The following is a 72,089-nucleotide window of genomic DNA, read 5'->3' on the forward strand; positions in this document are numbered from 1 at the left end:
AGGGCTGGGGGGTAGGTTAGGATGGGAGTAAAAGACAAAAAAACTGTACTTGAACAACAATTAAAATAAAATAAAATTAAATTTTTTAAAAAAGGATGGAAAAAAGGCATTGCATGCAAATGGAAAAGGAAAAAAACCTGGGGTAGCAGTACTCATATCTGACAAAATACTTTGAAACCAAGTCTATGTTAGGGACAAAGACTGACACTACATAATGCTAAAAGGAACAATCCAACGAGAGGATATAACCCTAGTAAATATTTACCCACCCAACAGAGGAGCATCTAAATATGTAAATCAGATCTCAATGGGCATAAAGGAAGAGATCGACCGCAATCTAGTCACAGTCGGGGATATTACACCCTGTTGCCTTTAGTGGGTAGATGTTCCAGGCAATAAATCAACAAGGAGACAGCAGCCTTAAACAACACACTAGATGAAATTAATTTAATTGGTATCTTCACAGCATTTCACCCCCAAAGCAGCGGAATATACATACTTTTCAAGTGCACATGAAATGCTTTCTAGAATAGGCCACATTTTAGGATACAAAACAAGTCTCAATAAATTTAAGAAGGCTGAATTCATATCAGGCATCTTCTCTGACAAAATGCTATGAAACTAGAAATCAATCAGAAGGAAACACTGAAAAAGATACAAAGACGTAGAAGCTAAATAACACATTATTAAACAATGAATGGGTCAACAATGAGATCAAAGAAGAAATCAAAAGCTACCTGAAACAAATGACAGTGAGGACACAACAATCCTAAATCTGTGGCACACAGGAAAATTAATCCTAAAAGGATAATTCATAGCATGACAGGCCTATCTGAAAAAGACAAGAAAAAGCTCAGATAAACAATCTAACTTTACACTTACAAAAACTTGAGAAAGTTCTTTTGAGAAAGAACAACACACAAAACCCAGAGTGAGCAGAAGGAAGGGAATACTAAAGATCAGAGCAGAAATAAAGAAATAGAGTCTAAAAAATGATGGAAAAGATTAATGAATCCAGAAGCTGGTTCTTTGAAAAGATAAATAAGATTGACTAACCTTTAACTAGACTCATCAAAATAAAAAGAGAAAGATCCCAAATAAATAAAATCACGAATGAAAGGAGAGAAATAACAACTGACACCAAAGAAATACATAGATAGGACTGTAAGAAAACATTATGAACTATGTGCCAACAAAATGAATAACCTGGACAAAATGGATAAATTCCCAGAAACATACAATCCTCCAAATTTAATCAGGAAGAATCTGAATCTGAATAGACAGATTACAACTAGTGCAACTGAAGCAGCAATCAAAAAACTCCCAACAAACAACAGTCCTGGACCAGATGGCTTTACAGGAGAATTTTTACCAAACATTCTGAGGAGAACTAACACCTCTCCCTCTCAAACTATTTCATAAAATTCAAGAGGAGGGGAGGCTCCCAAACTCAGTTTACAAGGCCAGCATTATCCTAATTCCAAAACCAGATAAAGGCACTACAAAAAAGAAATTTATAGGCTAATATCCCTGATGAACATAGATACTAAAACCCTTAACAAAATATTAGCAAACTGAATACAACAATGCATCAAAAAGATCATTAACCATGATCAAGTGGAATTTATTCTGGGGATGCAAAGTTGGTAAAACATTTTCAACTCAATAAATGTGATTCAGCACACAAACAAAATGAAAGACAGAAAATACATGATCAAATCGATAGAAGCAGAAAAAGCATTTGATAAAATCCAGCACCCATTTATGATAAAAACTCTCAGCAAAGTGGGAACAGAGGGAACATGCCTAAACATAATAAAAGCCATATATGACAAACCCACAGCCAGTATCATACTCAACAGACAAAAACTACAATCATCCTCCTTAAGATTGGGAAGTAGACAGGGATGTCTGCTTTCACATCTCTTGTTCAACATGGTACTGGAAATTCTAGCCACAGCAATCAGACAGGAAAAAGAAATAAAAGGCATCCAAATTGGAAAGAAGTAAAACTGTCTTTATTTGTAGATGATATGACACTGTACATAGAGAACCCCAAAGATTCCACCAAGAAACTACCAAAACTGATAAGTGAATTCGGCAAAGTAGCAGGATCCAAAGTTAATATCCAGAAATCAGTGGTATTTTTATACACCAAGAAGGAACTAACAGAAAGAGAAGTAAAGGAAACTAACCCATTCACAACTGCTTCAAAAAGAAGAAAATCCTGAAAATAAACCTAACCAATGATGTAAAACATCTGTACCTGGGAAAATTATAAGACACTGAAGAAAGAAATTGAAGATACAAGTAATTCCACAGGTAAGAGGAATTAACATCATTAAAATCTCCATACCACCCAAAGCAATCTACAGATTAGATGAAATTACTATCAAGATTCCAATGTCATATTTCACAGAACTAGAACAAATATTTCAAAAATTGATATGGAACCACAAAAGGCCCCGCATAGCAATAACAATCCTGAGAAAGAAGAACAAAGTTGGAGGAATCGCACTACCATGTATCAAACTATACTATAAGGCCACAGTAACCAAAACAGCATGGTACTAGCATAAAAACAGACACACAGATCAATGGAACAGAATAGACAGCCCAGAAAGAAATCCATGCCTTTATAGACAATTAATATTCAACAGAGGAAGCAAGCTCATACAATGAGCTAAAGATCGTTTATTCAACAACTGGTGTTGGGAAAACTGGACAGTTACATGCAGATAAGTGAAGGTAGGCCACCTTACACTACATACCATAATAAATTCAAAATAGATCAACGATTTAAATGTTAGACCCCAAACCATAAAAATCCTAAAGGCAAATATAGGCACTATAATCTTAGGCATTGCTCATAGCAATTTTTTATTGGATATATCTCCCCAGATAAGGGAAATGAAAGAAAAAATAAACAAATGGGACTACATGAAACTAAAAAGTTTTTACACAACAAAGGAAATCATCAACAAAATAAAAAGGCAATCCACAGAATGGGAGAATATATATGCCAATACATCAGATAAGGGGTTAAGGTCAAACATTTATAAAGTGCTTACAAAACTCAACACCAATAAAACAAACAACCCAATTTAAAAATGGGCAAAGGACCTGAACAGACACTTCTCCAAAGAGGATATACGTATGGCCAACAGACATATGAACATACGCTCAACATCACTAATCTTCAGAGAAATGTAAATTAAAACCACAATGAGATATAACATTGCAATCATCAGAATGGCTATCATCAATAAATCAATAAACAACAAGGACTGGGGAGGATGTGGAGAAAGAGGAACCCTCATCCACTATTATTGCAAATGCAGATTGGTGCAGCCACTGTGGAAAGTAGTATGGAGTTACCTCGGAAAATTAAAAATGGACCTGCCTTTTGACCCAGCAATCCCGTTACGGAAAAGACGACTCAGACGGCCTCAGAGTTTGGGAAGTGGGGTTTATTCACGCATGCGGACCCAGAGGAGATAAAAAATCCAAATTCTGGGCAATGAGCTCAAGCTGGAGTTTCCTTTATATGCTTGTTACAAGGCAAAAAAGGGAGGGGGGAACAACTGCTAAAAGCAAGCATACTGAAGCAGAAGTGAAGGTCAGTGTTTTGGCCTTGAGACAACTGCTTATCGGGGAAAGGCTGCTGTCTGGGAACAGCTGCTGTCAGCTCCTACCTAACAATGGCTACTGTTCAGCTATGTCCCGTCACATTCCCCCCTTTGATGCTATAAGGTGTTTTTATCCCTTTAGCATCATGATATACCTGGCTATATGGCTGAGGTCCTTGGGAGGGTTGCAACTGCTGATACTGGTGTTGGTACCACTGGAGGGCTAACACTTTGGCGGGTGCCCTACGAGTTACTGTGGCCCCAGGTGCTGGACCAAGGTCTGGAGGATGCAGGGTCCCATATGCCTGACACCTCCGGGTCTGGTATCCTATGGTCCTAGATATCACTCCAGTCCAGTATACCTTCCCTCTCCAAGTGCAGAGAGATTGCTGTGGCTGACTGCAACCCGATGGCATGTCAGTGGAGGAGCTGAAAGCTGACCTTGGGAGATAGTAAGAAACCACTCTACTGCTGAGCATAATCCTATGCCCGGGGGTATCACATTTGCAGGCTGGGGCTGAGACAGGGGACACATTTGTTAAGCAAAGCATACAATAAACCCAAAGGCAGAGACCAAACAGAGATAAACTATTCCTAGGGTGATCTGCTCCACGAGATTCCATTCTGCAGGTGTCACAGTCACTAGTTCAATTTCCAATGCTCCTGTGAAGGTGCCAATTAAAGTCAGGTACCCTGCAGAACAATGGTCCATTCCTTGGTGTCTTCTCTACTGGCTGGCGTCCTCCGGTGCCTCAGCGTGGGTATTCTAGGTGCAGGCCTAGTCCTCAGGTCCTCGGGATCTGCTGCTGTTTTGGCCCGGCTGTAGTGGATCCAAGGCGTTACTCCTGCAACCTAGGCAATGCTAGGGGCAGCAAGTCTGTCCAGGGCAGTCCAGTTTCCTGGTAGAATTTAGCTAAGGTTCCATTTTTCCACCCGTGCCCCTGATCAGACCGTGAGTACTTCTGACAAGCCTGGTTGCTGAGTGTTGCACTGGGTGACGCACCAGAACCCCGAAGAAGCTCGTAGGCTGCTGGGAGAGGTGAACCCGACGGAGCACCGTGAAGGGCCACGACAGAGGACTGCGCGGACGGCTGTGGGGGCACTTCAGATACACAGCATGTGCCCTCTGCAACTCGGCGTGAGGAGTAGGAGTGTGTTCGGGATGTGCTTCTGGTGTTCTTTCCTTAATTCAGTCAGGCGCTTCAGCAGCGTGTGCCTTCCCTCCCAGCACCGTTCCTGGGATGGGCCACCAGGAGGAGGTCGTCCATGTATTGCAGAATTGTCAGGTCCGGCCCCCCCTTAGCGAGGGGCTTCAGGTCTCATACTAGGGCTTCCCCAAATAAGGTTGGGGAGTTCTTAAACCCCTGGGGCAGTTTAGTCCAGGTCAACTGAGTCTTGACCGCTGTGTGCGGATCTTCCCATTCGAAGGCAAAAATGGGTTGGCTGGAAGGTGCCACAGGAGTGCAGGAGAAGGCATCCTTCAGATCAAGGCAGGTAAACCACGTTGCTGTTGGGGGAAGCTGGCTCAGGAGGGTGTACGGGTTTGGGACGACCGGTGAAGGGTGACGGCTGCTTTGTTGACAGCCTGCAGATTCTGGACGGGCCGGTACCCGCTCCCATCTGGCTGCCATCATGGGTCTGGGCAGGTGTGGCCCCATGTTATGGAGCCAGTCTTTTCTGAGCTCCCATGCAGGTGCTGTAACTTGGGGGACCTGCCTCCCAGTCACATCTTTGGACGGGGGGAGTCTTTCTTTATCTCCCTGGCCCAGAGCATGGCCATAGCTATTCAGCATACCTAAGTGACCAGCCGAAGGCTATAGGTATGTCAAATGACTATGCCATGGATTAGCTATAAAGCTGTTGCTGTACAAAACAGCCCTGCATGTTCTTGCTCTGTGTGTCCCTCCCCCAACTCACACCTGTGGGGGAAGGGGGTGAAGACGTCTTAAAATCTCCTGGGTGCCTTGAGTTCTGGACCCCATTTTAAATGCCCAGTTGGGGTCCCCTCTCTTGGCTGCACCCTGCGACAATCTCTCATTTCAGATATACACCCACTTTAAATTCTTTTTAAAGGACAATGGGACGAAGGTCTTATCTTCTTGTGACGACTTCCGGCTGGAAGTGGACGTTGTCCTACCCACCTGTGGGTCAGGGGTGCCCTGAAGGTGGGAGGGGGGGTGCAGCACAGAGGGAGTCCTTCCTGTAAGGGGAAGGACCTTACAGAATCCTGGTCAGTTGGCTGTCACCAGAAAGTCGCAGGCTTGGTGTCCAAAGACTGGCATTACTGGACCGTTGGCATCCTGGCCGTATTTTGGAGACGACAGATTTGGAAAGAGTTGGAAGGCACAATTAAATCATAACCACTAAATGACAAAGGCAGGAACTTAAGTAAAGAATGGCTTATCTGGAGGACAGTGTACAAGGCATGCTACACCTATCCAAAACTCTTGTGGCCCATTTTACTTCACTCGGGCTGATGGGAATATATTTAGGGTTTCCCTCCTTTCAGATATCTGAACCCTTCCTGCCCAAGCCATCAAGACAGAAAAGGGAAAATGCATTCTGAAGTGAAGCCCACAGATCGCCCAAACTGCTCATCAACCCAACCACTCAGTTCGGCCAAACTGTTGAGTTTTAGGGGGGTGATGATGAAGAATGGGCTCCTTAAGTGAGGCCTATATTGCAACCAATCACTCAGGTAATGAAGTCACAGGCATACGTCCTATGAAAACAGAAGAACACACAGCTTAATTCACACATTAGTCTCCAAACCAGTCTCTGTGCCTGTGAGACTGTCTTTTGGGAAGACATTCAGTTGCAAGGTCCTTCCTGCAATGACATTTAGCAATGGCAATTTGACAGGTTCTCCATACCTGTAAATTGTATATCTTTGATGATATTACAAAACCAGTTTCAACTTTCAAACAAAAAGACGCTTTCAAGACAGTTAGCTGCGTCATTCTGGTGTCCAATACTGAGCATTGTGATTTTTCTTGAACCACAATTTTTCTCCTTAAGATCACCCTCACTGTTATTAAAGAGACTACTTTGAGTTCCGCTTTTCATTTTGTCTGTTCGTTTGCATAAACACACCAAGAGCAGCCTGGATCACTTATGATTTTTAAGTCTGCTTTGCTGGAACTCACACAGGGGACCTTTAGATTAACTTCTCAGTCCGCCCCTCAGGGCACAGAAGCAGAGCCACACATCTGCCATCTGGCTTTGCCTGTACCAGTTGTTTCACTCAGACCCTTGAGGCTTCCATTGTGCCCATGGGTTTCTTTTTGGCCATCTTTCATGAAGGCAACCTTCGTTCCTTCCCTGGAAAGACTGCCATGAACTGCACAACCAACCAAAGTACCAGGCTTTTCTCGTGGGCTTACGCTAGCTTCGCAAGTCAATCCCCATTCCTCAGGGCTTTCTGGTGACGACCAGAACCCAGACGTGCCTCCTTCAGACGTGACATTCCAGTCAAAGTCTTGGTTAACAAAACCACTATTAGTGACTGATCTTATTGGTTTTATGCAAAGAAACCTTATGTCTTCACTCACTCCTTCAGAATGCCAAATTCTGGAGGGATCAGGTAAGGAGAAAAATACAAAGCCTGAAGGAAAATCCTTTCCCTTCTGATATCCACTGGGCTTCTCAAAACCTTCACTTCCAGACATTCTGAAACACTCACAAACCCTCTATTCTTTCTTTCATACAGCTTCTGATATCCACCAAGATTGCATCTCCATGCCTTAAACCTTCTATTATTAACTAACACCACATAATTCCTTCCTAAAACTTTTACTTTTCCATTTGTTTTTGCAGTTTCCCACAGACCTTCTTCATTTATATATATTATATTTTTTATTTGCTTCTCTACAGAGTGTGAAGTTTCAACCTTCCCTGGAATCCTCAATTTCCTTTTTAGAGCAGATACAGAGCAAAATCCAAAACACAGAGTTCCAGAACAATACACAGGTAGGGGCATTCTCTTGCACCAATGCGTCCATCGGTGCCTCACAGAGACATGCTCCTTCAGGCCCAGTCTTTTGGCAGAGATATGCTGCTTTGCCTCTGGCTGAAGCACTCATCAGCCCCAAATGACCCTTCCTGGGTCCCGAGTGGCAAAGGCATTCTCCCCGACCAGTTACAGGCGACCTTTCTTAGGTCTTACAGGTGACCTTAAACACTACAGAGGGTTTCTGATCAGGAACAACATCAGAAACAACACCAATTTTAGAAGTTTGCTCTTTTCCCACAAAACCAGAAAACAAATAGTTGAGGTTTCCTTTCCTCCAGGCTTAAAACTTTACATTCTTTATATATAATTTTACTCATTCAGATTTAACCATCATTCTCTTTTAATCCTGGTTCCTTTCCCACACTGGGAAGGACTACTTAAACTCAGCATGTGGCAGCCGAAAGTCCCTGGCACTGCAGGTACCTTCCACTAAAATTCCCTAGATTTGCAGGGACATCCTGCAGTTTTCTGAAGCTCAGACCCTGCAAACACCCTACAGGTCAGATGTTCACCCTTGGACCTCAGTTCATGTCCTTCAGAACCAGAGCCATTCTTATCAGAACCAGTTACACAGAGAACCAGACTGATGCAGTGTGCACACAGCAGCAGCACACAGCCCATAATCTGAAGAGAGCCCTTAGCCTGGCACCTTGCCCAGTTCCAAGATGGAGGGGCTCTCACGTGACCCATCATCCAAGATGACGACAACCATGCATGCTCCACCCTCCACGGTGAGGCACTCACGTGGCTCGTCCCTCCATTTTACCCAAAATGGCGGCATACCCACATGGCTTGCTGTCCAATCTCCAACATGCATGCAATATAGCACTGTGGCAGAACCCCGCCCCCCCCCCATGAAGAATTCTCCCGATCATCGCTGACAGACCAGGGAAGGGACTCTCAGGTCACCCACCTGGCCTCGCCCCTCTCGGGGGCTCGTAGGGTTCCGTCTTAGCTAAGGCTGCCCGTGTACAATTCGGGTTAAACTCCCAGCCACTATGCCGTATGACAGACCGAGGAACCGCAGGTTAGGGCTCACTCACACTCCGTAGGCTTCCACCCGTGGAGCAACAAACACAGTCATTCACACAAACACACCGACTATATTACGTTCCCACCCGCCCAAACTGTGGGAACCCTGTCTGGGCCTCCCGAACTGTGAGAGCCCTGCCTGGGCCTTCCGGCCTGAGGGGTGATCAGTCCCTGCTTCCACTCCAAGAGTGGGCCTGGTGTTTGGGCTCCCGTTCCCCGCGGGGCACTTACCAGATACCACCAGTTCGCACCCCGCCAGCCTGGGTCAAAGAGCGGTCCGGTCCGGGGGCCGAGCCTGCAGAGCCGGGGATGTTCTGGACCCGAAATCACCAGGGCGCACGCGCCTCCCTATCACCGCTGGGCCCCACCAGCCACCCCAAAGCCGCCTTCACTGGAGGCAACAGCCCACTCGTGTGAGTCGTTTCCCGGTCAGGGAACCAAAATGTTATGGAAAAGACGACTCAGATGGCCTCGGAGTTTGGGAAGTGGGGTTTATTCACACATGCAGACCCAGAGGAGATAAAAAATCCAAATTCTGGGCAATGAGCTCAAGCTGGAGTTTCCTTTATATGCTTGTTACAAGGCAAAAAGGGAGGGGGGGGAACAACTTCTAAAAGCAAGCATACCGAAGCAAAAGCGAAGGTCAGTGTTTTGGCCCTGAGACAACTGCTTATCGGGGAAAGGCTGCTGCCTGGGAACAGCTGCTGGTCAGCTCCTACCTAACAATGGCTATTGTTCTGCTATGTCCCATCACAATCCCACTTCCAGGAATATATCTGGAACCCCAAACATTAATTCAAAAGAACATAAGCACCACTGTGTTCTTTGCAGCGTTATATACAATCACCAAGATATGGAAGCAGCCCAACTGTCCACCAACAGATGAGCGGATAAAACAAATGTGAAACATTTACACAATGGAATATTACTCAGCCATAAAAAAAGAAGAAAATTTTACCCTTGGTGACAGTGTGGATGGATCTGGACATTATGCTAAGTGAAATAAGCCAGTCAGAGAAAGAAAAATACCATATGATTGCACTCATGTGTAGAATCTAATGAACAAACTGAATGAACAAGGAAAATGGGGACAGACTCATAGATGGAGAGCAGGATGACAGCTAGGGGGTGAAATAATTGAGCAAAAAGGAAAAAGGACTCGCGGACATGGACAACAGTGTGTTGATTGTTGGGGTGAGGAGGTTATAATGGGACTAAATGGTAATGGGAAAAAATACAAAAAGATTAATTTGTTTTTTGAAAAAAAAAGACCCAGGGTCTGTACTATCAAGCGTCCCGATCATTCAGAATGCAAAACTCTGTCCATCACTCATTCTGTGAGGTGGGTACATCTGTCTGTCCATCCCTGGCTCTGTGGATGGGTGTGTCTGGCGGCTAAAAAGTGATACAATTCACTATTACTGGGGGTGAGGGAATGGTGAAAACATAATTTAGTGCTCCCTTTCCTGGGGCCAACTGAAGAAACAGTTCTTTCCTTTCTGGCAATAAACTATAAGAATGCAGAGAACGACATAATTGAAGCACAGATGTGCTAAAGGAAAACAGGGATGGGAATTCCCTAGGTGCCAAAAGTAAAGGGGATGAAAACCACTAGCAATGACAGGGAGGGGCTTGTGGGGGTGACGTAGTAGTCCCACGGGCTGGAGCACAACCAACACAGGAATAAGACACAGCCCTGGGCCATCTGGGCAGAGTCCAATGGGATGGATCTCTTGGTGATCTGGACGAATGAGGAAAAGAAGCCTAGAAGCTTCTGTCTTCTTCTCTGCTGGTCCAGAGAAACAGCAAGAATGTATGCTGGTGACTCAGGGACTGGGTACATAACCACCAAGAGATCCAAACCCAGAGCCTGACCCAGCCGGGGTGTGCAGCCCCAATCCACCCTGTGCTCCTGCAGGACCAGCAGGAGCTGCCCACTGCCAGAACACCTCTGGGATCCCAAGGAAGCAAAGGCTACTCCACACTGTAGGAGTACCTCTGCACCCTGGGGTACAAGGGCATCTATCCCACTGAACCACCACCCCTTCCACACCAAAGGAAAGCAGTGGCTAGGGAGCACAAAATGCAAAACTTTAAAAATGTTATAGTTTCTACAATTCAAGACAACCTGGGAGAAAAATCTACTTGAGATATGGTTTGAAAATTAGTTTTCATATATGACACAAAAAGCATAATCTGTAAAAGAAAAACATTTTTGTGGATCTTATTACATTTAAAATGTCCACTCTGTGAATGATAATGTTCAAAGAATGGAATGAAGAATGTCTGACCAGAACAGATTAGCAAAGCACATATCTGAAGAAAGATTTGCATTCGAATTATTCAAAGAACTACTAAAACACCACAAGAAATCACACACCTCCAAACAAGTACAAGGCCAAGACAAAGACACCTTACTCGAGAATATATATATACGTATATATTACCTATATTTCTATAGATGCAGTCACATGGGAAACAACGTACACAAATTATTCGACAACAGGAAAGCCCTGGACAGGCAGCTCAGTTGGTTAGAGTGTCGTCTCAATGTGCCAAGGTTGTAGGTTCAATCCCTGGTCTGGGCATATACAAGAAGAAACCAATAAATGCATAAGTAAATGGAACAACAAGTCAATGTCTGTCTGTCTGTCTGTCTGTCTGTCTGTCTGTCTCTCTCTCTCTGTCTTTCTCTCTCAAACCAGTAAATAAATTTAAAGACAATGGGAAATTTGGGGAAAATGAAATGCATCCTGTAATACAAAAAGCAAATTAACAAGCAAAGAGATAACTTACCCATTTATAAGAATAGTTTAAACCCCAAAAATGATGTTTCCAAATTTAAGTTGTTAAATGTAGGGCAGGAACAGGTGGTCTAGACACCTCCGGGGTTCATCTGGGGTTTGGAAGAGGCCCAGATGTAAACTAAGGGAGAAGGTCTTTTATTCTCTTAGTGATGCACAGTTCTCCTGAGCAGGAACCAGAGAGTGAGCAGAACTTGACTTGGAACCTGCTAGAGCCCAGAGACTAAGCACCAAAAGCATAATCAACAGATGGAGACCCTGGGCAGGCAGTGCTCGTACTCCATAGGTGGCTGCCCTGTTGCCAGCTCGCAATCTGCACTGGGGCTGCTGATGGCCTGAGAGCCTGGGGAAGGGACTGGGTGGGCTGAGACCCTGCACATCCAGGCTCCCAGACCACCCAATGCCTACCTCCTCTCCAGAGGCCCCGGTCTCTGTGAGTTGCCATGGGGCCCCTGTCCCAGCCAAGCAAAGGGACCCTCCAGCCCAGTAATGCTTGGATTCTTGTTTGCACAGTGGGCCCCCACCCCATGCTTTTTTGCAACACTTAATCTTCTCTGGGCCCCTGGCGTTGTGGACCCCCTTACTACTCACTGCCCGATATCATGGTTCCTAAAACACTACGGGACCAGCTTTGCTTATTATCCAAACACATCTCTGTCCTCTGCCATCTGGTCCTCAATGCCCACTCTCCAACCAGGAGCCCACCCTGAGCTGGATCTCATGGACTGCTTTCTCCATGAAAGACCTGTCTGCTCTTGCACCCTTGGTGTGTCCTAATGTTTAGAGCCCCTGCCTGCCACCCAGGAAGCAGTGCAGCCACAGACCCCAGGCTGGCAATGGGGGGCCACCAAACTACACTGAGGTCAAAGCGTCTTTGAGCCAGAAACTCCAAGTTATGCTCTCATTAGCAGTAAACCCAGTCCAAACAGTTCTTTAAAACTGGCCCTTTGCATCCATCCCCCTTCCCAGTCATGGTAAGTGACACATGTCAGACTGAAAAGGGCAAGAGTCCTATGAGTAACTTCACTCACAGGTGGGGTGGAAACCATCACCAACAAAGGACAGAACCAAAAGGAACAGACACATAGATACAAACAAGACAATGGCGACTGTCACAGAACAACAGGGGTTTGGGAGAGGAGAAAGAGATCAAAGAGAGTCCAAGACATGGTGACAGATGGAAACTAGGCTTTGGGTGCTGAGCACACAGTAAAGTACACATCCATATTGTAAAGTTGGACACCTGATACTCACACACAGAACTATATTAATCAATGTAACCCCACAAATTTAACTAAAAATACATCATAATGTTTTCGGCTTGTAACCTGACTCACAAATTCTGCTTATTACAATCAGATGACAAATTAGAAAGTTCCATGGATTTGATTTTTTTAATTGATTCACGGAGAGGTCCATCAAAAAAACATTTTAGTAAACTGACAGTACCGCATTTTGCCATGTATAATGCACACTTTTTGGCCAAATTTTGCACGGAAAAATAAGGGCGCGCGTTATACATGGTTAGTGCCTGAAGTACCTTGTATCTGTTCTTGTGTTTTGTAATTGTTTCTTACATAAAATTTCTTGTACCATAATATGTTCAAAAATAAATGCTAAAATTCCTTTATAATACAAAAAACAAGTATCTAAATACAAATTAATTAATTAATAGTTAATTTAAATGAAAGATTTTTTTCCCTGAAACTGTGGGTGAAAGCATGGCTATGCATTATACACGGGAAACTATGGGGTAATTTAAAAATGGTGTATTCACCACTGGTTCCTGAGAAAATGACAAACATGGTAATCAAATTGATCTGAAATGAGATAAACTAAGAAGAGCGTATTCAAATATAATAGACGTAGCCTTCTTAAAGCCAGGATGTTAAAAAATAGTAAATCCTCTTTGGGGTATAAATAAAATATTGCAATTAAAATGAGGTTGGGATATTTAATATACTTCTCCATTTTTAAATATTTTACAATTTCTAAGTTGTAGAACAAGTAACTATACACAAGAGACAAAGGACAAACTGGATAGTATCTTTTTTCTTTGCCTTGGTCTAGAACATGATTCCACCAGAGGGAGTGGGTTCCAATCTTTTTTACCTTAACTTCTCCACTGTATATGTGTGTCCCTCTGCCTGAAAGTATATTGTGATTTCTTCCATTAACAATTCTGAATCCATAAATTAGAGAGCATACTATGAATTCAGTGTTTAAAACCCTAAATGGATTGTTTTGCACATTTATTCTTGCTAAATAATTCCAAAAGGGGGCTGGAGGCAGGGCAAGAGGGTTGAAGGGGGTCAATTTCATGGTGATGAAGGCACCTGGAATTACAGCGTGGTGTGTACAAATATTGACTCTGAATGCTGAAATATATAGAATCTTAAGAGATTCATTTTACCATAATACCATTCAATCAGAAAATCAATACATTATAGTAGAATGTGAAGAGTAAAGCAGGAGGGAACTTTCAAGGTTCTGGTCCTGGCTGGTGTGGCTCAGTGGATTGAGTGCTGGCCTGTGAACCAAAGGGTCACCGATTTCGTTGCCAGTCAGTGCACATGCCTTGGTTGTGGGCCAGGATCCCAGTAGGCAGTGCTGGAGGGGCTACCACGCACTTAATGTCTCTCTCCCTCTTTTACTCCCTCCCTTCCCCTCTCTAAATGTAAATCAATAAAATCTTTTAAAAAATGAAAAGTTCTATACACATTATTCAAAAGAACATCTGGGAGAGGCCACAGCAAAGCCCCTCCCATCAATCAGGGATGGGGGCTGGTTCCTTTTAGCTCAGGAGCAGGAGGCTGCAGGTGTTCTGAAACCCTGGAGGAATCTCTTGTTCTGCAGAGAGGGAGCTCTTGTCCTTCCGTGCACCCTGCACTAACTTCTACAGACAGCTACACAGGCCTCCACTGGACTTAGAAATGACGGGCAGTGTGCCCCTGATAGCCGTGGCGTGCGGCACACAAAGCCATAACCTGGTTTTCTTACTGTGCCTGATTTTATTCCCAATTTTTAAAAACTTGAATACTAATTAATTTGTTAAGTACACTTGACATACAATATTACAGGGGTGGGCAAAAGTAGGTTTACAGTTGTAAGTACATGAAACAGAGTTCATTCTTGTATTACTACTTATAAGTCGTTGTATTATTTTCCATACAAACAACTGTAAACCTACTTTTGCCTGCTTCTGTAGTGATCCAACATTTACCTACCTCACAATGTGTTTCTATCACCAAGTTTACCACTCACTGGTCACCTTGACACTATTATTGACTGGATTCCCTTGCACCTTCTTCTCCAATCCCCCCTAACTACTGCTCCCAAACAAAATATTTAGAGATCTCTGGGGACAAAAATATATGAAGAACTCCTGAAAGCAATGTTAAAAACTAAATCAATTCAGATATATTCCTTGTTTGTGATCAAAAGACAAAACATTAAGTAGTCAATTGCTTTAAAATTTTATGAGGACCCACAGCACACGCAATCAAAATGTCACCAAGCTCTTCTGCACACACCAACACACCCGTTTTAAAGCTGGGGGAGCGTAGGTGTTGAAGGGCAGCAGGCACGCCAGGACATCCAAGGCCGCCTGCCTGGCTCTCCGCCTTCTGCCGTGCAGGAGAGTGTTCTTGCTCTGCGTGTCCCCTCTGCCTTGAACTCCGCTTTCCCCACCTGTCATCCCCTCTCCCTGCAACACCCCTCCAGGCCCAGAGCTGTGTCTCCGGCCCATCACTCACTGCTCTCCAAGCGGGCCGTTCCATCTCGGTTCCTCCTAGATCCATTCTGACACTGCCCTCATCGCTCAGCACTTCCATGGTGTCACAGGGCCTCGGCATCTCACCTGTAAAATGAGTGCAATGGTACCCAGGTGTATCTTGTGAGGATTAGTTACAACAACTTGGACAGTTATAATTCAACAAAGGATTCCCTGCTGAACATGCAAACAGGTCTGAGACATCGGACACTGAGACATAGCACAGAGACAGCAGAAGGTGGGCATATCACAGTTAAACAGCGGAGACAGGATGGGGAAGGGAGGGAACAAAGAGGCCACACACAGTCTCTACTCCCCAAGGCCCCCTGGACACAATAGCAGGTAAGGGTTGGGGTGCCAGCCACTGGGCCAGTCAGAGGAACAGAGACACCATGTGGGTCTGATGGCTGCACACTCTGAGGCCAGGCCCAGGGTCAGAGCAGAGAAGGGGAGCAAAAAGTCACAGTGCTCCACAGCCTGCCGGCAGGGGACCAAGGACTCCACAGACTCGGGAGCTGCCTACATTGCCCCCTGTGGCTCACAGGGCAGTAAAATCTTCACTCGGAAGATCACAAATGGGCTGGGGGGAAAAAAAAAAACCTTTCCAGACTAAGTGGACTGTATGCCTGAGGGCTAAACCCATGAGGAAGAGCAGAACCTCAGGTGTGTGAACCACCATTGCCCCACCCTCCCCTCCAGCCCCCAGCAAGTACAGCCTGGCAGACGCAGCTGGGGCAACTCAGAACAGCTGTGCCGGTGGCTTCTGGCTACAGGAAGCAGTGCTGGGAACACACTGCCCAGGAGACCCATAGCCCAGCACTTCCAGCCCAGAGGAAGGGCTCCTGAGACTGAGACAGAGGGGTTGTAAAGGACAAGCCCACCTCCTCAGGGAACGTGAGTGTTTCCCACTGCCAAGGTGACACCATCCGAGAGTCCCCAGAAGCCGCAACAGTGCAGGGAAAACAAAAACCAAAAAAACCCCTCATACTTCAGTACCACCTACTAGAAAACAAGAGAGAGACCTCTAGTTATCAACATGCTAGACAGTGAAGCATCAAATAATGTTTAAAAACATTTCATTCCCACCAACACCTGGGCAGAGAAACAATCCTCCATCAAGAACAATGAATAACCAAGGTAACATAGGAATTCAGAAAGAAAAATAAAACCATTGGCTTCAAAATCGCTTTTCTGGCCCCATTCACACTGGCCAAAGAGGCACTGAGGCAGAGGGTTCTCACAGGGGCTGTGCCTGGAGAGTGGGGGTGTAGGCCAGGTGTGGGCCTGGCACAGTTGGGCCCTGGGTTTGTCACTGAGCCCCCAGAGATGGACCACCACTGTGCAGACTGCCCACTCTGTGCAATGGGCATCTAAGCAGAGCCACTGCCTGCCTCCAGAGTAACATGATGACAGAAGCAGAGTTAAAGGGACCTGCAGATGTCCCAGGGCCCTGACTGTGAAATGTGAGAAATGGTCCTGCCACCACCCTCAGTCACGTGACACTTGGTTATTAAATCTAAGTGAGTGTGGAGCTGAGAAGGGCAGGGCCTCAGGTGTCCACTTGCTCCAGGAGAGGAGGCAGCCCAAGGGTTGAAGGCTGGGCCCTGGGCTCCCCAGGATCTCTAAGCATGCCACCTCCAGAGCCAGAGGTAAGCACCAGAGGACTCAAGGGCAGGCTGAGACTAAAGTGACCAGTGTAACTGTTGCAGAAAATAACTCACACACGGGGGAGATGGCGAAGCACGATCCTTTATTACGCGCACAGGCTCAGAGGGGTTAAATTCCCAAATCCTGAGCAATGAGCTTTGTTCTCCTGGGGTTTAAATAGCCCGGCTTCCTGCCTTCCTGGCGAAGCAAAGTTACAGAAGCTAAATGCGGGAGTTTGGGAGTTCGGGAGTTAGGGAGTCAGGGAGTCAGGTCTGGGTACCATATATGGGAGACAAAGGAACAAGGCACTGGGAATTTTTGTAGATGTTACAGAGAGCACAGCTTATCATGAAGCTACAGAGTACAGAAGCTTATCATGGGGTTTTTCTTTTCCTGCCACATTCCCCCCTTTGATGCTAAACAGCACTCATGTCTGTTCTAGCATCAGTGTTGTAGTCCGCATATTCACTCTCCATTTGAGTTGGCTGTAATCTCCGGTAGTGGTGTCTCTGGAGAGAAAGGATCTTGGCGGCAGCTCGTCAGGTCACTGTTGCTTCTATCTGTTGCACTACCGTGCGCAGTAAACAGGGTCCTATAGTTAATGCAAGAAAGAGGATGACAAGAGGGCCTAAAATAGGGGCCAAAATAGGAAAAAGGATTGATTGCCACCAGGAGTGGGTTTCAGCAGGGGAGCTGATGCTCCCCAATCTCCGGCAAATGTCCTTTAGTGCCCCCCCTTTTCCTCGGTGAGTAAGTCTAGTGCCCGCTGGTTTAGTTGGGCTACCCAAGCTAGGGAAGTTATTTGCCTCTGCAATGAGGCCATAGATAGTGCTGAGGCGTCCATGGCCTGATTTAACTCTTCCCGGAGCTCCTTAGTGGATTGGAGGCTGACTGGTAGTCCTGAACTCCCCAGTCCCATTCTGATGACTGAAGTGGCGAAACTTAACTCGACCATCAGGGGGAGGAGGACTGCTCGCTTCTGACGTTCTTGGGCAAGCAGGGTGCTCAACTCACCCGGTTGATATAAGATGAGCTGGGGGGCTAAGGCCACGAGATAGCAAGGGGCTGGGATGCTATGATTTACCCGACTGGTAGAGAGTCCCGTTACACCAAAAGAAAGTTCCCGGCAGGCTGGTGATGGATCCGGAGGATGGCAACATCTGATTGCAGGAACCAGGTGGTCCGTAGCATTCCGGCGCTCTGATGGATGAGTCCTGGAATAGAGGAACACCTTGGAGAGAAAAGGGTACTGGGGTCTGGGCTTTGGAAACAGTGAGGGGTTGTCGAAGTGGAACCGCAGTCAGTGTGGCCTGTTAAGATATGCACATAAGAAACAGTCATTGTAACTGCCTGGACTGGTTAGATTAAGTAGCTGCGCCCCCCTGCTGTATTAATTTTATCCAAGAGAAAGGTCCTACTGATTTTTGACCTTCCAAGTTTCTGGTTAGCATTTTCTCTTGATCTTCTATGACTGATTGGATGTGATGGATGGTATTTAGGGCAGGGTTTTGTGCCTCCCTGACCTTTACAACAAATATGTCCCCCTGGGGAGAGTTGTACATCATACTCTGATAGATTTTTCCTCTTACTCCTGTTTCCCAATCTTTATCTAGTGGATTAAATATTCGTATGTTGATGGCCACACTGGGCTCAGTTTTATAGTCAGTTTTATGGTGTAAACAGGAGCCGTAGTAGCAGCCTCCATAGGTCTCCGGATACTGGCCACATCCCGAATCAAATCCTAATTTTGGGTTTGGCCCTGGTCTAGCATCAATGGTGAGACAAATGGCAGGGCTTCCCCCACTTACGGATTTTAGGTCCGTGAGTTTGATGGTAAGGAATGAAGGACTGGTGCAGCCCGTATTAGGACATCTCATGACACCCACCATGTGGGTGATGGCGTTATCATTTTTTTCTATAGGTTTCTCTTGCATAGACTCTCCAGACATATGGCTGCTCTAGAGCTAACCCAGATAAGACTTGAGCGCAAAGGAATATTTCTAATATTCTGCTCATGGCTAATTGCTAAAAGAAACAGATTAGATATACAAAGATGAAAATCACACAGAAATATGCGGCAGCCAAAAGAGAATTTTCGATGAGTCCCCAGTCTTTAGGAGTTACAGAGACCAGTAGTATTCTGAAGATCCCTGCTGCCAAGGTCATAGGGGCTGTCCATAATCCTGGTGTTAAGCAGTAACCTCCCAGATGTCCTGGGCTCCTGAAGTCTCCTTCCGTCGCTGTAGTTTCAAGGTTGGCACCCGCTGCTCGGTGGCTTCTTCTCCTGGTCCTTCTGGCCCAGCCGCCGCCTTCACCTGAGAATGGTGGATCCACGGCGTGGTTCCTGTGACCTTAAGGGCAGTAGGGGTACTTAAAAGTACCAAGTGAGGGCCCATCCACACAGGTTGGAGAGGCTCCTTTTTCCAGCCTTTTACCCATACATACTGCCCTAGACGGTGTGGGTGTGCTGGCCCCCCTCGGGATTTAGGTTCAAACCCTAATTGGGCTTCACCTATCTGGTCTAAGGCCTTTCCTAGCTGCTCTAAGTACCTTCTTTGTCCTATCTCCCCTTGTGCTAGTAAGTTGCTAGGTCCTGTTATTCTCACTATGGGACTGGGCCTTCCGTATACTAACTCATAGGGGGTGTACCCTGCCTGGTTTGGGGTACTTCTAACTCGGAGCAGGGCTATTGGCAACAAGTCTGTCCAGGGCAGCCCGGTCTCTTGGCAGAGTTTTGCCAAAGTTTCTTTTAGTGTCCTATTCATTCTTTCCACTTTCCCCCAAACTCTGGGGGCCGGTATGCAGTGTGCAACTTCCACCTCATATTTAGCAGTCTTGCTAAATCCTGCACCACCTGGGAAATAAAACCTGGTCCATTGTCACTTCCTAGGCTTAGAGGTAGTCCGTGTCGGGGAATTATTTCTCTTAGTAGAACTCTGGCTACCTCTCTGGCCCTTTCAGTCCTGGCTGGGAAAGCTTCGACCCAACCTGAGAAGGTGCATATGAGGACAAGCAAGTACTTATATCCCCAGCATGGTTTGACTTCAGTGAAATCCACCTGCAGGTCTTCTAGGGGTTGAGTCCCCCGGTACTGTATTCCTGGTGGGACTCGATTGTTTCCTGCTGCATTGTTCTTTGCACAAGTTACACATCTGGCTGCAACATTGGCACATAGTGCGGCGAGGTTGGGTATGTATAGATACCTTCAGTGTAGGTTTTCTAGGGCTGTTTTCCCTAGATGGGTCAGGGTGTGACAATTGTGGACCACCTGTGCCACCTGGCTCTGGGGCACATAAATTCGTCCGTCAGAGAGCCTCCACAGGCCTTCTGACATCTTGGATGCCCGATTCTGCCTGGCCCATTGTTCCTCAGCCAGCTGATAGTCTTGGGTGTTTAAGGGGGAACTGAGCAAAGGGCCCACTACAGCTTTTGGGGAGTCTTGTCTCTTAGCAGCAGCCTTTGCAGCCTGATCCATGAGCCTGTTCCCTACTGCCTCTTCTGTGTTGCCCTTAGTGTGGCCCCGGCAGTGCATAACTGCTACCTGGGCCAGACTGCATATGGCCTCCAGGAGTCGGAGGATTTCAGTTTTGTTTTTTATTTCTTTCCCTTCGGCAGTCGGTAGCCCTCTTTCTCTATAGATGGCCCCATATATGTGGAGGGTGGCAAAAGCATACTTGGAGTCAGTGTATATGTTGACCCTCTTTCCCTTGCTTAGTTCCAGGGCCCGAATGAAGGCATAAAGTTCCGCCCTTTGTGCTGACCACCTGGAGGGCAGAGGCTCCACCTCAAGGATTTGGTCCTTTGTAGTTACTGCATATCCGGCAATCCACTCCCCCTTCTCAGTTACAGTACTGCTCCCATCTGTGTACAGGTTGAGGTCCCCCCGAGCCAACGGCTGGTCTCATAAATCTGGCCGGCTGGCATATATCTGATCCGTGATGTCCTCACAGTTATGGTCAGGTTCCCCAGCTTCTGCAGGTAAGAAAGTGGCTGGATTGATTTTGCATACCACCTTTAGATGTACTCGGGGGTTTTCCTGCAGCATTCCCTGGTACTGAGTAAGCCGGGGGTTGGATAGCCACTGATGTCCCCGCCCCTCAAGGAGGCTGTGTACAGTGTGTGGCACATACAAGCTAATTTCTTGCCCCAGGGTCAGTTTGTCAGCTTCTTGGAGGAGGGAAACAGCGGCTGCTATGGCCCACAAGCAGGGTGGCCATCCAGCTACTACATTATCCAGTTGCTTGGAGAGGTAGGCTACTGGGCATTGCCAGGGTCCGACTTCTTGAGTCAGAACCCCCAAGGCTACTTTCTCCTTTTCATGAATGGAAAGAGAGAACGGCTTATCGGGGGTCGGGTAAGCCGAGGGCCGTGGTGCTAACCCGAAGTTCTTTTTTTTCCTCAAAAGCGCCCTGTTGCTCCATTCCCCAATTAAATGGAGCAGTCTCTGCCCCTTTAAGTGCTTGATATAGTGGCTTTGCTATTTCCGCGTACCCTGGGATCCATATTCGACAAAACCCCGCGGCTCCTAAGAATTCCCGGAGCTGTCTTCTAGTCGTTGGGATGGATTGTTGATTAATCACAGCCCTCGTCTCAGTTCCTAAAGTCCTCTGCCCCTGGCTTATTCGGAAACCCAGGTATCGAACTTCCTTCTGACAAATCTGGGCCTTTCTTTTGGACACCCGGTAGCCTTTTGATGCCAGGAGCCAGAGCAGGGCTCGCGTCCCTTCCCGGCACTTGTAACTCCTTTGCCCCGCCAACAGCAAATCATCCACATACTGGAGCAAAACAAGGCTAGGATGCTGCTCTGAGAAGGGCTTCAGGTCCCGGGCTAACGCTTCACTGAATATAGTGGGGCAGTTCTTGAATCCCTGAGGCAGCCAGGTCCAGGTTAATTGGGTCTTTGTGCCCATGTGGGGATCTTCCCATTCAAATGAAAATATTGGCTGACTCACAGGGGCCAGGGTTGTGCAAAAGAAAGCATCCTTTAAGTCTAGGCAGGCAAAATGTGAGGCGGTCGGGGGCAGTTGGCTTAATAGTGTGTAGGGGTTAGGCACCGTTGGATGCAGAGTCAGGGTGACCTCATTAACAGCCCTGAGGTCTTGTACCGGGCGGTACCCAGTCCCACCTGGCTTTTTCACGGGGAGGAGCGGTGTGTTCCATTGTGATTGACAGGGAACCAATATTCCTTCAGACAAGTACTTATTTATTACCCCCTGATATGCCTAGCTGGGCCTCCTTAGATATATGATATAGTTTGAGGCAGCGGGGCTGAGCCCCCGGTTTTAAGTCTATTATCACCAGGGTTCGGCTGGTGGCAAGTCGTGGCGGGTTTCCCTCTGCCCACACATTGGGAAATTCCTCTGTGAGAGAATCCTGGCTGCCTAGGCCTCTATCTTCTTCATAGATCTGGTATTCTTCCTCCCGGGGCATAATGAGGGCCACGAGACTCGCGCTGCCTAATTCGAGTGTGGCTTGTCCGGAGGGGTGAAAGGCTATCTGGGCCGAAAGCTTACTTAACAAGTCTCTGCCTAGGAGGGGCACAGGGCATTTGGGTAGGTAGAGGAATTCATGGCAGACCTGGTGCCCTCCCAGTTCGACTGTCCGGGCTTGACAAAATTTCTTTGACTCACTCGGTCGCCCTGTGGCTCCTACAATGGAAACTTCCCGGCCTGATGGTAGAGCCACAGGGGCGGTGACTACTAAATGCTCTGCTCCAGTATCTATCATCAAAGTCAATGGTTGGCCCCCCAACTCTGGCTCGGACCATGAGCTCGTGGGGGCCGAATTTCACTGAGCCCGGTCCTGCTCATTCAGTATCCAAACTCTCCAGACTGTGGATCCCAGGGTCTGGGGGAAACACCGGACCCTCCTTCTGCTTCCGGTTTGGGCAGTCCCGTTTCCAGTGGCCCCTTTCCTTACAGTAGGCACACTGGTCTTTGTCCACTTTAAAATGGCCTTTCTGCCCTTTCTTCTGTGGGCCCTTTGTCGGGGCTGCCAGGGTGGCTGCCAACAGTGCTGCTTTTCTTTTCTGTTTTTTCTAAGGCTGCGGTCTCAGCTGCCTCTTCTCTATTGTTATAAACTTTGTTTGCCACTTCTATTAACTGGCTGATGTTCATGCTGGCAAAACCCTCTAATTTCTGCAGCTGTTTGCGGATATTGGGTGCCGACTGAGCCACGAAAGCCATATTAACCATTCGCTGGCTATCCGGACTCTTGAGGTCAAAAGGAGTGTGTGCTCTGTATGCTTCAGTTAGTCATTCTAGGAAATCTCCTGGGCTTTCGTCTGCCCCTTGCATGATATTGGAAACCTTTACCATGTTGGTAGGTTTTCTGGCTCCGGCCCTGACCCCTTGTAGGATGGCCTCCCGATATCGGTCAAGAGCTAATCTCCCTTGCTCTGTATTATGGTCCCAGTCCAGCTGAACTTCTGGAGCCGCAGCTCGGGCATACTGTGTGGGATCAACAGTGCCTGCCGGGGCATGGATTTCAAGATATCGATGGGCCTCCTGCAAAATCTTGCGCCTCTCCTCCGTGTTAAATAGTGTTAACAGGAGCTGGCGACAATCATACCAAGTGGGCCGGTGGGTCTGCATTATGGATTCCAATCAACCAGAGCCTGAGATTTTTCTGAATATGAGGGCGAGTGGTGCTTCCAATTAAGGAGATCAGTGGTGGTGAATGGCTGGTAATAAAAAAACCACAGGTCCCGGACTAAATGTCCCATCGTCTGCCACCTGCCCAGGCCCCTGAGCCTCCCTCAGTGGCGTCTGATAGGCCTGGTGATGCCTTAGCTGGGTCGCGATTGGCGACAGTGCAGTTTCCGGGAGCCTTCGTGGGGCCTCCTCTGGTGGGGGCGAGACTGATGTGGGAGGAGTGTCTGGCCCTAGCGGAGCGGTGGGAGGTCCCCCCATGGCGGTGGAAGGAAGGGTTGGTCATGCTTGGGGTGCCCCTGGTGGATCGGATGCTTTGGGTCCATAGCCACCAGGATCTGGGTTTGGGGTCCAGACTTCTTCTTCTGCCCTGCGGCACCTAGACACTTCAGGGCTACTTTAGCGCACTGCTGGAGCCACTTAGGCATGTCCTGAGCTAACTCCTGCCACCTATCTATGTAAACATATTGACCTGGGTGTCCTGGCTTCCCAGTGACTATCAGGTGAACTGCTCTAATTATACTCAGATTAAGGGTGCCCTCAGGGGGCCAGCCTACCCCAAAAGAGGGCCACTCTGAGGTACAGAAAATTTCCAGTTGTCCTGGGTTCATCGAGGGATCTTGTCCTCGGAACAGGTCAAAATTCTGAAGCATACAATCTAAGATGGTTGACGATCCAGCCCCCCCCCCATGTCTCCCTCCCCTTACGACACAGACAAACAAAGGGTAAGGGGGGTCTTTCACACGCCCTCTCGTGAGTGACTTGGGTGGTCTTAGTTAGAGGTTGCCCGTGTAGAATCCGGGTTAACAACCGTTATGCCGTACTGACCGACCCAGGGACCGCAGATGAGGGCCCAATGAGACTCCGTAAGCCTGGCTGGCTCATGGACTCACGGACACATTCACACACAGTCACACAGAGTTTACAACTTTTCCTCCCCCAAGTAGGAGTCCGATGGTCTGAGCCTTGGCCCAGACTCCTGAATTTTTCCCGGCTGAGAGGTGATCAGCCTGTCTCTGGTCTCGGGTCCGGTTCCTGGGGCACTTACCGATTCTCACTGATGCCTCTGACAGTTCGTGGTTCATCTCCCCCTCCCCCCCCCCACACCCGAGTCTTGGAGAGGTTGGGGACACGACACGGGAGTCTCCGCCCCAGGAAGCTCAAAACAACCCAGGCACGTGCTCCTTCCCTTGCGGCAGAGCTCCCCCACGCACAACTCCCGGGCACCCCCTTCACCAGAGGTAAACTGCCTGCTCACGTGAGTCGTTTCCTGGTCAGGGAACCAAAATGTTGCGGAAAATAACTCACACGCAGGGGAGATGGCAAAGCACGATCCTTTATTACGTGCGCGGGCTCAGAGGGGTTAAATTCCCAAATCCTGAGCAATGAGCTTTGTTCTCCTGGGGTTTAAATAGCCCGGCTTCCTGCCTACCTGGCGAAGCAAAGTTACAGAAGCTAAATGCGGGAGTTCGGGAGTTCGGGAGTTCGGGAGTTCGGGAGTCAGGTCTGGTTACCATATATGGGAGACAAAGGAACAAGGCACTGGGAACTTTTGCAGATGTTACAGAGAGCACAGCTTATCACGAAGCTACAGAGCACAGAAGCTTATCATGGGGTTTTTCTTTTTCCTGACACATAACTAGCACCTGGCCCATCTCAGGGCTCAAGTAGGGTGAGAAGAGTGGGTGACTCCCAAGAATAAGGCTTCAAACGCCCTGGGGACCTATGAACACCTGCCGCCGCGCCACCCTCCCTTGAGGCCAAGGCTTCCCCCTCCTCGCTGTAAAACCCGGTCACAGGCTCATCGGGCACCTGTCCTGCCTGCCATGCAAGTCGGAACCAAATAAAATAAATCACGTCTCATGCCATTGTTACCTCTCGGCTTCACATCACCCACCAGAGATGTGGCAGCCTGTCCCGGCGGCCCTTGCTTTCTCCGTGAGGCTCTCCTTCCCTCCTGCGATGCCACAAGTTGGGCTACGCTGCTCCACCAGGCAGGAGAGATGCCTGAGGCCAGCACCACACCAGGACCAGGACCAGGACCGTCAGCCAGCCCCAAGAGGCCAGAGGCGCATGGGATTGGCACACAGAGGCTGACCCTTGCGCCACACCAGGTCAGGGCCTGTGGCCCTGCAGGCTGCGCCCCCACTGGCCGGTCTCCTCGCAGGCCTGGAGGGCTCCAAGCTGGAGCTCAGCTCATTCTGCACGCCAACAGCCCGCAGGGTGCTACCACGCTTCCCAACCCCAGCTCGCTGTCGCTGTCGGTGTTGTGCTGGGCGGCGCTTTGGAGGGATCTCGGTTTGAGTTTGAGTGCGGGTCCAAGGTCGCTGGGTCGCTGGCAAGCAGCGTGTCTTCAATTGCGCGCAGGTGCTAGCTGCTCGAGAAGTGCTGCGGCAGTTGGCGGAGGAGCTCTTGCTCCTCGCCACCACGTGGCGGGCCCCTGCCCTGTGAGGTGCGCGCGCTGGCTAAGGCTGCCCGCCCCGCAAAGAGCTCCAAGCAGCGCCCTAACATCCACAAAGTCAGAGGACATCCAGGGGTCTCCTCCTCCACCAGCAACACTCCCCCCCCCCACTGGGGCCTCTGCACCTCACCGCCCCCCGCCCCCCCACACCACAGCACGCCCAAGCGCTCGCTGCCCACCGCCATCTCAGACAGCGTGGCAGGCCTGTGCGCACCCTCCACCAGGGAGAGACAGGCCCCCAGAGGCCTGAGCAGGGGGCTTCTGTTAGCCTGTAGCCGCTCCTTGAAGCCCAGGCCTGGGAAGCCATCAGGATGGAACTGAGACTTGAGGGGAAATTAGGTGGAAGTCAAGTGGGTGTGAGGAGTCGCCTTGGCCCTCACCTTCTGCCCTCTGGGTGGGGTCCTTCTTGCTCCAGGAACAAGGGTGCCTCCGAACCGGGTCAACCCCCTCTTGGACCCAGCCTCATCATCTGCCTGGCGGGCCTCAGGATTCTCGGGCTTGGGACTTGCCCTTTGTCCTCTGGGCCACAATGCTCTTGTTTCTCCAGGAAGGGCCCGCACAACCACCCAGCTGAGCATTCCTTCTGCCAGCCCAGCGTGGGGCGCACTGGGAGTGCTCCGGTCAGTCCTGATTTAAGAAGATTGTAATCTGGCAAAACAGCAGGATACATCAATATTATATTGACATCAATAAAGTCAATATTTAGAAATCAAAGGCATTTTTGTATACCAACAATGAAATATCAGAAACAGAAGTCAGGGAAAAAAAACCATTTGATATAGCAACAAGAAAATACCTAGCAACAAATAAAATACCTAGGAATAAACCTAACCAAGGAGGTAAAAGACCTGTACTCAGAAAACTACACAACACTGAAGAAAGAACTAAGGACGACACAAACAAATGGAAGCATGTACTGTGTTCATGGATTAGAAGAATTAACATCATCAAAATGTCCATACTACCTAAAGCAATTTATAGATTCAATGCAATGCCTATTAAAGTACCAATGGCATATTTCAGAGATAAAGAACAAACACTTCAGAAATTTATATGGACCCATAAACGACCCTGAATACCTACAGCAATTTTGAGAAAGAAGAACAAAGTAGGAGGCGTCACAATACCTGATATCAAACTGTATTACAAGGCCACTGTACAAGTTATGTCATACACAAAAATAAATTCAAGGTGGATAAAAGACTTAAATATAAGGCAAGACACCATAAAAGTCCTTCAGGAGAACATAGGCAGGAAAATCTCAGATATTCCATGCAACAATATTTTCACCGATACGTCCCCTAGAGCAAGGGACATAAAGGAAAGAATAAACAAATGGGATCTCATCGAAATAAAAAGCTTCTGCACAGCTAAAGAAAACAGCATTAAAATGAAAAGAGAACCAAGTGTATGGGAAAAACATATTTGCCAATGATACCTCAGACAAGGGTTTGTTCTCCAAAATATGTAAAGAAGTCACACAACTCTGCTCTAAGAAGACAAACAACCCAACTAAAAAATGGGCAAAGGACTTGAACATATAATTCTCCAAGTGGGACATACAGAGGGCCCAGAGACATATGAAAAGATGCTTAGCATCACTAGCCAGCAGAGAGATACCAATTAAAACCACAATGAGATGCAACTTCACACCGGTGAGAAGGGCCATCATAAACAAAGCAACAAACAACAAGTATTGGAGAGGTTGTGGAGAAAAGGGAACCCGAGTGCACGGTTGGTGGGATTGCAGACTGGTACAACCACTATGGAAAACAGTATGGAATTTACTCAGAAAATGAAAAAATGGAACTGCCTTTTGACCTGGCAATTCCGCTGCTAGGATTATATCCTAAGAACCCTGAAACACCAATCCAGAAGAACCTGTGTGCCCCAATGTTCATAGCAGCACAATTTACAATAGCCAAGTGATGGAAGCAACCTAGCTGCCCATCAGCAAATGAATGGATCTAAAAACTATGGTACATTTACACAATGGAATTCTATGCAGCAGAAAGAAAGAAGGTGCTCCTGCCCTTTGTGACAGCATGGAGAGCATATGCTAAGTGAAATAAGCCAGGTGGTGAGGGAGAAATCCCATATGACCTCACTTTTAATTGGAACCTAATCAACAAAACGAACAAGCAAGCAAGATATAACCAGACACAGTGAAATGAAGAACAAACTGACAGTGACCAGAGGGGAGATGGGAGGGGATAATGGGGGGAAAGGGTGAAGGGTGTACAGGAACAACTATAAAGGACACATGGACAAAAACAAGAGGGGCTGGAAACAGGGGAGGGAGGTGGGGATGGTGGGGGCGGAGGTGAGAGAGGGAGAGAAAGGCAGAAAACTACTTGAACAACAATAAAATTCAAAAGTATTTAATTAAAAAAAAGAGAAACCCTTGACATGTCTTGGTAAAAGAAAAAAGATTGTAATCTAGTGATGGAGAGAGGCAAGCAGATCAATGATTGTAGATGGCATAGAATGACAGGTGTTCTAATTGATTTGCATTCAGGGGAGGGAGAGGGACCTAAAGCCAGTCTTCACGTACTTTCAATCTAGTGGAAGAGGTCACAAAAATAACTACACAATGCGAAGTGTCGTTTAGGAAATAGCCTCACAGACTGGGCTGGAGAGACCTTTACCTTCCCACTTAGCAGTGCATGAGTTTCAGGGTCCCCTCATCCTCCCCCTCCCTTGTTATCATTTATGTCTTGCTTAGAGCCCTTCTGGTGGGCTGTGAAGTTGCATGCCTGTGATCTCAGCTTGCATTTATCTGGTAACTAATGGTACTCAGCATCATTTCACATACTTATTACCCATTTCTGTATCCTTTGGGGGGGATGCCTGTTTAAATCCTTTGCCATTTTTAAGTGGAATCATTTATCATTTTGTTGTTGAGCTGCTGCTCTTAAAAGATTCTGGACAACTATGCCTTTATCAGATATTTGACTTGCAAACCTCTCCTCCCATGCTGCACATTGTTTGACTTGACTTATGGTGTCCTTGAAGCACAATTTTAAAAACTTCTGATGAAGTCCAACACATTTTTTTTCCTTTTGTTGATTTTGTCTTTGGTGTTTTATGGAAGAAACTGTTGCCTAATCTAAGGTCAAAAACATTTACACCTACCACTTATTGAATTTTACGGTCAGTTTGTTCATTTCTGCAAAATAGCTGGGATTTTGATAGGTATTGCATTGAATCGGTACAGTTGGGGAAATATTGCCACTTTAACAATATTAAATCTTTCAATATGGTAAACATGGGTTTTTCATTTATTTAGGCCTAATTTAGTTCCTGTCAATGGTGTTTTGTAGTTTTCAGCGTACAGGTCCTGTGGTACTTTTGTTAAGTGCTTCCTAAATATTTTGTTCTTTGGTTATTATAAAAGGGAATTATTTTCCTAATTTTATCTTCAAAATGTTAATTGCTAGTATATGGAAATGCAATTGACTTTTGTTTATTAATCTTATACCCTGCAAAATTTGTTTATTATAAAGTAGTAAATGATTTTTATTTCCTTTGTTATGTTTTATTGAATTTATTAGTGGTTTGAATGTATTTATTGGCTCCAATAGTCTGAGGGGGGGAGATTCTGTCAAGTGTAAGTAGAGAGTTTTACTTCTCCTTTCCAATCTGGATGGCTTTTTCTTGTCTTTTTATTGAAGTATTGGCAATAAATTGAATTTATTGACATCAGTTAATAAATTTACATAGGTTTCAGATGTACAATTCCATAATACATCAACTGTAGATTGTGTTCACCACCCCAAATCAAGTCACCTTCCATCACCATTTATCCCCCCCCCCTTTACCCTCTTCTAACTCCCCCCCATATTAACCCCTTATCAGATGTATTGGCGAATATGTTCTCCCATCCAGGGAGCTGTCTTTTCATTTTGTCGATGCTTTTCTTTCAGTATAAAACATTTTCACTTTTATGTAGTGCATTGTGTTTATGTTTTCTTTTGTTTCCCTTGCCCAAAGAGATGTATCAGAAAAAAATATTGCTATGAGAAATGTCCAAAATTTTACTGCCTATGTTTTCTTCCAGGACTTTTGTGGTTTTGAGTCTAACATTTAAGTCTTAATCCATTTTTAGTTTATGTTTGTGTGCGGCATAAGAAGGTGGCCTAGTTTCTTTTTGTTTTAAGTATTTGTCCAATTTCCTACCACCATTTATTGAATAGAGACTATCTTTAGCCCACTGTATGTTTTTGCCTCCTTTGTCAAATATTAACTGACCATAAAGACATGGGTTTATTTCTGGGCTCTCTATTCTGTTCCCTTGATCCATATCTGTTTTATGCCAGTACCACGTTGTTTTGATTACTCTGTCCTTGTATGGTTGGCCAAAAAAGTTCATTTAGTTTTTTCCATATGATGGCTCTAGTAGTGCTTAGTTGTCTTTAACTTCGTTTGAAACAATTTTGTTAGATTGTACTGTGATAGCTCTCATATCAGCATGCATATAAAAAAAATCAAACTTGGTGAATTTTTGTGCAGCTATTTTATTATTGAAGATGGAAGAAAATACACATTTTCAGCATATTATGTTTTACTATTTCAAGAAAGGTAAAAACTCAACTGAAACACAAAAAAGATTTGTGCAGTGCATGGGGAAGATGCTGTGACTGATGCAAAGTTTCTTGGTACTATTGACATTTTGGCCAAGTAAGTCTTTGCTGTGGCTGTCTTATGCATTGGAAGCTGTTTATCAGCACCCCTGGCCTCTACCCACTAGAAGCAAATAGCAGGAGATACCCGACATACTCAAAATATCCCAATCAATAAAGATACTGGTGAAAATGAAAAATGTGCCTTTTATTTTACAGAAAAACCTAAGTGGATTTTTTGGCCAACCCAGTAGTATGGTCTCATATCAGGTAGTGTGATTCCTCCAACTTTGTTCATCTTTGTCAAGATTGCTGTGGCTACTGGGGGTTTTCTGTGGTTCCATATAAATTTTTGGAGCATTTGTCCTGCTTCTGTGAAATACGCCTTTGGTATCATGATAGGAATCGTGTTGAATCTACAGATTGCTTTGGGTGTGGACATTTTAATGGTGTTAATTATTTCTTTCCTTGAACATGGTATGTGCTTCCACTTATTTGTATCTTCCTCAATTTTCTTTCTTCAGTGTCTTATAATTTTCCAAGTACTGATCTATTACACACTTGGTTAAATTTACTCCTAGTTATTTTATTTTTAGTGCAATTGTAAATGGGATTGTTTTCTTAATTTCCTTCTCTGATAGTTTATTAGTGGTGTATAAAAACACAAGTGATTTCTCAATATTTATTTTGTATCCTGCTATTTCACTGAATTCACTGATCAGTTCTAGTAGTGTCTTGGTGGAATCTTTAGACTTCTCTATGTTCAGCATCATGTCATCTGTAACTAATGACAGTTTTTTTATTCTTCACCCAAGGATATGTTTATTGATTTGAGAGGGGGTGGAAGAGAGAGTGAGAGTGAGAGAGAGAGAGAGAGGGAGGGAGGGAGGGAGGGAGGGAGGGAGAGAAGGAGAAAGAAATATTGGTTGCCTCCCACCTTTTGGTGTGTGGGATGATGCTCCAACCAGCTGAGCCACCCGACCAGGGCAGTTAAAGGCTTTTCTAAAAAAAACTAAAGATAGCCAAAATGCTAACGGGTTCAATCCCCAGTCAGGGCGCATACGGGAGGCAAATGATTCAAATGATCCATCTCTCTCTCTCTCTACCTGTCTCTCTCTCTCTCTGTCTCTGTCTCTCTGTCCCTGGTGCCTTTCCTCTCTCTCTCTGAAATTCATTTTAAAAAGCATATTCTTGGGTGAAGATTAAAGAAACAACTGAAGATAAATCAGTGAAGCAATCACAAAACTCAGTCCTACTTCAGATACTACATGAAAATCTGAACTGAGGCACATTAAACCTCAGACCTCTCCCATCGGCGTACATTTGAGCTTCTGCAGTAGATATCCTTTCTCAGGATCCTATAGGCCTTTTTACACGCTCCCTAATGGCATACCAAAAATAGCAATGGCACAAAAACAACCTATTTTCAGTCCAGCTAAACTTGGTTTTAAAAAACCCTTCCCCAAAGCAAGCATCTTATTTTCTAGTTGGTGGACAGATTTTTTTTTTCAAAATATCTTTGTATACTTGGCATTTTGTAAGAGAGGCAGAGCGGTGAGGGGGCTCGGATCCTCACACATTCATTTCTCATGAAGCTTTACTTTTCCTGATAGAGTTCAAAGTTCAGAGGCATTACCCAAAATAGTGTAATGAGACACTTTGGAAAGGCATAAAATACTGTGTCACACCACTATGTCTAGGTTGAGTACATTTCTGTTTGATCTCAATGCTTCTCACTCCACTCACGATCAGGAACATTCTATGAAATTGTGTAGTACATGGCTACTTTTGGATTTTGCTTGCCAAGGATTCCGCTGGAGTTTTAACCACAACTTGTGAGTCAAAGATATGACATCACACACATCAAGCTGCATCGCTGGTCTGAAAAGTGTTACGATAAACAAGCAGGTAAGAGAAGACAAACTGTGGCTAGGTGTTTCATCCACAATTTATGCCTCTATTAGAACTCATCACATCACTGAAATTATTCCAGTCTACACTCTAAGTGTCAAAGCCCTGAGTCTATCTAGAAGGATTCTTTGGGGGGAAATGTTGCCACTTAGCAGTCAGCTAACACATCAGCCTGACTTCTGATTGAAGGGGTCACTGCCTGTTTAACTAAAATTAAAAATCTAAGAAATTTTTCATCAGATTTGGCCATTAATCATCATATGCTAATTTCAAGCTAAGTGAGAATCCACTGTTTTACTCATCAAGGCTAAAATCCAATAGTTATGACACAGCTAAGGAAAGTTGGCTTGTTCGCACTGTACTGCTTTTTGAAGATTATTGTATTAACTGTGTACACAAGAAGCTAACCTGCTTCCCAAACTCACACAGCACAGGGGCCACAAACATGCCCTGGAGTGTTGGCAGGGACTGCCTGTCAAAGTGACAGCTACACAGAGGTGTCAGACAATTATTGTGAAAGCAAACAAGTATGTATCCCCAATCCCTTTTTCTTGATGTTTTTAGACTAAATTCAGAGAATTAATTAAACCTTTTTCAGGTACTCCCACCAAAATAAATAATTGCATATATTTATCACTATAACTTCCACTGAGACATCATATTATGGCAAATGACTTTCCCATACCTGCTATTATTAAAAATAAACTGTACCTTGTTCTAGCCCCCCCACCCACCCCCGCCACATGACTGGTAGAATTCATGGCACCAAGAAATCAAAGAATGTCTTAACCTGTAGTCTTTCTTAAACAATATGACCTTGTTAGTAAAATATTTGATGTATTACTTTATAAAAATCAAGACTGTTCTCCAACCTTATGAAAGTGTGTAAAGTCAGTTCATTCCATAATGGGAAAACCAATTCTTGGTGACACTTTCTGTTTACAGGAAAGTTAATCACTCTAAACATGTCCTAATTTTGTGCTCCATACAACTGTAATTTTCACAGTGCTGCCTATAATTTCATATTTAACCGGTTGATGTTGTACAAGCAGGCAGGGCTTCTATACTGGCTTGTGGAGATTTTTTATTCTTTAAAAGATAAATTATAAATCATACAGATGGAATATGTGTTAGAGTTTATACTTCCCCCCACCCCTCCCATCTTTTTTTTCCTGCAATGAGAATGGCAGGAAAAGATATGCAGGGTATCAGAGACAATTTTTTAAAAACAAAACTCTACTTAAGACAGTTTTGTTTTGATATAGGGAAAAAATAGTTATTGAACTCAGGCTTTTGTGCCTCTGCTTGGCAGGAAAAAAAAACAATTTTTTTTTGGATGCAAAATACAATGCATCCAAATTATCCTATGTAATGATCAAAACCAGTTAAGAAAATAAGTTTAATGAACACATGCCTGTTATAGAAAACTTGAGAAATACTACAAAGTATTCAGAAAGATGAAACTCATTTCTAATTCCTGCACCCCATAATACCACTGAGCTGCACTGCCCAGAGCAAGGCTCTGGTTTAAGGCAAACCAGTGTTTGCTTTTTTCCTCCAGTCTTTATTAAAGCCAAGTCCTCCTGCCCACAGCTCCCGGCAGGGCAGAAGCAGCTGGGCCTGGGAGGGGAATAAAGATACACATCCCAGGGATGTACCAGGAGCCAGGCCCCAGCCATGTGGGGCCCCCTGGCCCTTTCTGAGGATCCTGTCCCACAGAGATAGGAGAGAGACCAGAGAAGCAGGACCACTGCCCTCCTTACCATGCCACCCCCACCCCCCTCACCCATGCAGGTTAATTCCTATCACCACAGTCTAGGCCCTTTGCCCACCCACCACTATTTACTGTGCCTCCTACTCTCAGCCCTCAGCAGCCTGGCTGGTGGCTCTCAGCCCCAAGGCCACGTCTGCCTAAAAAAAAGGAACAAGGTCTAAAAAGGAAGCAGTTGCTTCAAATTGGTTTTCTGGCTCCATTCACCCTGACCCAAGAGGCATTAAGGCAGGGAGTTCTCATGTGAGCCACGCCTCAGCTGCCTGCCCAGTTGTCCCCAATGGCCCATCCTGGAGAGTTGGGTGCAGGCCAGGTATGGACCTGGCACAGTTAGTCCCTGGGTTTGTCACTGAGCTAGGGGGCTCAGGTCCAGGCCCCCAAAGGCCCACAGTGGTGGTCCACTGTGCAGACTGCCCACTCTGTGCAACGGGCATCCAAGCAGAGCCACTCCCTGCCTCCAGTGTAAAATGATGACAGAAGCAGAGTTAAAGGGACCTGCAGATGTCCCAAGGCCCTGACTGTGAAATGTGAGAAATGGTCCTGCCACCACCCTCAGTCACATGAAACTTGGTTATTAAATCTAAGTGAGTGTGGGGCTTGGAAGGACAGGGCCTCGAATGTCCACTTGCTCCAGAAGAGGAGGCAGCCCAGGGGTTGAAGGCTGGGCTCCAGGCCCCCAAGGATCTCTAAGCATGCCACCTCCAGAGCCAGAGGTGAGCACCAGAGGACTCAAGGGCAGGCCGAGACTAAAGTGAGCAGTGCAACTAGCATCTGGCCCATCTCAGGGCTCAAGTAGGGTGAGAAGAGTAGGTAACTCACAAGAATAAGACTTCAAACTCCCTGGGGACCTACAAACACCTTCAACCGACCTGCCCCAGGACACTGATTTTGGTTTCCAGCTTTTGCTTCTCCACCTGATCCTTAGGTCATACAACAGATGGAAATAAACATCCACCGTCCACATTTGGAATGAAAGCTTTCCCAGCTCCCTGGGTTAGGGAGGACCATCATCCTTTGGAAACCCACAGGCTTCCCCTGCTTCCTCGCAACTCCCCTGCAGTTTCAAAATGACCAGAGGATCCCTAAATCTCCCACCAAGGGATGGAGGAAGTTGGCAGCAAACCACAGGTCTCACAGGACTCACGAACACAGGGTAGGTAGACCATGCTTGGCTCTCCACCGAGCCACCCTCCCCTTGGGGCCAGGCCTTCCCCTGCCTCACTGTAAAACCCAGGCACAAGCTCATTGGGCACCTGTCCTGCATGCCACCCAAGTTGGAACCAAATAAAATAAATCACTTCTCACGCCATTCAATATTCAATTTGATGAAGGCAAGGACTTACAACCAAGATTACTCTGCCTAGCAAAGCTGTCATTTTGAATCAAGGGACAGATAAAGAGCTTCATGGACAAGAAAAAGCTAAAGGAGTTTAGCACCACCAAACCAGTGTTACATGAAATGTTAAATGTTCTTCTTTAAAAAGAAAAAAAAAAGATTAAAAATGTGAAGAATAAATACGTATCTGTCAACAATTGATTCTTTAAAAAATAAACAAATAAGCAGTACAGAAAAACACTCCCAGACACAGAACATTTTGATGGTTGCCCAAAGGGAGCAGGGTTGGGGGGATGGGTTTAAAAGGTGAGGGGGTGAAGAAGTACAAATTGGTAGTTAGTGGTAGTTAGAGACTAGTCAGGAGGATGAAAATGTCACATAGGGAATAGTCAGTAATGTAATAATTATGTATTGTGTCAGGGATATGAGATTTATCAGGATGATCACTTAGTAAGTTACATAATGTCTAATCACTAGGTTGTGGACCTGAATCTAATAAAATATTGTATGTCAACTGTAATTTAAAAATAAAAAATAATTTAAAGTCAAAAAAGAAATAAGCTATACCTATGGACCAGTAGTCCTGATTAAATCAGGAGCAAAAATTCTCAACAAAATGTTAGCAAACCAAATTCAACAGTACATTAGGAAGATGATTTGCCATGATCAAGTGAAATTTATCTCTGGCATGCAAAGATGGTTCAACATACACAAATCAATACATACAATATCATGTGACTATCTTAATTGATTCATGAAAGAATTAGACAAGAAGTCAACACTTTTTATGATAAAATATCTGAACAAATTTGAAATAGAAGGAACATACTTCAATATAATAAAAGCCTTTACAACATACCCACAACCAGCATCATACTCAATGGTAAAAACTTGCAAGCTTTTCCTCTAAGATCAGGAAGAAGACCGGGTTGCCCACTCTGACCTCTACCATTCGACATAGTACTGGAAGTCCTAGCCAAATCAATCAGACTAAAGTAATAATAATAAAAACCAGAAGGCATCCAAACAAAAAAGGTAAAAAGCAAAATTATATTCATTTCCAAGTGACGTTATCTTGTATATGTAACAAAAAAACCCCCCACAAAACCCACAAAAACCCTAAACACTCTACCAAAAATGGTAGAATTGGTTTTTAAAAACTAAATAGAATTTTTTATCCTAAAATTTCTATAGAACCACAAAGAGTTCCAAATAATCAAAACAATTTTTTTCAAATTGTATTTATTTATTTTTAGAGGGAGAGAAAAGTGGAGAGAATGAGAGAGAGAGAGAAACATCCATCAACTGCCTCTCTTATTATGCACCTCTATAGTGGCCTGAACCTGGCAAGCCAGGCATGTGCTCAGACTGAGGAATTGACCCAGAGACCTTTTACTTTGTGAGATGACACCCAACCAATGGGTGACCTAACCAGCCACACTGGTTAGGGATCGAAACAATCTTTAATTAAAAAATAACAAACCCCAAGCCGTCACACTTCTTATTTCAAATATATTACAAAGGTATAGTCATAAAAACAGTGGGATAATAATGGCATAAAAACAGACATACAGACCATTGAAACAGAACAGAGGGCCTGAAAACAAACCCATAATAATAAATTAGGGGAAATAGTATGTCTACTGATCATTTTTAAATATAAATAAAATGATGCATGTGTACCACATGCAAATTTGTACTTTAATACTTCTAGAAGTGAGCTCATGTTTGTTTCTGAAGTGGAAAATATTATTTTCAAGCAACATTAATATAGAACCTTGTAATACTATAAAAAACTATATGTTGACTGAGGAAGTTCTTACTCAAAGTTAATTGGCATGATACAAGGTGAGTACTGAAAACATGGTGGGGATGGGGAACACAAATAAAGTGTATGATTATCTAACTGCTATGCTGTATACCTGAAACTAATACAAAATAATATGGAATGTAAACTGTAATTGACAAAACCAAGATAATTGGCAAATCCCACATACTGTTAAAAAATGTTATTCTCTTGTTCAAAGGATTCTGACTTCATTATCAAACCGTTTCATTAACAGTTTGATTTTTTGCCTCAAAAGAAATTTTTGCAACTCTTGCTATTTATATCTCTCCCTTTTCTTGCTTGAATTTGTCATCACTGGCAGTCTGATAGGAACCCAGACTCCCGTATGTAAAGTGTGGGTATTCTGCAGTCTCTTCAACCAACTGCCTAAATGTGACCAAGAGAAGGCAGGAAAGGTGTTGTAGATCTGCTGAATGTGGAGGAGAGAATGCCTCTTTTTGTGAATTAAATTTGGGTTGTTTTTTCAATAAAATAGGGTAAATATAGAAGAAAATGTGTGCAGATTAAATATGGGCTTAGGCTCAAGTATGAAAACATTGGGAAAATCCTCTCTCCAACCTGAGCTTTCATCAGCTTATCCCCAGCCCCCCAGAGTGTGGGAGTCCCTGCAGTCAGTTAGGTGTTCAAAAACAAAGCTCGCCAGTTTCATCTTCTCTGAAGTTCTCTGAAGAGTGATGATGATAGATACATGAGAAGAATGGAATAAAACAGTGGCTTTATGGTGTGGGAAAAGAAGATTTAAAGAAAAACAGTATTGTGAAATACAGTGTTTCATAAAGATGCTGTAAAGTTCTCAAGGTCAAGAAAATATAACTCAGTTTACCTAAAGAGCTACTCAAATTTCTACAGAAGTAATGAGTTTATGTTTCATACATACTGCTTTACACGTAATTAACCATGTAATTTTTAACAAAAGCTCCCCTATGATGGACATCAGTCTGTCATTCTGCACAGAGGCACAGAGACTCTATTTCAGTCTATTCTGTGACAATTTTATTCTTTCCAGGTCTTTCCCTCAGCTCACTCAGGCATATTATCCAGGGCAAAAATTTTTCTAGAGACAATAAATTAGGAGTAGAAATCCCTCTAGAATATTTCTTTCTACACATATAGCCCCTAAACTAATTACCTAGTAGCTCAGGTCTCAAAGGACCCAAGAGAATAAATCATAGGAGGCCCTCCAACATCAGTAAGCTCTCTCTCTTGTGGCTGAGCTCAGGTTGGTCCTGCCCCTCTCTCTGTGAAATTCTAGACCCTCTGAAGAGAACCTGAATCTTCCCAACTCAGCTCATAACTCCCCAAGGGCCAGCTCCTTACCCCTCTATCTCCTCCTTAGTTCACCTCAAGGGAAAATGGGTGGGAGGGGGGAGGGGCCAGGCTACTTATGTTTACCATTATTTAGCACAATTTATTATGTGCAAATAATGTGTAAAGTAAGTGTGATAGTTCTGGATTTACAGTTGAAAAAAAAGAAGGCTAACTAAACCATATAGGGCTCCATAACTGTTTAAAAAAATGGGAGGCAGGATTTGACTACTATGGCCTTGTAGTATAGTGTAATATCAGGTATTATGATCCCTCCAACTTTGTTCTTCTTTCTCAAGATGGCTGAGGCTATTCAGGGTCTTTTTTGGTTCCATATACCTCTTTGAAACATTGGTTCTAGACCTGTGAGGTAGGCCATTGGTATTTTAATAGAAATTGCATTGACTCTATAGATCGCTCTGGTAGTATGGACATTTTAATGATGTTAATTCTTCCAGTCTGTGAACACAATATATGCTTTCACTTATTTATATCTTCCCCAATTTATTTCTTCAGTGTCCTATAGTTTTCAAGCACAAGTTTTTTACCTTCTTGGTCAAATATGTTCCCAGGTACCTTAATTTTTTTATTGTTGTTGCAATAGTAAATGAGATTTTTTTAAGTCTCTCTTTCTGATAGTTCATTATTGGAATATAAAAATGCCACTGATTTCCTGCTACTTTTCTGAATTTGTTTATTAGCTCTGATAGCATTTTAGTAGGGTCCTGAGGTTTTTCTGTATACAGTATCTTGTCATCTGCAAATAACGGACCATTTTACTTCCTCCTTCCAATTTGGATGCCTTTTATTTCTCATTGTTCTCTGATTTCTGTGGCTGGGATTTCCAGCGCTATGCAGAGTAAGAGTGGTGAAAGCAGACATCCCTTTCTTATTCCCAACCTTAAGGAAAATGCTTTTAGTTTTTTGGCCATTGAGTATGATGTTGGCTGTGGGTTTGTCACATATGGCTTTTATTACATTGTGGTATGATTTCTCTATTCTCACTTTACTGAGAGTTTTTCTCATAAATGGGTGCTAGATTTTATCAAATGCTTCTCCTGCATCTATTGCTATGATCATGTGGTTTTTATTCTTCATTTTGTTTATGTGGTGTACCAAGTTTATTGATTTGTGGATATTGTACCAACCTTGCATTCCTGGAATAAATCATACCTGATGATGGTGTATGATCTTTTTAATGTATTTCTGGATCCAGTTTGCTACTATTTTGTCAAAGATGTTACCATCTATGTTCATCAGGGATATTGGCCTGTAATTTTTTCCTTTTTTGCAGTGTCTTTACTTAGTTTTGGAATTAGGATAATGCTGACCTCATAAAATGATCTTGGGAGTTTCCCCCCTCTTGAATTCTTAAAAATAGTTTAAGAAGGATTGGTGTTAGTTCTTCTTTAAATGTTTGGTAAAATTCACCTGTGAAGCCATCACTCTGGGACTTATATTTGTAGGGAGTTTTTTAATTACATTCAGTTTCACTAGTTGCAATTGAGATTCTCTGATTCTTGCTGATTAATTTTGGGAGATTGTATGTTTCTAGGAGCTTATCCATTTCATCCTGATTGTCCAATTTGTTGTCATACAGTTGTCTGTAATATATTTGGTATTAGTTGTTACTCCTCCTGTTTCATTTCTGATTTATTTATTTGTGTCCTTTGTTTCTTGTTGAGTCTGGCTAAAAGTTTTCAAAGAACCAGCTCTTGTTTTTTTCAATCTTTTGTATTTTTGTAGTCTCAGTGTCATTTATTCCCTCTCTGATGTTCATTACTTCCTTTCTTCTACTTACTCTGGGCTTTTCTTGTTGTTATTTTTCCAATCCTTTTAGGTGTAGAGTTCGAGTGTTTATGTGAGATTTTTCTATCTTCTTTAGGTAGGGCTATAAGGCTATGAGCTTCTCTCTCAGGGCTGCTTTTGCTGTGTCCTATAGATTTTGATTTGTTGTGTGTTCATTTTCATTTGGTTCCAGTTAGTTGGGGTTTTTTCATACTAAGTATTTATTTGTATGCTGCTGCCAGTGTATATAAAATAATCATCCTTGTGAAATAGGAATTCATGAAAATTCAGAAAGGTAGATGTTAAGGACTGACAAAAGCAGAAGTTTGTACAGTGTGGCATGTGTTACAGGGATAAGTTTTTTGTACAGGCTTCAAATTTAGCTCTCTTTGAATGCTCACTGGTTCATGAAAAGTGGTTTAGAACACCTTCAAAGATTCATTTCACTACAAAAAGGAACAGACTTTCTGGAGTCTGAAGGGATTGGTAGTTGAAGATACTCCAGTCAGCAGGGGGTCATATTGAGCATTCTCCAGACAGAACTGTTTCAAGTCTGCAGCTGCCTGGAAAACCTTCACAGAGTTCAGCCCTACCTCCAGCCAGAGCTGTTGACCCACTTTCTTCATAGCGGTGACACCAGAGGAACCAGACTTGGTGCACACAAAAGCTGGGCCAATTTATCAGTAGTGGGTTCAGGGGACCAGATGGCTGGGGAACAAAGCAAGGGGTGGGGCTTGGAACTTTGTCTCCTGGTTCCACATAGTTTTTTATTTGTTTTTTGATCTCAAACGTAACCCATTCATTGTTTAATCACATGCTATTTAGCCTCCATGTATTTGAATATTTTTTTCATTTTTTTTTACAGTTGATTTCTAGTTTTATGCCAGTTAGATCCCAGAAGATGCTTAATATGATGTCAATCTTCTTGAATTTGTTAAGACTTGTGTTGGGCCTTAACCTGTGGTCTATCTTTAAAAAGGTATCATGCTCACTTGAAAAGCATGTATATTTTGCTAAGTTGGAGGGGAAATGTTCTGTAAATATCAATTAGATCAATCTGATACAGTAAGTGATACAAAGTCACCATTTCTTTGTTGATTCTCTGTCTGGAAGATCTATCCATTGACATCAGTGGGGGTGTTTAAGTCCCCTACTGTGACCATTGCTGTTAATCTGTCCCTTAAAGTCCACCAAGAGTTTTCTTTATATATGTTAGTACTTCTATACTGGGTGCATATATATTCACAAGGGTTATATCCTCTTGTTGAATCAATCCCTTTAGCGTTATGTAGTGACCTTCTTTGTCTCTTGTTAATGGCTTTGTTTACATTTTCATGCAGTTTTTTCTATCCCTTAACATTCAGTCTATGTGTATCTCTTATTCTGAGATGGGTCCCTTATATACAAAATATAAGAGTCCAACACAAGTAATGCCCCTTTTTATTACAAAATCTTTTGTTACAAAAATCATAAGCATGTAATCCTGTAACATAACAGTATCACACTCAAGCACACCATATGACATTTTAGGTGAAATGTTCATAACTATAAATTATTACACCCATATTATTACCCTACCAACCGTACTCAGGCAGGCAGCGTTATTTCTCCTAGACCCTGTGTATGGGTCCTATTTTCTTATCCATGCAACTACCACATGTCTTTTTGATTGGAGCATTTAATTGATTTACATTTAAAGTTATTATTCATAGGTACTTATTTATTGCCATTTTTATTCTTTATGCCTATGTTCCTCTCTATATATTTCTTCTTCTTAAAACAGTCCCTTCAACATTTCTTGCAATGCTTGATTGGTGGTATTGAACTCCTTTAGACTTTTTTTTTCTTTTTTTGGTGTGGTAAGATCTTTATCTCACCTTCAATTTTAAATGTTAGCCTTGCTGGATAGAATTATCTTGGTTTTAGATCATTGCTTTTTTATCCTTTAATACTGCATGCCATTCCCTTCTGGCCTGTAGTGCTTCTGTTGAGACATCAGCTGAAAGCCTTGTGGGAACTCCCTTATAGGCAACTAACTGCCTCTCCCTTGCTGTGTTGGAGATTTCTCTTTGTCTTTAAACTTTGCCCTTTTAATTATGATGTGTCTTGGTGGGGGTCTCTTTGGGTTCATGTTAATTGGAACTCTTTATGCTTCCTGAACTTGTGTGACTTTTTCCTTCACCAGGTTAAGAAAGTTTTCTGTGGTTATTTCTTCAAACAGGTTCTCTATCACTTACTCTCCCTCACTTCTCCTCCTGGTACCTCTATAATGGAGATATGTTTCATGTTGTCCCAAAGATCCCTTAAACTATCTTCCTGCTCTTTTAAAAATTATTTTATTGTTGTTCAATTACAGTTGTCTGCATTTACCTCCCACCCCAGCCATCCCCATCTCTCTCCCCTGATTCCACCCCCTCTTGGTTTTGTCCATGTGTCCTTTATACTTGTTCCTCAAAACCTTTCCACCTTTTCCCCATTATCCCCTCCTACCTTCTCTCTGGTTACCATCAGATTGTTCTTAATTCCAATGTCTCTGGTTATATTTTGCTTGCTTGTTTGCTTTGTTGATTATGTTCTAGTTAAAGGTGAAATTATACAGTATTTGTCCCTCACCACCTGGCCTATATCACTTAGCATAATGCTATCCAATTCCATTCATGTTGTCACAAAGGGTAGGAGCTCCTTCTTTCTTTCTGCTGCATATTATTCCGTCTTGTAAATGTACTATAGTTTCTTCATCCATTCATTTACTGATGTGCATTTATGATGCTTCCAGCACTTGGCTATTGTGAATTGTGCTGCTATAAACATTGGGGTGCATAGGTTCTTTTGAATTGGTGTTTCCAGGTTCTTAGGATATAATCCCAGCAGTGGAATTAGAGCAAGGGGCACAAAGGAAAGAATAAGTAAATGGAACCTCATCAAATTAAAAACCCTCTTCATGACTAAAGAAAACAGCTTTGGAGTGAAAAGAGAACCAGCTACAGGGGAAAACATATTTGCCAATGATACCTCCGATAAGGGTTTGATCTCCAAAATATATAAAGAACTCATGTGACTCCACCCCAGGAAGACATACAACCCAGTTAAAAAATGTGCAAAGGACTTGAACAGACACTTCTCAAGGAAGACATACAGAGGGCCAAGAGGCATAGGAAAAAAAACTCAGCATCACTAGCCATCAGAGAGATGCAAATTAAAACCACCATGAGATACTGGTGAGAACGACCACCATAAAGAAAGCAACAAACAACAAGTATTGGAAAGAATGTAGAGAAAAGGGAACCCTAGGGCACTGTTGATGGGAATACAGACTGGTGAAGCCACTGTGGAAAACAGTATGGAATTTCCTCAGAAAACTAAAAAATGGAACTGCCTTTTGACTGAGCAATACCACTGCCAGGATTATATCCTAAGAACCCTGAAATACCTGAACCCTGAATCCTGAATCTATAAGAACCTATTCCCCACAATGTTCATAGCAGCACAATTTACAATAACCAAGTGCTGGAAGAAACATAAGTAAACATCAGTAATAAATGAATGGATCAAAAACCTATGGTACATTTACAAGATGGAATACTATGCAGCAGAAAGAAAAAAGAAGCTCCTACCCTTTGCAACAGCATGGATGCAACTGGAGAGCACTATGCTAAATGAAGGAAGCCAGGAGGTGAGGGACAAATATCATTGGGTCTCACCTTTAACTGGAACCTAGTCAAAAAACATACAAAGAAGCAAAATATAACCAGAGACATTGGAATTAAGAGCAATCTGATGGTAACCAGAGGGAAGGTGGGAGTGGATATGAGTGGGAAAGTGGTGAAGGGTTTTGAGGAACAAGTGTAAAGGACACATGAACAAAACCAAGAGGGGGTGGAATCAGGGGAGAGAGGTGCAGATGGCTGGGGTGGGGCAGGAGTGGTGGGGGGTAAATACAGACAACTGCACTTGAACAACAACAACAAAAATACCCAAAATTTATAAAGAACTTTAAAAACTGAACATGAAAAAATAATCCAATTAAAAATTGAGCAGTGGGCCTGAATAGGCCCTTCTCCAAAGAAGACATACAGTTGGCCAACAGACATATGAAAAGATGCTCAATGTCACTAGTCATCAGAGAAATGCAAATTAAAACCACTCTGACATATTGCCTCACACCTGTCAGAATGGCAACCATTTATAAACCAACAGACAACAAGTCAACAAACCCTGTGCACTGCTGACAGGAATGCAGATTGGTGAAGCTACTGTGGAAAGCAGTATGGAGTTTCTTCAAAAAGTTAAAAATAGAGCTTTCTTTTGACACAGCAATACTATTTCTGGGAATTTATCTGAAGAAAGCCAAAACTCTAATTTGAAAGAATATATGCACCACCATGTTCACCGTAACGTTACTTACAATAGCCAGGATTTGGAAGCAGGCCAAGTGTCCATCAGTAGATGAGTGTATAAAACAGATATGGTATATTTACACAAGAGAATACTAGTCAGTTATAAAATAGAAAAAAAATTCACATTGTTGACAACTTGGATGAACCTGGAGAACATTACGCCAAGAGAAATAAGCCAGTCAGAGAAAGATGGGGACCATAGGATTTCACTCATATGTGGAATTTAAGGAACACACTGAACTAACAAGAAATACACCAGACTCCAAGATGGAGAGCAGGCTGTCAGCTCTGGGGGTAGGGGGTGGGGAGTAGAGAGATTGAACAAAAAAGAAAAAGGACTCATGGAAACAGACAACCCTGTGGTGATTGTGGGGTTAGTGGGGTAGATGGTGGTGGAAGAAGGTATAAAGGGGATAAAATACAGTAAAAATAAACTGTTTTTAAACATTTAAAAAACAAAAATGGAGAAAGGGGGATTGACAATATTTATACAAGATTTCTTAGAATCTAATTCAACTCATTTTCTTCCTGCATCCATCAGGGAAACGAAACTGTAACTCGTATGGTGCCTTGCTATCTGGAGTCGCAGGGACTGCCCTCAGTCTGAGTGGCAGGACAGGTATTTACAAAGAGTGAGGAGGTGCTATAATGTCACCCAAAAGGGACCCTGCATCAGTCTCTGTTACAAGAGTTTCCATCTGCAATAAACCAGCAATTTCTCAGCACAAAACTGTTGGTTCCATCTCGTTTTTTGTTTTTTTTTTCAATGACAAGATACTTTAGCCTTGCTGTCTCTGGAAATGCTCCCAGCTGGATGTCAGGACAGCTCCTAAGGCATGCCACACTGCAGGTCTGGCTCTCTGAGGGAGAGAGCACAGCAGGGCAATGCTGAGAATCAGGGAATTTTCCCACCATTGCCCAGCACAATTTCCCCTCTACGTTTGACGGGTGGCATCTCTCTTCCCTCTAGTCCTGGAGAAGTCTTCCTAAAACCCCAGAATGTAAAAATGAAACAATTGGTATGACTTCACCCGATGCCCACTCAACATCTAGAACTAGAGGCAATGGACGCTCAAGTCGACAGCTGGAGAGGAAAGGAACTGCATGAAGGCATCACAGTTCATGGTGGTCCCTAGTACTAGTATGGGTTCATGAGATTCACAGCTCATGCATTAAGACTTACACCACTTCATGCTGGCTGTCACTAAAGACTCTTCTGTCCCTCCTCTCCATATGACAAACAGAACTGGCACTGAGAGCATTTGTAATCATCAGGAAAAAAAGTCAAAATGATCATTCAGTGCCAGTCACTGTTCTGAGCGCTTAACAAAATCCAGCTCATTCACACTTGCAGAAGCCTGTGAAGGGCAGTGAGCATGCTTCCCGAGCTTCTCTGGTCTGTGCTGGAGACAAAAGGGCTGGCAAGACACAGAGAGGCCAGGTAACCTGCTCAAAGGCACACAGACATGAGTGGCAAACTTGGTGTTGAAGCATACGCAGGGCCCACTTCTGACTGGTGGACGTGCTATACAAGTCACACTTTCACTTTGGCTTTAGAGAAACCCCCACCTACCCTAGAGAGTTAAAAATACAGCATCCTCATTCTTAATTATTGGTTTATTTCCTCTGGTCTTCTAGGATTTGCCATTAATTGCAAGTATACCAAGCTCACACACTACATCAATTAGACCAACTAACCCTCAGATACTAATTAAGCAAAACATCAGGGATAATTTCCCAGCCAGAGGAGAGCAAGGCTTTCCTCTCAATGTCTGGGGGGAAAGAACACAGCCCTTATAGAAATTAATGGAGAGGATGAGGTCAAATTTAATCTGAGGGACAAATTTAAAAGGGAACATGGCATAAGGACAGCTTGTCACCTAAGAAACAACCTCAGAAGTAACCTCTGAGATAATAAGCACATGAGTGCTCTCCACTGTACCAGTCTCTGCAGGTGTTCCAGGGACAAAGGCTGGAGCAGATCCACAGAGCTCACATGTTGCCCAGGCAGAACCCACAGAGCCCTGAGTCACCCCAATGAGCACACTGTGATGGAAGGCAGACATCTCTAGACTGAGAATAGTCTCTCTACGCTGCTCAGAAAGACAGGCTCAGGTAAGGGCAGGGTCCCAGCAGCCTCATCTGAGCAAATAGGTTATGTCTTCCTGGAATACAAAGAGCATTTCTGATGACCCATCCCTAAATGCCCCCTGCCCAACTGTGACCATCATGGCCTGCCTCTGTTCCTTAACCGAGCCCTCTGGGACCATAGAGGTAAGTGCTTAGTCCTCTGCTCCAGACAAGCGAAAGTCTGCACAATGCAGTAGAGGTGGGTCAGGCCAGAGCAGTATGAGCACTGGTCTGTGCTGGAGACCAAGGGGGCAGGGAATGGAGAACAGGTGGGTCAGGGACCAGTGGCTGTGCACCAAGCAGCAGCACGTGTAAAATCATGTACTCCAGGCTAGAAGACAGCAGGAGCAGTACATGCTGTCCCTCCCTCTAGGTAGACCTTGTAACAGTCATCTAGGAGTAACATCTAGGTGTAACGGTCATCAGGAGGGTAGGTGTTGCCCAGGTGTGTGAGGACCCTGAGCCTCATGTCTGTGGCTCCTCGGTGTTTTTCACAGTGCTGAGTCACTGTCATAAAACCAATGTGAAACCCAGCATGGCTGTGAAAATGAGAGAAACAGAGTGAGTAATGCAAACAGTACCCTCCCCAGAGAAAGCAGGCCTTGAACTGAATTTTAGCAGCTAATTGAAATATTTAAAGAACAAAGGCAATGGAGTATGAGAGGAGGAGCCGGCATGTGCAGGAGAGGACTGTCCCTGTCTCAGTGACAGGCGAGGCTTACAGGGGCTGGCAAACTCCTTGTGTGGTTTGTGTCCTATCCTTGGGGTCCTGGAGGCTGACCTGCTGTGTTCCAGCTCCTCCTCCTCTCCTTTCCCTCCCACCACCACCAGAGAGACCCATGGATGAGCTCAGGATGCTACACATTCTAAGTTCTCTGAACGACACAATGTGTAAGGTAGATGCTTGTCTGTAAGGAAATTACAATCTCCACAAGCAGTAAAATTCAACATATTGGAAATTACTAGCAAATGATACAGCACATTATTATGTTTTCCATTAGGCAAGTTCTTAAGTACATGTCAGCTCTACAGGGTGTTTAATGAAAAGTCACACATGTACGTGAGATCATGGGTTACACATCTGTGGCCTGCAAGGAGGTAATGTCTGCCTTGTGTGAACCAGCAATGGGGGCTGCAGTGGCTCAGCCCCCAGATTCATGCCCCAGTGTTGATCTGGAGGAGGACTAAGAACCCAACCCTCTGAAGTTTTAGTCTGCCTGTATCCCTAGTGCCTGGTGCACAGGCTGACAGATGGCACTCCAGTGCTGGCTCACTGCCCTTCTCCCGCTATTTGTTAGGGAGATGTTGTTTAATGTCTGAAATTAAAGCCTTTTGAAAAATTATGCCTCAGTCCCTCATGAACATATAGTTGTCAGTGCTCCTCAAAACCTTTCATGTGGAGACCCCAGGGAATGGTCCATGGTGGGAAATCAACCAGGTTGCTTTCTGAGGAAGCTTCAGGGAGAGTCCAGGTGCCCTGGACAGGCAGGGGACACTCTCGGCAGGGGGATGCAGTGGGCCCAGAGACACAGGGTGAGTGAGAGCAGATCACAGCGAGCAGGGCACAGTGCACATGGTACTTGCAGAACCTTAGTTTGCCAGCATCTTTGTTTTACTCTGATCAGAACTTCTATCCAAGATTCATCTTGTGACCTGAACAGTAGAGACCCACTGCTCGTGAGAAAAACACTTGTTTCTTTTTGTGATGAAAGGGCCCCTGTTAATACTCATGAAGGAAAGTGTTGTCACTATAAGCCTTGTCCTCAGGACCCCACCTCCCTCACCTGCCACACGTATGGCCTCAGCAGTTAAACTGAGCCTGCCCCTCTCATCCGGGTAGCAGATTCAGGCTGAATTTTAGGTGCAAGGGAGAGGTCTTTGGAGACAAGAGGGAATCAAAGCCCATGGCCTCCTCATCATTTTTCCTCCCCATGAGCTTATTTCCAGATTTCCTTTCTTCTTTGTTGGAGCAAATGAGGTGCTCTGTCAAGTGTCAGGCAATAGGATGACATGTCTGCATGTCAAGGGTTCTAAGTCACACAGAGAACAATATACACCACAAGTCTATCCAGGTGTTCACAGCCTGGCCTGCCAGCAGGCTAGCGTAAGGACGGTCAAGAAAGTGACCCAAGGGGTGTAACGGTATCAGAAGAGACTGCCAGGGAACCTCGTGGGAAGAATGCAGTCCCTACTCTCGCCACAGGACTGTTGACAGAGACGGCCTCTTTCTGTGTTAGGTGCCTGGGAGACCCAAGGACAGCTTTGCTCTGAAGCCCTGACTCTGAGAAAGGCAACTGTGCTGTGAAGGTGAGTGATGGCTGGGACAGGGAGGGGACTCCTGCAGGAAGACAGTGGGTGCCAAGGGGTCTGGAGGGTGCTGCCTGCCCAGGAAGGTGGGGGCAAGAATGTGCACAGACGTGCCTAGGCCACAGGCCACTGGTGAAATGCGGTGAGGGAGGAGTAAGATGTTAGAAATCACTTGGCTATTTTGAGTCAGGTTGGCCAGTGCAGAGACAGCAGAGATGAGGCTGAAGGGGCTGGTCCTGGGGATGGTGGCCATGGGTTTGGGCCTTCTGGAGGAATGGGAGGAAGGGTCAAGGGAGTGCAGAGGGTGCATCTAAAGTGGAACTCCCTATGGGAAGGGCTGGATAGTGGTGGGCAGGTGTGTGAGGGGGGGGTGTGTGTGTTGGTGCGCACACACACCCACAAGTGCCTGGTGCACTGAACTGGAAATTATAAAATGCCTCTCTGGGCTTCCCATGCCCCTTTCCTTCTGGTGACATAACTCTCCTCTTTCAAGCCTTCTCTCTGTCTCAGCCATTTGCACTAATGCTTTTTATCAACTGGTTTTTAAAAAGCAAGCTGTTGGAGAGAACAATGGTGAAGAGCTACACCTTAGCTTTCAGTCTTGGCTTTGCTGCTACCTGCTGTGTGAATAAACTAAGGAAGACCAGCTATCATCCCCAAACCACTCTCTGATCACAGTAAAACTGGGGTAAAAGACACACACGTCACTGAGTCATGAAGGGACAAACTCAGATACCTTATGGAGGTGTTATCACAGCACCTGGTTCATGATGAGCACCTAGGAATTTGTAGGATCATGTGTGGACTATATTTACCACTCTTACTTTCTCAGTCCCCTCATCCTTTCATCTTTCCTCATCATCTCTGTAACATTTCCTTTTCTTGCCCAGTTTAGACCCTGAGAAGAAATCTTGGAATCAGAAATTTAAGAAAGAGAAATGACATAATTGCTTTTTAATCTTAAAAAGTGGTCCATTCTGATTTTGCCCTGCCCGGCTCACTAGATTAGAACCAGGGTCCTGTGCTCCCTTTAGAGATAAAATAATCAGAATCTCTAAGATTTACCCTAGACATTTTTAATAGAATAGTGGGAAAAATTACAATAATTGGGTGTTCCACAGGAATAGGGGACTTGCTAGCAAATGGTGTGTAGTTTTGAAACAACAGAGGAAGAAAGGCAATTTGCACATTTTTACCCATTTAAGCCCTGGAGTTAGAGTTGTTTTCAAATAGTCCTAGAGTTCTTGGAAGTGGGTGGGGGCTTGTTGCAGTACCCAACCTGAGCAGAGCTCCACACATTTCATAGTTTGTGCATAAAGCACCAAATAAAAAACTAAAAATGAATCTTTCACAAATGACCTGCAGACAGGATTCAATGTACTTTCAGTCCTACATGACTATATCATCCCCATCATGAACTTGAGGGAGTACAGTCCTGGAGAGAGTGTAGGTGGTTGGAGGCTGAAACCAAATCGCTGTATTTTCCAACTCCAAGCGGAAGCTGTGCAAGGAATTCAAACATCCAAACTGGCCTGGAGGCCATCTGAGCCTTTGGCAGCCAACACCAGGGGCTCTGTTCTTTGTTGCATCAACATCTTTGGCCTTGTGCTCCTAGCCTCTCCTCTGAGGTCACACCAGGTGCCATGGTCAAGACAGGGGTGGGAGTGACTGAGCTCCTCCCCCTGGAGACTCAGAGGGTGTCAGACTGTGCTCTCCTTGCTGCCACATGAAGAGTCAGTGTTGTCTGTGTGTGAGGATCATGGAGGGAGCAACCAGCATGGCACAAGGGGCCAGGGTGTGTTCATAGTAAGGACCCCCCAGTTGCTTACATAGAGCCCTTAAGCTCACCTCATGCCACCTCTCACCTCCCTCCCACCTCCACCTCTAAAATGCAAAACAAGAGAACCTAAGAAAGTGGTAAATTCCTTGTCAATGTGTGTGTAGAGAAAACATAAACATTCCAATGGTGATGGAGCTAGGGCAGACTTTGACCAAATTGGAAGAAAATTGACTACACGCTATGCTTTCATGACAGTAATGTCCCTGTATCATCCAGAAGACTCTAGGACTGAAGCAGGCATGCTCTGCCCTTGTTTCAGGTGCATACATTGAAGTTCAGACAGATTAAAAGGCGTAGTCAAGATCAGAGTAGCAGGGAGAGTGGGACACATCAGCAGCTGTTCTGACCCCACCCCCCATCTCAGCGTCTCCCCAGAAGAAAGCCAGGTGGGAACTGTATGGGGAAGCATAGGCACAGACTGAGGAAGACAATTCCTTTCACAGGTTTCATTCCTTCTGACTTTTTTAATTCATCACAGGTGCCAGAAAATGCCTCACCATGAGAGCTGACAACCAGAGCCTCCTGGGGGTTCCTCCCAAGGACTTCATCCTCCTGGGTGTTTCTGGCAGGCCATGGCTGGAACTCCCTCTCTTTCTGGTCCTCCTGGTGTCCTACATTCTTGCCATGCTGGGAAACATTGCCATCATCCTGGTGTCCCGGCTGGACCCCCAGCTCCACAGCCCCATGTACTTCTTCCTCAGCCACCTTTCCTTCCTAGACCTCTGCTATACCACCACCACAGTCCCCCAGATGCTGGTCAACCTGGGAAGCTCCAGGAAGACTATTAGCTACGGGGGTTGCACAGTACAGTATGCTGTTTTCCACTGGCTGGGATGCACCGAGTGCATCGTGCTGGCTGCCATGGCTCTGGACCGCTACGTGGCCATCTGTGAGCCCCTGCACTATGCCCTCATTATGCACCGCCCTCTCTGTAAGCAGCTCATGGCCATGGCCTGGCTAAGTGGCTTTGGCAACTCCCTGGTTCAGGTAGTCTTGACGGTGCAGTTGCCTTTCTGTGGGCGGCAGGTGCTAGACAACTTCTTCTGTGAGGTGCCAGCTATGATCAAGCTGTCCTGTGCCAACACCACCGTGAATGACACCACACTGGCTGTGCTGGTGGCCTTCTTTGTGTTGGTCCCCCTGGCCCTCATCCTGCTCTCCTATGGCTTCATTGCCCGGGCAGTGCTCCAGATCCAGTCCTCCAAGGCTCGGCACAAGGCTGTTGGGACCTGCTCCTCCCACCTGGCAGTGGTCTCCCTCTTCTACCTTCCTGCCATCTACATGTACCTGCAGCCCCCAGCCAGCTACTCCCAAGAGCAAGGCAAGTTTATCTCCCTCTTCTATTCCATCATCACCCCCACCCTCAATCCCTTCATCTACACCCTGAGGAACAAGGATGTGAAGGGAGCTCTGAGAAAACTACTCACAAAGCTGTGGCATCTCTGCAGAAAGTGAAGACCTGGGCCGGGGTCACCTTGATGGCCACAGACTCAGCAGGTAGGTCATGTGCTCAGAGAACCTTTCACTTTAGGAGCCAATAAGCAAACAATGTACGTTGTTTTAGAGTTGTTTCCGGGTTCCCCCTAATCCTCTGTCCAATACATCTCTCCTCCTGTGTCCTGTGTGGTCACAGCACCTCTGTTCCACCTGTCCCCACAGTGTTTTATTCTAAGAGGCCATATGCTTTTAGAAATTGTTAAAAGAGAATCGGCATTCAATAACTATTTGTTCAGTTATTTAATTCCTAAATATCTGATGCTTTCCCCTTCTAGTCTTGCTATTTTTCTTCTATTTTTCTCCCATTTGCCTCTTTCCATCTTCTCTCTTCCTTTCCCATTACTCCTAACTAAACACAATGTGAAACTTAAACTAATCTTATACTACTTATAATAAATTTGTCTCCTTCACTATAGATTTAAACCTCCATAAATTTTATGAGACTTCAAAAGAAATTCCAAAAATGAAGTAGATTACTTCATCTTCCCATGAACTGAGATGATGTTTCTTTCTGTAGTTCAAATTTTGTTCTATAGGAAGTGTCCTCACTGCTAACTGTAACCAGGAACAAGCATATTAATCATTCTCGTATAAGACTCTGTGTTGGACTTTATGGGTACAGATTCAACAGTATATTCTATTACCTAAAACCAAGAATACCTTCTAGTCGAGAATACAAAATACAAACACAATCACACTGAAGGACAATACAACTTTAAATAACAATTTCCAAGTCATTGTAATGGCTAGTATTTGTAGAAGCTTCCAAGACACAGACACTAGATTAACTGTATTCTTCTACAGCATCTTGTTTAAACCTCAAGCAACTTCATGATGTAGTAATCACTTTTATGAGGTTTCATTGCCACATAAGAATCAGATTATTAGAGGGGTTGTGCTTACTGGGCCACAGCCCCCTGGTGACCGAGGGAGTGGAGACCGTGCTGAAGTCCATGTGCTGCCTACTATTAGCACAAAGCTGGAAGGCTGGGACTTCCACTTGCATGTTCTTTCATGTTCTTGATTTATTTATACTTAATTTATCTGCTTTTATCTCCCTGCCATCGATGTCACATACTAAGCAAACATAAAAAATAAAATACAGCTATAATAGTAAATATATAGCAATTAGGACAAAAGGGAAAACTGAAGAAGTTTTACTGCAAAAAGGCAAGTTTTAAGGCAAAAAGGAGATATAAGTCACAGAGCTGCAGGACTTGAGAAACATGGAGGAGCCATGGCTGTTCCTGGGACCCAGACCACAGAGCAATTTTCCCTGGGCTGGCACTGAGCAGCCTCTGGATAGAAGCCAAAAGCCCTTCAGAACTGCCTCTGTGAACACTCATAATGACACATACAGGCTTTTCTTCTAACTCTTCTAGTAACAGAGGCCAAGACAATGAAAGCAACATGACATGGATGCAACGAGAGGCAATCCATATGTGTAGCTGTGGAGTGATCTGGCCTAACTCCAGGACACACTGAGAGTAGTGAGCACTCGGTTTCTCAAACTAGATGTAGCAGATCAAAGGTAGCCTCAAAGCCCCTCCTGCCCCTCACAGTGACAGGTGGAGACCATTTAGATGAAGTGACAGTGATATTCTAAGTCTTCAGAGCAAGTTCATAAGAAATCTGGGAGCTTCCAACTAATGCTACTCTCTCTGGGGCCCTCGGTCACTAAGGGAGAAGTGTAGCTACCCTAAGGCATTCGTGCTAGGGAGGTGGCCTCAGGTGCTGTCTCACTGGGACCTATGCCAGACCTGCCTGAGCAGCCTGCCCAGCAGTTAAATGTCACCCAACAGCCTCAGTAAAGGAGCAACAGAGACTCTGAGTGGAACTCTACCCAAATTCCTAACCCACAAATTATGAAATAGAATAAAACAGCTGTTATTCTAAATCACTTTGTTTGGGGTGGTTTGGCAGGGGGCAAAAGACAGCTGGGACTCCAGGAACCCCTTGAATATTAAATATCAGAGTTGTGTAAAATCACAATATATACATGGTGAATTTTACAGAAACATCAATGTTAACCAATGTTATAGGGGGAAACATTTAAATAACAATTTAGATAAATTAAAGCATGCTTCCATTATAATAAACTGATACCATAGATAGAAAATGAGGATATATTTTTATATTTAAACCCAAGACTTCAACCATTTTACATACTTCTGGTGCTCTGCTCTGTATTACTGGAAGGGCCCTGGAATTCACTGTCCTCTGCTTTTATGAGTACATTGTGGAGAAGCGTGAAGAACACTTATGAAGAGGAGAGGACACAATGTGTGCTCCCCAGGCACTCTTTCAAAACTATCATTGTTGCTGAAATTGAAATAAGGCATGTTCTCATGCAGCGTCCTTTTCCCAGTTAATCAGAAAAGTATATTTTTCCATGCGTGGTTTAGTGAATTTTTTTTGATGAATTTAACCATCTTATGCTTCTTTACAGGAATACATGAGTCTTGTTGCCCTCACTTTATTCCAGCGGGGAGGCACAATCTGGGGGTAAGTCCTTAGAGTGTTTCTCTAAGTGCATGATTTACCACGGGAATCAAGACACACTTTGAATGCACTGCTGTACTACCATTGAGAGCATGGTTCAGAGGGGCATTTTTATGCTCATTACATTTGACCATATGGACAACATAGTAATAACCAATAGCATTGAGTGATGCCGAATACACGTCCCTGCTGGTGCATCATGAGAATTCCTTCTTTCGTTCTCTAACTTCACCCCAAGTTCACTATAAAACACGTGTAACACCTAGCAAGAACCCCAGAATCATGATCTTAACCTCAAGCTTATTGAGATTGATTGTCTTCCTTTTAACCTGCAGTCCCATTTGCTGCATGAAGATTCCTTAACATAGTAGAAGTGTCAGAAATTCTCCTCCTCCATTTCCTCACTCCCAGCTCCTGAATCCTCTCTTAATTACCCCTGGTGCACACACTCGATCTTTGCATTTGCTTCTTTATATCCATGCTCCATTCCCAGTAAGCCATGCCAGCTATGAAGCTACTGTCTCTCGACAGCAAGTTGATACCATCTTCCTCTTTGTGACACAGACATGAGACTCTGAGGAGAAGACTTCTACTTGTTGGTTGATTCCTGTAAACTATTCTGGTTGGAGGCCCTGCTGTCAGTCTGCCAGGCTACAGGAGAGAGAGGGACTTAGCACATCCTGTTGTCCTTTGTCCTCATGCCACCTCAGCAATGCTGCTTCATCCTGGTGGTGGCAGCTCATTCCCAGAAGCAGCAGCTGACTTGGGTTTCTAACACCTGCACACCCAGCCCTCATTCCCCTCAGGGACACCAACATCAGCTCAGCAGCTCTCCCTTCTCAAAGGCCTGGAGTTGACTCCATGGGACCCTCCTCCAAATGTTCTAATGAATCCAATCTGCATGCTCAAAAAAGTCACTCCCTCCATGAAGCTGTTTTTTCCTTCTTTTCAGGTAGCCAGTCCCTCATTAAACATTGCTGTTATTATGTGCCCTTGAGTCAGCTCTGACTACTGATGAGTGACATCCACAGTGTCCTGTCTTCGGCAGCCCTGCTCAGCTCTCACAGAGTCAGACCCATGTCTTCTTTTATGAAATCATCCATCTCATACTTGGACCTCCACTTTCTGTGCTACCTTCAATTTTTTCTAGCATTATTGTCTTTCCCAAAGAGTCTGCCTTCTCATGATGTGTCCAAGTAGGACAGCTTCAGTTTTGCCCTTTTTTGCTTCCAGGAAAGTTTCTGGTTAATTTGCTCTGAGACCCTCCCTTTCATGTTTCTGGTGGTCCAGGGTCCCTCTGGAGCTCTCTTCCACCACCACATTTCAAAGGAATCAATTTTTCGTTCCAGTCATCTTCACTGTGCAACTTTCACGTGTGTACATAGTAATCGAGAATGTGAGGATGTGGATAATCTTAGCCTTGGCCTCTAGTGACACATCTTTGTCCTTGGTGACCTTTCCCAATTCTACCATCGCTGCCTTTCCAAACCTCAGCCTTCTCTTGATTTCTTGGCTGCAGTCTCCATTTCCATTCACTAAAACTATTATGGAAAAAACGACTCACATGGCCTCAGAGTTTGGGAAGTGGGGTTTATTCAGACATGCAGACCCAGAGGAGATAAAAAATCCAAATTCTGGGCAATGAGCTCAAGCTGGAGTTTCCTTTATATGCTTGTTACAAGGCAAAAAGGGAGGGGGGGAACAACTGCTAAAAGCAAGCATACTGAAGCAGAAGTGAAGGTCAGTGTTTTGGCCTTGAGACAACTGCTTATCGGGGAAAGGCTGCTGTCTGGGAACAGCTGCTGGTCAGCTCACCTAACAATGGCTACTGTTCAGCTATGTCCCATCACATTCCCCCCTTTGATGCTATAAGGTGTTTTTATCCCTTTAGCATCACGATATACCTGGCTATATGGCTGAGGTCCTTGGGAGGGTTGCAACTGCTGATACTGGTGTTGGTACCACTGGAGGGCTAACACTTTGGCGGGTGCCCTACGAGTTACTGTGGCCCCCAGGTGCTGGACCAAGGTCTGGAGGATGCAGGGTCCCATATGCCTGACACCTCCGGGTCTGGTATCCTATGGTCCTAGATATCACTCCAGTCCAGTATACCTTCCCTCTCCAAGTGCAGAGAGATTGCTGTGGCTGACTGCAACCCGATGGCATGTCAGTGGAGGAGCTGAAAGCTGACCTTGGGAGATAGTAAGAAACCACTCTACTGCTGAGCATAATCCTATGCCCGGGGGTATCACATTTGCAGGCTGGGGCTGAGACAGGGGACACATTTGTTAAGCAAAGCATACAATAAACCCAAAGGCAGAGACCAAACAGAGATAAACTATTCCTAGGGTGATCTGCTCCACGAGATTCCATTCTGCAGGTGTCACAGTCACTAGTTCAATTTCCAATGCTCCTGTGAAGGTGCCAATTAAAGTCAGGTACCCTGCAGAACAATGGTCCATTCCTTGGTGTCTTCTCTACTGGCTGGCGTCCTCCGGTGCCTCAGCGTGGGTATTCTAGGTGCAGGCCTAGTCCTCAGGTCCTCGGGATCTGCTGCTGTTTTGGCCCGGCTGTAGTGGATCCAAGGCGTTACTCCTGCAACCTAGGCAATGCTAGGGGCAGCAAGTCTGTCCAGGGCAGTCCAGTTTCCTGGTAGAATTTAGCTAAGGTTCCATTTTTTCCACCCGTGCCCCTGATCAGACCGTGAGTACTTCTGACAAGCCTGGTTGCTGAGTGTTGCACTGGGTGACGCACCAGAACCCCGAAGAAGCTCGTAGGCTGCTGGGAGAGGTGAACCCGACGGAGCACCGTGAAGGGCCATGACAGAGGACTGCGCGGACGGCTGTGGGGGCACTTCAGATACACAGCATGTGCCCTCTGCAACTCGGCGTGAAGAGTAGGAGTGTGTTCGGGATGTGCTTCTGGTGTTCTTTCCTTAATTCAGTCAGGCGCTTCAGCAGCGTGTGCCTTCCCTCCCAGCACCGTTCCTGGGATGGGCCACCAGGAGGAGGTCGTCCATGTATTGCAGAATTGTCAGGTCCGGCCCCCCTTAGCGAGGGGCTTCAGGTCTCATACTAGGGCTTCCCCAAATAAGGTTGGGGAGTTCTTAAACCCCTGGGGCAGTTTAGTCCAGGTCAACTGAGTCTTGACCGCTGTGTGCGGATCTTCCCATTCGAAGGCAAAAATGGGTTGGCTGGAAGGTGCCACAGGAGTGCAGGAGAAGGCATCCTTCAGATCAAGGCAGGTAAACCACGTTGCTGTTGGGGGAAGCTGGCTCAGGAGGGTGTACGGGTTTGGGACGACCGGTGAAGGGTGACGGCTGCTTTGTTGACAGCCTGCAGATTCTGGACGGGCCGGTACCCGCTCCCATCTGGCTGCCATCATGGGTCTGGGCAGGTGTGGCCCCATGTTATGGAGCCAGTCTTTTCTGAGCTCCCATGCAGGTGCTGTAACTTGGGGGACCTGCCTCCCAGTCACATCTTGGGCGGGGGGAGTCTTTCTTTATCTCCCTGGCCCAGAGCATGGCCATAGCTATTCAGCATACCTAAGTGACCAGCCGAAGGCTATAGGTATGTCAAATGACTATGCCATGGATTAGCTATAAAGCTGTTGCTGTACAAAACAGCCCTGCATGTTCTTGCTCTGTGTGTCCCTCCCCCAACTCACACCTGTGGGGGAAGGGGTGAAGACGTCTTAAAATCTCCTGGGTGCCTTGAGTTCTGGACCCCATTTTAAATGCCCAGTTGGGGTCCCCTCTCTTGGCTGCACCCTGCAACAATCTCTCATTTCAGATATACACCCACTTTAAATTCTTTTAAAGGACAATGGACGAAGGTCTTATCTTCTTGTGACGACTTCCGGCTGGAAGTGGACGTTGTCCTACCCACCTGTGGGTCAGGGGTGCCCTGAAGGTGGGAGGGGGGGTGCAGCACAGAGGGAGTCCTTCCTGTAAGGGGAAGGACCTTACAGAATCCTGGTCAGTTGGCTGTCACCAGAAAGTCGCAGGCTTGGTGTCCAAAGACTGGCATTACTGGACCGTTGGCATCCTGGCCGTATTTTGGAGATGACAGATTTGGAAAGAGTTGGAAGGCACAATTAAATCATAACCACTAAATGACAAAGGCAGGAACTTAAGTAAAGAATGGCTTATCTGGAGGACAGTGTACAAGGCATGCTACACCTATCCAAAACTCTTGTGGCCCATTTTACTTCACTCGGGCTGATGGGAATATATTAGGGTTTCCCTCCTTTCAGATATCTGAACCCTTCCTGCCCAAGCCATCAAGACAGAAAAGGGAAAATGCATTCTGAAGTGAAGCCCACAGATCGCCCAAACTGCTCATCAACCCAACCACTCAGTTCGGCCAAACTGTTGAGTTTTAGGGGGTGATGATGAAGAATGGGCTCCTTAAGTGAGGCCTATATTGCAACCAATCACTCAGGTAATGAAGCCACAGGCATACGTCCTATGAAAACAGAAGAACACACAGCTTAATTCACACAATAGTCTCCAAACCAGTCTCTGTGCCTGTGAGACTGTCTTTTGGGAAGACATTCAGTTGCAAGGTCCTTCCTGCAATGACATTTAGCAATGGCAATTTGACAGGTTCTCCATACCTGTAAATTGTATATCTTTGATGATATTACAAAACCAGTTTCAACTTTCAAACAAAAAGACGTTTTCAAGACAGTTAGCTGCGTCATTCTGGTGTCCAATACTGAGCATTGTGATTTTTCTTGAACCACAATTTTTTCTCCTTAAGATCACCCTCACTGTTATTAAAGAGACTACTTTGAGTTCCGCTTTTCATTTTGTCTGTTCGTTTGCATAAACACACCAAGAGCAGCCTGGATCACTTATGATTTTTAAGTCTGCTTTGCTGGAACTCACACAGGGGACCTTTAGATTAACTTCTCAGTCCGCCCCTCAGGGCACAGAAGCAGAGCCACACATCCGCCATCTGGCTTTGCCTGTACCAGTTGTTTCACTCAGACCCTTGAGGCTTCCATTGTGCCCATGGGTTTCTTTTTGGCCATCTTTCATGAAGGCAACCTTCGTTCCTTCCCTGGAAAGACTGCCATGAACTGCACAACCAACCAAAGTACCAGGCTTTTCTCGTGGGCTTACGCTAGCTTTCGCAAGTCAATCCCCATTCCTCAGGGCTTTCTGGTGACGACCAGAACCCAGACATGCCTCCTTCAGACGTGACATTCCAGTCAAAGTCTTGGTTAACAAAACCACTATTAGTGACTGATCTTATTGGTTTTATGCAAAGAAACCTTATGTCTTCACTCACTCCTTCAGAATGCCAAATTCTGGAGGGATCAGGTAAGGAGAAAAATACAAAGCCTGAAGGAAAATCCTTTCCCTTCTGATATCCACTGGGCTTCTCAAAACCTTCACTTCCAGACATTCTGAAACACTCACAAACCCTCTATTCTTTCTTTCATACAGCTTCTGATATCCACCAAGATTGCATCTCCATGCCTTAAACCTTCTATTATTAACTAACACCACATAATTCCTTCCTAAAACTTTTACTTTTCCATTTATTTTTTGCAGTTTCCCACAGACCTTCTTCATTTATATATATTATATTTTTTATTTGCTTCTCTACAGAGTGTGAAGTTTCAACCTTCCCTGGAATCCTCAATTTCCTTTTTAGAGCAGATACAGAGCAAAATCCAAAACACAGAGTTCCAGAACAATACACAGGTAGGGGCATTCTCTTGCACCAATGTGTCCATCGGTGCCTCACAGAGACATGCTCCTTCAGGCCCAGTCTTTTGGCAGAGATATGCTGCTTTGCCTCTGGCTGAAGCACTCATCAGCCCCAAATGACCCTTCCTGGGTCCCGAGTGGCAAAGGCATTCTCCCCGACCAGTTACAGGCGACCTTTCTTAGGTCTTACAGGTGACCTTAAACACTACAGAGGGTTTCTGATCAGGAACAACATCAGAAACAACACCAATTTTAGAAGTTTGCTCTTTTCCCACAAAACCAGAAAACAAATAGTTGAGGTTTCCTTTCCTCCAGGCTTTAAAACTTTACATTCTTTATATATAATTTTACTCATTCAGATTTAACCATCATTCTCTTTTAATCCTGGTTCCTTTCCCACACTGGGAAGGACTACTTAAACTCAGCATGTGGCAGCCGAAAGTCCCTGGCACTGCAGGTACCTTCCACTAAAATTCCCTAGATTTCCAGGGACATCCTGCAGTTTTCTGAAGCTCAGCCCCCACAAACACCCTATTGGTCAGATGTTCACCTTGGGACCTCAGTTTATGTCCTTCAGAACCAGAGCCATTCTTATCAGAACCAGTTACACAGAGAACCAGACTGATGCAGTGTGCACACAGCAGCAGCACACAGCCCTATAATCTGAAGAGAGCCCCTTAGCCTGGCACCTTGCCCAGTTCCAAGATGGAGGGGCTCTCACGTGACCCATCATCCAAGATGACGACAACCATGCATGCTCCACCCTCCACGGTGAGGCACTCACGTGGCTCGTCCCTCCATTTTACCCAAAATGGCGGCATACCCACATGGCTTGCTGTCCAATCTCCAACATGCATGCAATATAGCACTGCGGCAGAACCCCTGCCCCCCCCCCATGAAGAATTCTCCCGATCATCGCTGACAGACCAGGGAAGGGACTCTCAGGTCACCCACCTGGCCTCGCCCCTCTCGGGGCTCGTGAGGTTCCCGTCTTAGCTAAGGCTGCCCGTGTACAATCCCGAGTTAAACTCCCAGCCACTATGCCGTATGACAGACCGAGGAACCGCAGGTTAGGGCTCACTCACACTCCGTAGGCTTCCACCCGTGGAGCAACAAACACAGTCATTCACACAAACACACCGACTATATTACATTCCCACCCGCCCAAACTGTGGGAACCCTGTCTGGGCCTCCCGAACTGTGAGAGCCCTGCCTGGGCCTTCCGGCCTGAGGGGTGATCAGTCCCTGCTTCCACTCCAAGAGTGGGCCTGGTGTTTGGGCTCCCGTTCCCCGAGGGGCACTTACCAGATTCCAGACTGGTGCCTTCCCAGATACCACCAGTTCGCACCCCACCAGCCTGGGTCAAAGAGCGGTCCGGTCCAGGGGCCGAGCCTGCAGAGCCGGGGATGTTCTGGACCCGAAATCACCAGGGCGCACACACCTCCCTATCACCGCTGGGCCCCACCAGCCACCCCAAAGCCGCCTTCACTGGAGGCAACAGCCCACTCATGTGAGTCGTTTCCCGGTCAGGGAAACAAAATGTTATGGAAAAGACGACTCAGATGGCCTCGGAGTTTGGGAAGTGGGGTTTATTCACACATGCAGACCCAGAGGAGATAAAAAATCCAAATTCTGGGCAATGAGCTCAAGCTGGAGTTTCCTTTATATGCTTGTTACAAGGCAAAAAGGAAGGGGGGAACAACTTCTAAAAGCAAGCATACCGAAGCAAAAGCAAAGGTCAGTGTTTTGGCCCTGAGACAACTGCTTATCGGGGAAAGGCTGCTGTCTGGGAACAGCTGCTGGTCAGCTCCTACCTGACAATGGCTACTGTTTCAGCTATGTCTCATCACAAAACAAGGTAAGCACATCTTTAACACTTTCACTGTCTTCATTGTCTATGTTAAAGTTGTATATTTCTCCTGCGGTTTTGGTTTTTGTTCTCCTGATGTTCAAACACAGTCCTGCTTTGTCACTGTCTTCCTTCACTTTCATCAGAATTTGTTTCACAACACTGCCATTTGGTCCCGTGGGATGGTGCCATGTGCATGCTATTGCTATTATTCCGCATAGTTATTGCTATGTCTTCCACTGGTTCCCACTCCTTCCTCTAAATCTAGTCCAGTTTTCCATATATGTTCTGCATTCAGATTAAACAAACAGGAATATAAAGTGCTCTCTGGTTTGAGCACTTTGCCAACAGGAAGCCATTCCATCTCTCCATGCCCTGTCCTGGCAGGGCCTCCTGTCCACACCACAGGTTACGTACCAGGTCAATTAAGCGCTGAGGCACATGCATGTCTGCCAGAGCAGCCCATAGTTTTTCATGATCCACACAGTCAAAGGCTTAATTTTGTTAACAGTCTTTTTTTGGTAAATTTCCTCTGTTAAAACAACTGCTCTGGTTTCTGTCACACGACTGTACTCTGGCTGCTGGCCCTACTCTGAGATACTGAAGAGCATGATTCTCACCTGACAACTCCTTAACTAGAATATGCAGCATGGGCCAAGGCACTGAAACCAGTAATGGAAGGAGTTAACAATAGAAGATATTCTTATGCTTGAGGCATCAATATTAATTCCTAAAATTTAGCTTATGTGTTTGTTAAGGTAATTCTGAATACAGCTAAACATCCTATCAGAAGGTGTGAAAACAGACACCATTTGCCTCAGGGTCATGAGAAAAAACCTCTCCATCTTTCCTGGGTCAGAAATGTGAAACCTCATTCTAAACTGAGTCCTGCAATCCACCAAGAATGCTGCCCAGTCCTTTAACCTATGGCCTTACTGTGACATTTAACTCTCAGAGGGAGTGAGAGGGAGGAAAGAGTTAAATAGACTTCATTGTATTCTGGGTACTGTTCTAAGTGCATTGGTAATCCCAAGTCTCAAAACAAGTAAAATGGATAGAATCATTATACAGGGTGGGGCAGAAATAAGTTCACAGTTTGCATAGAAAATAATACAATAATTAATAAATAGTAATACAAGAATAAACTTTCATACTCACAATTGTAAACCTACTTTTGCCCCCACACTGTATGCATTTTTACACATATAGAAAAGTGGAGGGACCTCCCCAACGTAGAAAGTGAGTGGAACATTGGGATCCTACATGCAAACCCCAACACCTCCTTTCCAACCAGGTGTCCAAAAATCCAATTCAATGTTGGCACTAATGCTTAAGTTAGCACAGGTCCCACGTATTCAAGGGGCTCACTCACAGCAGACTCCCCACGCTTCAGAGCCAACTGCAAGTCTCAGGGACCACCCACACTTCTGACTCATGTAAACTTTCCCATTCTTCAGCTTCAGTGACTTCCTATAAGGGGTCCTATAACTTACTGAAAGCACTACACTTCTGAAATAGTGGAGCTGTGCAGGGCCAGATCTGCTTTGGGGAGATGCTGAACTTCCGTGATCTGTCCTTGGAAAGTCAGAGTGTGTAACCTCCCAGAAGGTCAGTGTGCATGCCAACCAGGAAGCTGTGCCAAGCCTCAGTGTCTTATTGGGGTTTCATTAAGGGACACAATTGATTGAATTATCAACCATGTGACTGGCACAACAACCTCCAACCTCTTTCTTTTTAAAAAATTATATTTTATTGATTATGCTATTTCAGTTGTTCCAATTTTGCTTGCTTTGCCCCTCCTGCACCCAGCCCCACCACATTCCCTCAGGCAATCCCCACACCATTTTTCATGTCCATGGGTCACCTTTTGCCTTTTTTATCTGTTCCCCACCACACCACCCCATCTGGCAACCATCAAAACATTCTCTGTGATTCTGTTTCTGTTCTGCTTGTTTGCTTATTTTGTTTGTAAGATTCAGTTGTTCATAGAAATGTATTTATTGCCATTTTATTGTTCATGTATTTCATCTTTTTCTTAAATAAGCCCCTTTAACATTTCATATGATAATGGTTTGGTGGTAAACTCATTTAGCTTTTCCTTGTCTGGGAAGCTCTTTATCTGACCTTCTATTCTAAATGATAGTTCTTCTGGATACAGTAATCTTGGTTGTAGGACCTTGCTTTTTATCACTTTGAATATTTCTTGCCAGTCCCTTTTAGCCTACAAAATTTCTTTTGAGAAATCAGCTGACAGTCAAATGGGAACTCCCTTGTAGGTAACTAATTGCTTTTCATTTGTTGTTTTTAAGATTCTCCCTTTTTCTTTAATCTTTGGTATTTTAATTATGATGTGTCTTGGTGTGAGCCTCTTTGGATTCATCCTGTTTGAAACTCTGTGTGCTTCCTGGACTTGTGTATCTATTTCCATCACCAGTTTGGGAAAGCTTTATGTCCTTATTTTTTCAAATAGATTCAATTTCTTGTCTCTTTCTCCTTCTTCTCCTCTGGAACCCCTCATGATACAAATGGTGGAATGCTTGAAGTCATCCCAGAGGCTTCATTCATTAAAAAGAATGAAATATTACTCTTTGTGACAGCATGGTATTGTGCTCAGTGAAATAAGTCAACAGAGAAAGACAAGAACCATATGATTTCACTGCTATGTAGAATATAAAGAACAACATAAATAGACAAAACTGAAGCAGAGAACAAACTAATGGCTGCCAGATGGAAGGGCTTTGAGGGGTGTCTAAATGGAAAAGGTGAAGGGATTAAGAAGTACAAATTCATACTTACAAAGTGTTCACAAGGATGTAAAGTACAGCATAAGGCATATATTCAATAATACTGTAATAGCTATGTATGGTGTCAGAAGAGTACTGGAAAATGAAGAGGAACACTTTATGAAGTGTATGATTGTCTAGCCACTATACTGTATACCTGAAACTAATATGAAATTGTACTGAATGTAAAGTGAAGTTGAAAAAATTTAAAAGTTCTAATCACGAGAAAAAAAAATTACATAACTGTGTGGTGACAAAACGTGCATTGGACTTATTGTGTGATCATTTTGTGTATATACAAATATTGAATCAATATGTTACACTCCCGAAACTAATGTAATATCATATCTCAAATACATTTCATTGCAAATCAATCAATTAATTTAAATGCAGTGTTGCCCCTCTAGTATAATGTGGTTTGTAGTTTGTGGGTTTTTTCTTTGCATTGGTAACTAGAAGAAGAAAGAGAAAACCTAAGCATAGACCTACCCCATTGACGATGCCCAGCCTTCCACTTTCTGATCACCTTTAGAAAAATGTACATGGTTGCCTTTGCATGTGTCCTAATGGACACACATATATAAAACCATAACAATGGCTACTTGCAGGGACACAGGACTAAAGCTGAATGAGAAAGTTAGACTTGCCTATATGTACAATTCTGTAGGTATGGATTTTCTTCCATAAGCACACATAAAACCTAGAATAAAGAACATATATGAAGACTTCCAGTCAAGATGGCAGAATAGGTAGACATAGGTTTCCTCCTCACACAACCACATCAAAATTACAACTAAATTATAGAACAACCATGACTCAGAACCATCAGAAATCAAGTTGAATGGGAGTCTGACAACTGTGGAACTAAAAAAACCACATCCACCTAGACTGGTAGGAAGGGCAGAGACAGAACAGGCAGTTCCTCACCCACATGTGGTAGATAAAAATTTGGGAGATATATCTCAGCAGCAAGGAATCCCAGCCCCACACCTGGTCCCCTAACCAAGCATTCCAGTGCTAGGAAGATAAGGTCCCAAACTTCTGGCTGCAGAAACCAGCAGGCATTGAGTCAGTGGAAGAAACTTTTAGAGCCGCAAGCAGTTCCTTTTAAAGAACGCACACACAAATTTACTCAAACTCACTTCCTCTGAGCACCAGCACTAGGGTAGCAGCTTAAAAGGCACTAGTGGCATACAGGGAGGAACAGAAGTGTCTGGCATCAAAGCAAGAGCTGTAGGACAGATTTCTCCCAGACAGAAAGGTAGGCAGAGGCCACTGTCCATTTTCTGAACCCTCCCTACCCCCATAAATCCACAGAGCCAGCAGGCTGTTGCCATACCTGAGACTCCATCAATGTGGCTAACACTGTTTGCTCTGCTGTGGAAACCCTTGAGACTCCCTCCCACTCAACTTACAGCTGTTAACAGTGGCTTTTCCATATGAATGACTGGTCTTGGTTCATGCTTCACAACTTCCTAAATCCTTTCAAATAAACAACAGCTGGCCTCAGTGAGCCCCTAGCCCCTGTACCTCTTGCTAAGAGACCCCAGGCACAGCACTAGCAGCACCAAGCTTAGATTCACAGCTTGGCTTTGCCTGGGAATCTCCAAGCCCAGCACAAGTAGCAGCCATCTCAAATTCCTTTAGAGCTCAGGCAGTCTGGCCCCAGGCAAAATACAGGTGGGGGCTGACCTTGGCTTGCACCACCCAGGAAACCCCAAGGTCTGCACACCCAGTGGACAGCTACAGACTTCATCAGAGCACCACCACCTTGCTGCTGCACAGCTGATCCTCCATGGAGGGCAGAGGTTGGTGGTCCATGGCCACAGGCAATCCTTGCAGCTGACTGACCTAGGTAAATCCCTCCCATTGACCTGCCAACAGCAACCAAGGCTCAACTACAAGAGGAAGGTATACTCAGCTCACATGAAGGACACACCTTAAGTACCCAGCTTGGGTAAAAGTGAAGGCTGTGCCACTGGACCCTACAGGACACCTACTATATTAGGCCATGTGACTAAGATAGGGAGTCATAGAAGCTCTACCTAATACATAGACACAACACAGGGAGGCTGACAAAATGAAGAGACAAAGAAACATGTCCCAAATGAAAGAATGGATCAGAACTCCAGAAAAAGCTAAACAAAATAGAGATAAGCAATCCATCTGGTGCAGAGTTCAAAACACTGCTTATAAGGATGCTCAAGGAACTTAGTGAGGAACTCAGCAGAACAAAAAACATCCAGCCAGAAATGAAGAATACACTAATTGAAATAAAGGGGAAGGTTCATCAAGGAAAATGTATAAAGGACCCAAGGACAAAGCCAAAGGGGGAAAGGGGTGAAAGTAGGAGGTGGAGGTCGATAGGGTGGAGGAGAGTAGTGGTGGGAAAATGGAGACAATTGTACTTGAACAACAATAAAAAAAGAAGTAAAAGAAAAGTGGCTGTCAGGGGAAATAGGGAGAGGTTGGAAAAATGTAGACATTTCAGCTGTAAAGTAAATAATGTCTGAGGATCAATGTATAACATGGTGACTATACATTGTTAATCACACTGTTATTATATAATTAAAATTTCTTAGGAAAGTAGAACTTAAATATTCTTACCAAAAATGGGTAAATGTGTGTGGTAGTAGATGTGTTAACTGGATTGCTGGGGGTGGGGTGGTGGAATCCTTTCACAAAGTGTGCATATTTCAACTCACCTCGTACACTTTAAATATATTATAATTTTACTTGTCAATTAGGACTCAATAAAGCTCCAAAATTGTGATTAAAAAATGATTTACAGGGAAATGACTGCAGAGTGTATGAAGCCAAGAATCAAATCAATGATTTGGAACATAAGGAAGCAAAAAACAACCAATCAAAACAACAAGAAGGAAAAAAAAAAGAATCCAAAAGGACAAAGATAGGATAAGCAGCCTCTGGGACTTCAAGAGGTCCAACATTCACTTCATAGGGGTGTCAGAAGGAGAAGAGAAAGAGCAAGAAATTGAAAATCTACTTGAAAAACAATGAAAGAAAACTTCCAAGTTGATGAAGCAAATAGACATGCAAGTCCGAGAAGCACAGAGAGTCCCAAACAAGATGGATGCTAAGAGGCCCACTCCAAGACAATTAAAGTTCCAAAGGTTAATGACAAAGAGAGAATATTAAAAGCAGCAAGAGAAAAGAAGTTAGTTCCTACAGGGGAGTTCCCATAAGGCTGTTGGCTGATTTCTCAAAAGAATAGAGGAATTGGCAAGAAGTATTCAAAATCATGAAAAGCAGGGACCTACAGTCAAGATTGCCCTACCCAGCAAAGCTATCATTTAGAACTGAAGGGCAAATAAAGAGCTTCACAGACAAGAAAAAACTAAAGGAGTTCATCATCACCAAACCACTCTTATAGGAAATGTTAAAGGAGCTTATTTAAGAAAAAGATCAAAACTATGAACAATAAAATGGCAATAAACACATATTTATCAACAAATGAATCTAAAAAGCACACTAAGGAAACAAGAAGTACAGAGACAGAATCATGGATATGGAGAGCATTTTGATGGTTGCCAGATGGGAGGGGGATGTCGGGGAATGGGTGAAGAGGTAAGGGGATTAAGATGTACAACTATAGTAGTTACAGAATACCCATGGGGATGCAAACTACAGTATAGGAGGTGGCATAGCCAAAGAACATACATGCATGACCCATGAACGTGAACAATGGTGTGGGGATTGCCTGAGGGAATGGGGGGTGCTCGGTGGAGGGGAGCTAAGGGGCAAAATTGGGACAACTGTGACAACATAATCAATAAAATATAATAAAAAAAGAAAAGCTTGAAAATGACAAAATAAAGTCAATGATAATACCTCTTTGTGGGGATAAAAAAAATAGTGAAAGTAAGTTGTCACATAGCTGTAGCCCAGCCTTCTAAGCAAGGGGCCTTGCCCTGAGGTATGGTGACCCATCTACTGCACAGAGAATACCAGTGAAAGCATCTGAGAAATGGGTAGTTTCATGTATGCTAGGTAGCAGTTCTTTACTTCACAGTTTACATAGCATTTTTTAAAATAAAAAATATAGCTTAAAATCTTTAAAAAGCAAGGAGATACCTTTACAAGCAGGAGACACCTGCAGGCATGCTTACAGTTGGCTACTGTTCAGTTTCCCTCAGAGAGACAGAAGCAGTGACATCCTATCAAAAGTTGAACCAGGTATCTTGTTTTTAAAAAAAAAATCAGAAATCAAGATGGAATTTAATATATTCAAAGGCAATTTTGGACAGTTAAAAATAAGTTAAGTCCTCTCAAGTACACAGCCTGGGAAAGTTTTGTCACCTTAACTTAAAAGACCTCCTTTGGCCTCCATTTCCTTATGGGAAAATGACCCACGAGTTAGGACATGCCCATAAAGAACAGAATGAATGGGGCCACACGCTATTCTCCCCACCACACAGAGCATGTCCAACTGAGTACATGAAGACATAGGACCTTGGAAGACAAATTTTAATAGACACTGAAAACTTGATCCTGAGAAGTCCTATCAACTAGGTTTTTGAGAGAATAAAATGATCATGAAGGAACATGGTCATTCCCTAAAGATGTAATTTCTAAGATACATCCAAATGTGAAGCACTGAGATAATCTTCTAGAGAGATTATCAAGGATCAAGTGCTAGTGAAGGGATCAGTTTGGCGTTTTGTTTTGTTTTGTTTTATTATAAAGCAAACTTCCTCCTGGGGTTTTTTGTTTTTTGTTTTTTCAGTATGCTTAAGGGATAGTTTGGGAAAATACCAACTTTTTCTTTGAAATTCCAAGGTTCACACAGTCCCGGCAGCTCTCAGGATCTTGTTGCAGATCCGAACAGTCACAAACTAAGAGACTAGGCCAGGGAGGCTAGATCTACCTGCGGTCTGGTGGGAAGCACGTCAACAGAATGCTAAACTTACTCTCACTTAGTCCCTATGTAGGAGGGTGCAGCCAGAGGGTCCCCAAAAGAAGGATTTGTAATGGGGTCTAGAACTCAAGGTGTCCAGGAAATATTAGAAAGATATATAGGATGTCCTCACCCTCCACCACAGGTGTGAGTTGGGGGAAGGGACACATGGAGCAGGGTTATTGAGAGCTCTTTTGCATAGCAACAGCTTTGCAGCTAACCTCTGGCATGGTCATTTAACATATCTATAACCTTTAACTAATTGCATAGATATGTTAAATAGCTGTGGCTGTGCTCTGAACCAGGGGGATGGAAGGAACTTCCCCCAAGATGTAACTGGGAGGCAACACCCCCTAGTTACAGCACCTGCGTGAGAGCTTGGAGATGATTGGCTCCACAACATGGGGCCACCCCTGTGCAGACTCATGATGGCAGCCCAGTGAAGGTGAAAGGATATTTAAAACCAGACTTGGCAGCCACTGAAGAGAGAGAACCATGTGGTTTTGGCTGAGTGGAGACTCTCAGACAGCCATTGTGCAGAGGACCATGCAGCTGTGGCAGTGAGGAGAACCACGTGGCTTTGGCCACAGTGGGCCCCTCCATCTTCCCCCCACCCCGCCGCAGCCATGAGAAGAATCACCATGCAGCTTTAGCAAAGAATCACCATGTGGCTTTAGCAGAGAACCACAAGGCAGCTTTAGCTGGAGATCCTGGCAACACAACTGATGGTGCTGGGAACCAAGGGAGTCCTACCAGCCGAGCACGGATTACTGGGAAGAACTGGGGACTGCCTGAGCCACGGACTTCTATTTCTTTTCCTGAGATACAGTACCCCAGACTAGGCAAAAAGGGGGAAGGAAGGACTGTGTGTGTTTGTGGGTGTTTTAAAGGACTTTGGGATTTTGATGAAGACATTAAGTCATTACTCTTAAGTCTGTATAACTTGAATAAATAACTCCTTTCCTTTTCACCAATCTCTAACATGGAGAGCTATAATTCTCTGCCTAAGGGAAAGGTGAACCTGTTACAGAACACACAAGGGGGGCCTGGGACAATATACTATTATTGAAAGAAGGCCCCGGGTCCGTTATGTCCGCTGCCAGAGGAAAGACGTCTCTCAATGCCAGAGATTCGTGAAAAGGAAAGGAAATGTTTATTTAATGCTATACAAACTTAAAGTAGTGACCTAATGTCTTTATCAAAAATCCCAAAGTCCCCCCAAAACACCCACAAACAGACACAGTCCTTCCTTCCTTCCCCCCTTTGCCCAGTCCAGAGTACCGTATCTCAGGGAAGGAAAACGAAGTCCATGGCTCAGACAGTCCTCTGGTTCTTAGTTAGTCCTCCTTCTCGACTGGGAGACCTCCCTGGGATCCCACCAGAGTCGCCAAAAACTGTTACAGAACACACAAGGGGGGCCTGGGACAATATACTATTATTGAAAGAAGGCCCCGGGTCCGTTATGTCCGCTGCCAGAGGAAAGACGTCTCTCAATGCCAGAGATTCGTGAAAAGGAAAGGAAATGTTTATTTAATGCTATACAAACTTAAAGTAA

General features: G+C 44.7%; 2 protein-coding genes across 2 annotated transcripts; one reads left to right on the forward strand and one right to left on the reverse strand.

Moving 5' to 3' along the window:
• Positions 1 to 41,035: 41,035 nt before the first annotated feature.
• Positions 41,036 to 46,179, reverse strand: LOC123826542 (guanine nucleotide-binding protein G(I)/G(S)/G(O) subunit gamma-5-like). The gene is made up of 2 exons (XM_045850515.1): positions 46,170 to 46,179; positions 41,036 to 41,256 (listed from the first exon to the last, which is right to left on the reverse strand). Exons 1-2 carry the CDS (start codon positions 46,177 to 46,179, stop codon positions 41,036 to 41,038), a joined length of 231 nt encoding a protein of 76 aa, XP_045706471.1.
• Positions 46,180 to 51,761: 5,582 nt separating this feature from the next.
• Positions 51,762 to 52,718, forward strand: LOC123826592 (olfactory receptor 2B11). The gene has a single exon (XM_045850584.1). The coding sequence runs from the start codon at positions 51,762 to 51,764 to the stop codon at positions 52,716 to 52,718; it is 957 nt and encodes a 318-aa protein (XP_045706540.1).
• The last annotated feature ends 19,371 nt before the right edge of the window (positions 52,719 to 72,089 follow it).

Source organism: Phyllostomus hastatus, unplaced genomic scaffold (assembly GCF_019186645.2).
Source record: "Phyllostomus hastatus isolate PE091 unplaced genomic scaffold, TTU_PhHast_1.1 phas_contig_81, whole genome shotgun sequence".
NCBI lineage: Eukaryota > Metazoa > Chordata > Mammalia > Chiroptera > Phyllostomidae > Phyllostomus > Phyllostomus hastatus.

Bases quoted from the DNA above. Each gene is read 5' to 3' on its own strand.
- LOC123826592 (XM_045850584.1), top strand. From the start codon at position 51,762: ATGAGAGCTGACAACCAGAGCCTCCTGGGGGTTCCTCCCAAGGACTTC.